The sequence below is a fragment of the Vigna unguiculata genome, chromosome 5, assembly GCF_037176805.1.
Source record: "Vigna unguiculata cultivar grain cowpea cultivar isolate G323 ecotype 2 chromosome 5, ASM3717680v1, whole genome shotgun sequence".
Taxonomy (NCBI): Eukaryota; Viridiplantae; Streptophyta; class Magnoliopsida; order Fabales; family Fabaceae; genus Vigna; species Vigna unguiculata.
The window spans coordinates 41,474,572-41,546,660 of NC_140796.1; the positions used below are offsets into that span (position 1 = coordinate 41,474,572).

General features: G+C 31.4%; 4 protein-coding genes across 9 annotated transcripts in view; 2 read left to right on the forward strand and 2 right to left on the reverse strand.

Annotated features, from left to right (window-relative positions):
* LOC146886445 (uncharacterized) overlaps positions 1-353 on the forward strand; it is a 746-nt gene extending 393 nt beyond the window's left edge. Inside the window, exon 3 of the mRNA XM_085673448.1 lies at positions 1-353. This exon is cut by the window's left edge and continues 131 nt beyond it. Within this exon, the coding sequence (XP_085529574.1) occupies positions 1-286 (286 nt within the window). The 3' untranslated portion in view covers positions 287-353.
* Positions 354-25,936: 25,583 nt separating this feature from the next.
* LOC114185668 (putative LRR receptor-like serine/threonine-protein kinase At1g53430) lies at positions 25,937-35,509 on the forward strand. The gene is made up of 24 exons (XM_028073534.2): positions 25,937-26,218; positions 28,286-28,472; positions 28,929-29,000; positions 29,382-29,453; positions 29,660-29,731; positions 29,812-29,883; positions 30,035-30,106; positions 30,197-30,268; positions 30,367-30,438; positions 30,570-30,641; positions 30,726-30,797; positions 31,649-31,720; positions 31,875-31,940; positions 32,044-32,103; positions 32,185-32,223; positions 32,302-32,348; positions 32,555-32,925; positions 33,088-33,283; positions 33,376-33,513; positions 33,823-33,935; positions 34,059-34,269; positions 34,348-34,585; positions 34,679-34,829; positions 34,941-35,509. Exons 1-24 carry the CDS (start codon positions 26,098-26,100, stop codon positions 35,418-35,420), a joined length of 3,138 nt encoding a protein of 1,045 aa, XP_027929335.1. The 5' UTR covers positions 25,937-26,097; the 3' UTR covers positions 35,421-35,509.
* Positions 35,510-37,556: 2,047 nt separating this feature from the next.
* Positions 37,557-44,309, reverse strand: LOC114185016 (uncharacterized). The gene is made up of 8 exons (XM_028072492.2): positions 43,910-44,309; positions 43,149-43,783; positions 41,882-42,121; positions 40,458-40,547; positions 39,688-39,837; positions 39,444-39,568; positions 38,427-38,556; positions 37,557-37,863 (listed from the first exon to the last, which is right to left on the reverse strand). Exons 2-8 carry the CDS (start codon positions 43,719-43,721, stop codon positions 37,738-37,740), a joined length of 1,434 nt encoding a protein of 477 aa, XP_027928293.1. The 5' UTR covers positions 43,722-43,783; positions 43,910-44,309; the 3' UTR covers positions 37,557-37,737.
* Positions 44,310-54,219: 9,910 nt separating this feature from the next.
* Positions 54,220-56,858, reverse strand: LOC114183611 (protein TIC 20-IV, chloroplastic-like). Of its 6 annotated transcripts, none has more exons than XM_085673161.1 (5): positions 56,769-56,815; positions 56,458-56,535; positions 56,269-56,363; positions 55,294-55,379; positions 54,220-54,992 (listed from the first exon to the last, which is right to left on the reverse strand). In XM_085673161.1, the coding sequence occupies exons 3-5, from the start codon at positions 56,343-56,345 to the stop codon at positions 54,337-54,339; spliced, it is 819 nt and encodes a 272-aa protein (XP_085529287.1). In that variant the 5' UTR covers positions 56,346-56,363; positions 56,458-56,535; positions 56,769-56,815; the 3' UTR covers positions 54,220-54,336. The 6 variants fall into 6 exon arrangements, with proteins under 6 accessions (XP_085529287.1, XP_085529286.1, XP_085529284.1 ...); XM_085673160.1 differs by having other exon boundaries at positions 56,458-56,540; positions 56,769-56,814; XM_085673158.1 differs by lacking the exon at positions 56,458-56,535 and having other exon boundaries at positions 55,294-55,337; positions 56,769-56,858.
* Between the last annotated feature and the right edge of the window lie 15,231 nt (positions 56,859-72,089).

Consider the following 72,089-nt stretch of genomic DNA (forward strand, 5'->3'; position numbering starts at 1 on the left):
TTTGGATCTTGGCATTGACCCACATGTTTCATCCTCAATAGTTGAAGGTCCCTCTTCCCAAAATCTAAATCCAACAATTGAAGAAATCATTACACTGACTACACAAATATCTAATTTGCAAGAGCAGGTGAAAACACAGTTGCAAGCACAGACTGATATGCAAGCATTAATGCAAGCACAAATGAAGGCACAAGCAGAAATGCAAGCAACTATGCAACAACATATGCAAGAGCAAATACAATCTTTTAAGAGAGAATTATTGTTTGCTTTGAAGAAACAAGAATGAAGACATGTCTTAAAGAATCCAAAACTTTGTTTGTGTTTTAATTGTGTTGATGCATTACTTTTTGTTGATACCCTCAAATGCTTGTGTCCTAAAACTATTATACATTGATGAAAACTTTTATGTTGTTTTGTACTGTTGGATGGATATACTTTGATCATTATAGGATTGATTATCTATCCTTTTTAAATAGGTATTACAAATATTGGAAGTATTTAGACACTTTTTGTGAATAATTTATTTTCTTTGTCTTCTTTTTTTATTATGGGCATAGGTTTATGGACATGACTCATAATAGAGAGTGAATAACAATTAAGTAATTGTAATTAACAAAATAATATGTGTAGGAGATTAATAGAATTTCAATAAATTAACTAATTAATTGTGATACAAATTAGTGATAAAAGAATTGCGACAAATTAGCTACGAATTAACAAGAAAAAAATTGCAACAAATTAGTTACAGATTAGCTACGGATTAACGAGGGAAAAATTGCAACAGATTAGCGGAGAAAAAATCGCGACAGATTAGCTACCGATTAGCAAGAACAAAATTGCGACAGAATAGCTACAGATTAGCGACAATAGAATTGCGACAGATTATCTATGGATTAGCGAGAACAAAATTACGACAGATTAGCGACAACAGAATTGCGACATATTAGCTACGGATTAGTGACAACAAAATTGCGACAAATTAGTTACGGATTAGCGACAATAGAATTACTACAGATTAGCTACGAATTAGCGACAACAAAATTGCGACAGATTAGTTACGTATTTGCTAAAAATTTTAAAACTTTTTTACTTCAATTAAAGATGGAATAGAGAGGAATTAGCTATGAATTAGCTATGAATTAGCTAAAAATTGTAAAACTTTTTTACTTTAATTAGAGAGGGAATAAAGAGAGATTAGCTATGAATTAGTTACAGATTAGCTACGGATTTTATCTCTCTCTAATTAACTACTTGTATTTAGTTACGAAAAATTTCCTAACAATTTAATAGTTAATTTATCGTAAAATGATTTAGTTACGGATTAGTTACGGATCAGCTACGAAATTTTCTGTACCTAATGTATAAAATTTTTATAGTGCTCTTGCTTTTGCTTCAATATTAAATAAAGAAAGAAACTCTATCCTTCTCACCTCTATTATCAAATTCTTAAATCAAAACGTAAACACTCTTTTGATAAAAAAAATAAAAATAGAACAATATATCATCGTACAAAAATGTAGACTTCTTTAATCGTTTAGCCCAACATTGCCTTCACTTTCATCTTCGCACTGGGGGAAGGGTAGAAACCCAGCAGAGAAACACAACTTTTCTAACATTTGAAGAGATTTTCAATTTCAAAAAAATCTCAAAAGAAGAGATGCACGTGAAATAAAAGAATGGAATGAGAAAAAGAATAGTAAATGATAAAGAAAATTGATTTTTTTACGGCTGTCAGTATAATAGGTAAGGGTAATATCGTAAACGACAGAAGACCAAATATTTGTACACATGTCACTAATACAGGTATGGACAATAATATATTTTTCCTAGTATGTTATTTTCTCATAGTTATAGTATATTAGTGTTATAGTTACAGTAGATTAGCTTTCATAATAATAATAATTTATGCATGGATTTGATGCCAAGTCTTCATTCTATATAGTTTCGAAACAAAACAATAATTATAAGACGACAATAACATATAAAGAGAAACGTGTAATATTGAAGGACACAGCATTAGAGTGAGACAATTTCACCGGTAAATGTGGGAGGGAACCACGTGTTCACCTTGAATTAAGGATGCCATGCATTAATTGTGTTTATTATTTTTAAACCAATGAGGTCTCTCTCTGATATAATTAACAAAACACGTGCTTTCTGGAATTTGTTTTGAGTCCGGTCTCTGTCGAATTTTTTTTATGCTGTTAAAATTATACTGTTTTAATATTTTAAAAATAATTTTAATATATTTTAAAATTTTAAAATTAATAATTACATTTGTATTTTTAAAATACAGCAGAGAAACAAGAGAGAAAAACTAATATAAAATCCAAACTCTTTTGTTTTTCTTTACTGATTAAAAAAGGAAGATACAATAGCAGCATGAGTAACTCATTTTACGGAGACTATCTTTTTATTAGACTCATGTTATTATGAAAATTTGAACAGCATGGCATTTAGATCTTAGTCAAACCCATCATCACAGTCTCCTAAGTGTCCTCTTTCTATGTTTAATAACCACCACATGCATCTTCACCTTGTCTCATCAACTTATAAGCATTTTATTACTATTTACTTCTATTATATTTCTTTTTCATTTAAATATATTTTAAGTTAGATAAAATTAACGAGTTTCAATTTATATTTTATAAAAGAGTTATTTCTTTTTTATCTTTATACATTTTAAATTATTATTTTACTCTTTTATATATATATATATATATATATATATATATATATATATATATATATATATTAATTCCTTTGAATTTTTTTTATCTTTATTTCTCCAAAAAGATTTTAGTCATTAGTACCCATTTTAAGATTGATTAATAATATTTATTTTATACATCCTTGAAAACATTAAATCACAAATTCTGATATTATATTACAATAAATAATATTTCTCGTTTGAAATTATATTTTAACTTTCAACTATTAACTAATTTATTAATGTCATATAATACTGGAATAAAAGTGGTAATTTTCTATTTTAGAGGGCAAAAAGAAACACAAAGATTAATATCAAAACCCATTAATTTTATATGTATTTAAGACACTAAATCGTCATAGCGAGTAATGTAAGACGCACTTTTTCTGTCCTAAAAGTTTAAGGGCCTAGCCTAATCTGTTGGGCCTAAGGACCAGCCCATAGGGTGCCCATAGGACCCCCTCTCAGCCTCTTCGTTTTCCATTCTGTTCATATTTGCAAACAACAGCCTTTTGTTCACTTCTCTTTTCTCTAACAAAGTTGTGCTAGGATTTTGCCTCGTTTGTTGTCAAGCTAGCATTTTCCAGGTAAGGGAAGTTAGGGTTTCGTTGTTTTAAGTCATTTTTGCATGTTTGGCTTGTTTTACATTATGGATGCTTGATTCATGTTGTATGTCGTATGAAAATACATTGCTTGTGCTGTTTTGGATGGTTTTCTGGCTTAGCACGCGTGAGAGCAGGGGAGGTTCTGTTGAACTCGCCTAGGCGAGCTGTTAGTCGCTCAAAATGAAAAGCTCTCGCCTAAGCGAGGAGCTTTCGCCTGAGCGAGAACAGTTGCAACCCACTATTCTCTCTGATTTGAGGGCTCGTCTAAGCGAACGCCATTCGCCTGAGCGAGAGTAGTCTCGCCTGAGCGAGATGGACTAGCTTAAGCGAGACCTCGACATGTCCTTTGTATGTAGTCTCGCCCAGGTAAGAGTTGGTAGCTTGAGCGAGGGATCCCTCTCGCTTGAGTGAGAACTCTTTAGCTTGAGTGAGATTGGCAGGGTTGGTTGGATACATGTATGCTTCACATGATCTAATGATTGGTTGCTTTACCCAGTTCAAGTACAATGCCTTGTAAGTTCGACATGATGTATTGGTATTTGAATTGATGCGCTTGGTATGGATTTCGTATGGAACATGATTGGATGGTTAGTTATGTATATTGGCATGGGATTGGTATGCATGATAATTCTATGTTGGGTGGGTGATGGATGATTATGGTACGGTCAGGACGTAATTCCACGAAGGTTTCATGGTGGTGCCTCATGGTTTAAGACGTAATTCCATGAATCTCTTGTTGAGATCTCATGGTGGTGCCTCATGGTTTAGGACATAATTCCATGAATCTCTTGTTGAGATCTCATTCATGGTGGTACCTCATGGTTTAGGACGTAATTTCATGAATCTCTTGTTGAGATATCATGGTGGTGCCTCATGGTTTAAGACATATAACCATGAATCTCTTTTGAGATCTCATGATGGTGCCTCATGGTTTAGGACGTAATTCCATGAATCTCTTGTTGAGATATCATGGTGGTGCCTCATGGTTTAGGACATAATTCCATGAATCTCTTGTTGAGATCTGATGGTGATGCCTCATGGTTTAGTACATAATTCCATAAATCTCTTGTTGAGATCTAATGGTGGTGCCTCATGGTTAGGACGTAATTCCATGAATCTCTTGTTGAGATCTCATGGTGGTGCCTCATAGTTAGGACGTAATTCCATGAATCTCTTGTTGAGATCTCTTGGTGGTGCCTCATGGTTAGGACGTAATTCTATGACCCTTTGGTAAGGTTTCGTGGTGGTGCCTCATTATATGTCTCCGAATATTTGAGTCTTAGAGTCTTGCTTGATTGCTATCACATGCTTGGTTGATTTTTGTGTTCTTGACCTTTAAATTGCATGCTCAATTGTATGAAATCCTTTTACTCTAGCTTACCCTTTTTGTTTGCTTGTGTGTCTCTTGTGTGGTTTTTCTCCTTTTGCGATGATCATCAATTTATTGATGTGAGCAGATGTGGGGAAATTCTGGTGATCGTAGTGGTGACGGGGATGCTGCAGCTTTTTGGGACGTGGTTTAGTGTTGGGTCATTGTTGAGCCCATGTTGAACAGTTATTATTACATTGTAATATCTTGCTCATGAGCAAGCTTTTGGTCGTCTGTTGATACTTTTGTATTTGGTTCCTGGCATCATGTAATGTGTCATTTTTTTTTCTTCTGGTATATTGGGGTAACTGTATTATTCTTTATACTTTAAGTCTTGTGCCCTTGGATATTATAACATCTACGATGTTTTATTTGAATAGATTTATCTATTAAAATGGGACGTTATATTTATGGTATCAGAGCAGTTCGTCCTTAGGATGACCTGAGGTTGTGGGTTTATCATGTCTCACGTGCTTAAGTAGGCAAGTCTAGACAAATTTGTCGGTGAAACCAAAAGTTTTAAAAATAGAAAATGTCTTGATAAAGTGATGGGGTGCACACTCATGACTAGATTAAAGGTTGTTTTCCTTTCTTAATTCTAATGGTTTGGGGAAAGAAGGGTGACAGACCAAAGGATTTGGTTGTCTGTAGATGATGAAGTGTTGCTTTGTATGTTTTGGTTTGTCTTGTTACGCCTCTATGCCTTGTGTTTGGTGTCTATAGAGATAAAGGAATGCAGATCCAATGTCAACTTAGACTGCTTACCATTACAAGTGTTGGATGAGGTCTCTGAGACAACTTCTTGCCTCAAAGATAGGAAATTGATGTGTGATGTATACTGTTGGGCAAGGAAAGCTAAGTTTGGGTTAGTAGTATGAGAAAAGATGTTGGAGTTTAGCAACGTTTGGACTAAGGGAGCTCTAAGGACAAGCTTGGGATCAAATACCACAAGTTTTCCAAAATGAGTTGAATCTAGAGGTTAGAACATATGGGAGATATCAGTGCATGCAAGTGTAACAATGTTTGAGGAAATCAACTTGGTTCTACATTATGTCGAGGTTCAGAGTTATACAGATACATGCAATGTTAAGAGAAGTGTCATTAGATATAGTCATATGGTCATATCTAGTGCTTTTTTAGATTGGTGGAAGAGAAACAATTGGCAGATCCTATGTTGTAGAAAATAATGAGATTGCTTGGCATCGAGCAAGCTAAGAAAGATAAAGACCATTGAGTGTAAAAAGACGACAAATCTCTAGTTGGTGGCTTAGATGAAGCAGAGCTTACGGATCAGTCAAGTAAGATGATGTTTCCTAAGTAGAGGGAAAAATAATATGTAGATAAGAATGAAGTGGGATAAAGGTTTCATACTAGGTTAGATAGTTAGAAGGATATGATTGGTCTCTAGAGTTGATAGTAAGATGTTTCAAGGAAAAGTAGTTCACATGAGCAGAACAATTGACCTTGGGTTGTGATAAAGAAATCTAAGTGTTGGAAGAAGAAGCATACCATTAAGTTTGATCTGTAGGAATGGCAAAACCTAGTGGGGCAAAGTACACTAAAGAATGAAAGGAGAAGAAAAGTCTGAAGTAATTGAAATGGTGTATGCGATAGTTGGTGTTAGAGTGATTAGTGCAAATGATCAAATTCAAGGATACAAGGTATAAAAGTGGTGCTTGGGATATGGGTTTGGTTTTGTTTGGGATTGTATACTTCATGGTGTTGCCCATATGGTAAAGGAGTCATGGTTGCCTGCAAGAGGGAGTTGGAGTTGAGATGGTGGTTTGCTACAGTTGCGGTCAAGTGAAGTTTACTCGGGTGTGTCTCATGTTTCATGGTGATCAAAGGATTTAAATTCAAAGTCAATTTGAATTGTTTCCTGTGCAAGGTTGAGACATAATCTCAAGGGTGAATTGGTTGTTTTCTTAATCTCATTCTTAAGAGATGTGATCCCCCAACGAAGTAGTATCCTTTGATTTAAAGAGATAAGTCAGTTGTGGTGTAACAAGTGTGGATCAAGCTGAAAGGTGAGGGTAGGGTGTCATGTGAATCAGAGTTATATGACAAAGGCAAGCGAATAATAGACACAAAGAATCTTAGTGGTAGAAGAGTTTTGTATATTTGTTCTGAAGTAAATATTAGAATTTTTGCTTTGGAGTGGTGAAGTTCACTTTTGCATTTGTGTCTGAAGTCGAACTTGTACTAATAGTTTCTAATTGGATGGTTTATGCTAGGAGTGTGAAGCAAGAGAAGCAAGTGAAAGAGTTGTTGGAGACATAATGGTATAAACTCAGTATAATCACCGGAATGACTGCAAGTTTGGTGAATCTTTAAAAGAAGTTGTGGTGTGTCAAAAATTCAAGAAGAGTATTGACTAAGGTTGGAGTGACTAATAAGACATATTGATGTGATCCCAATAAGGCTTATAGCATTGGGCCAACGCCTAGGCCTATTCTTTTTAATTTATTATAATTTCTTTTATTTTTAATTAAGGCTTAAATATACATTCGGTCCCTATTTTTGTTGATTTTATTCAATTTGGTCCCTATTTTCGTTTTATGTTCAATTAGGTCATCATTTTCGTCAAATTGTGGTCAATTTGGTCATTTTCACTAATGGTGTTTAAATAGTTAACGTTTTTGAATAGTACATGCCACGTGCCAGCTCTTGGTTTTTTTAATTTTTTTTAAAATTTTTTTTTAATTTTTTTTTAAGTTTTTTTTAATTTTTTTAATTTTTTTAATTTTTTTAATTTTTTTTTTAATTTCAAAAAAAGTTTCCACGTGAAGTCACAATCGTGTCACGTGTCAGTTTCTGCTAGTATTATTTTTTTTGTTCAATTTAGTCATATATTCGTTATTTTTGTTCAATTTAGTCCCTATATTCGTTATTTTTGTTTAATTTAGTCCCAAATTTTGTTAAAATAAAACCATTTAATTTTTAAAATTGACATTATTATTACTTATTTTTTAAATTTAATTATAAATTATAATATTTAATTATTAATTGAATATAATTTTTAGATTCAATTGTTAAATAGAATATAATTATTTAAATATAATTAAAATATAATTATTAAAAGTTTAAAAATATATATTAACATTTGTAAAATTTACATTTAAATTTAAAATATTTAATATTTTTATTGCATTTTAGATATTAAAATTGATTTATAAAAATGTTTTAAATATTCAAAATATTTTAGAAAAATAAACTAATATTTGTAAAATTAACATTTACATATAAAATATTTTATATTTTAATATCTAAAATGCAATAAAAATATTAAATATTTTAAATTTAAATGTAAATTTTACAAATGTTAATATATATTTTTAAAATTTTAATAATTATATTTTAATTATATTTAAATAATTATATTCTATTTAACAATTGAATCTAAAAATTATATTCAATTAATAATTAAATATTATAATTTATAATTAAATTTAAAAAATAAGTAATAATAATCAATTTTAAAAATTAAATGGTTTTATTTTAATAAAATTTGGGACTAAATTAAACAAAAATAACGAATATAGGGACTGAATTGAACAAAAATAACGAATATAGGAACTAAATTGAACAAAAAAAATAATACTAGAAGAAACTAACACGTGGCACAATTGTTACTTGATACGTGGACACTTTTTTTGAAATTAGAAAAAATTAAAAAAAATTTAAAAAAAAAATTTAAAAAAATTAAAAAAAATTAAAAAAAAATCAAAAACACCAGGAGCTGACACGTGGCATGTACTGTTCAAAAACGTTAACTATTTAAACACCGTTAGTGAAAATGACCAAATTGACCACAATTTGACGAAAATAAGGACCTAATTGAACATAAAACGAAAATAGGGACCAAATTGAATAAAATCAACAAAAATAGGGACCAAATGTATATTTAAGCCTTTAATTAAATAAAACTTGTTCTAATGGGGCTTGTTTTTGCTTATTGCAGCTCACTTTTCAAAGATGCCAATTATTGAAGTATTTGGCATTGGGCCTACGGTCCAATTCTCTTCCACACATTTCACGTGTGCTTCATGTACAACAACCTACCACACCTGCATTTTAAATTCTGTCCGTGACCGGATCTGCCATGTGAAGCAGCCCATGTTGCTTGTGCGGCCCACTCGATTAGCATTCAGCCATGAATATTTCCTTTTGTTCACGCGTCTAAAGCCAATGTGAACAAGTGCTAGTGGGTTTTAATATAGCTGCAGCCCAAGAATCCTTTTCCACGGGAAACCATTCGAGCTCAAACAGGCAGCACGCAATTACCTTTCTTTCAGTTCCTGATCCGGCCTTGCGCAACCCATTTCCTCTAAAGATCACGCATCCAGCACACAATACCATTCTGCACCCCTCCACGCATCTACAATGTGCTGCTGCCTCATGATTCGTCGTCCTGCAGCAACCTACATGTCTCCAACGCAGCCTTTGCAACCAACATTTCAGCTAGGGTTCCACTTCGCAGATCAATCCACACCCAGCTTTTATTGGAGCGTCGCTAGGTCTCAAACTTACGCTAGGGTTCTTCACGCGGCCTCACCTTCCAGAACTGCAGCCCAATCTTTCTTCAAGCCTTGATCACACCGCTGTTAGAGTCAGGGTCACGTGAATTCTTCCTTCACGCATTAGGGCTAGGGGTCGCTCGTTTCATGCGTCCACCTTAGGGTTAGTGCGGGTTCTTGTTTTCCCTTTCCCTTGCCGTTAGGATAAGTGTTAGACGACATCCTTTTTGCTTCTCTTCCGTTTTCTTTTTGGTTGCCATTCCTTCTATAAAATGGCAAGCCATCTGATGTAAAATCAAGCTTTGATGAATGATAGTTTGGTTGAGAGTACTCCCACCTTTCGTCTCTGCTCCGATCCTAACCCTAGATTAGGTTTTTACCTCTTAGGGTTTCCGAAACCAGTGAGATTCGAGCCTAAACATTATACACGAACCATTCCGCTGCGTTTCCCTCGCTCTAAGCGAGAATCAATCGGTGGAACGCCGATTGGGAGAGCTTTTCCGGCGAACACCGCGACGGAGGAGCCTCATCAAGTATAGTTTTAAAAGGATGGATACATTGTTGAGAAAATGGAATGTTAAGGCTATTATAAGAGGAGTTTAGAGAGTTTTGCAGGTTTTATAGAGGTTTTGAGGAAGGTTTCTCAACAATGATTGTTTCCTTGTCATAGCAGACATGAAAGGATCATCATTTTAAGTAAACAAAGAAGTGAATTTGTGTATGGATCAGAGTAGCACAACGAGATGGTGATAAATGATGCTTATAAAAGGTAAGAGATTGGAAAGGGAATAGCTTGGTAGTGAACGTTGTTACCTTGGATTAAGCAAACAAAGGAAGCAAGATGTTATGAGTGTGGTTATGCATACAAGTGGTCAAGAGTGTTGAGGGTGGAGCAATAGGCTAGAATTCAAATGTGATCAAGTCAGTGGAGTGATGCTTAAAGGAGAGAACAAGGTGATGTGAAGTGATAACTAACATGTTTTAGTTTGAGACTTGAAGTTATCTGACATTTTGGTAAAAACCTATAAGAGGTAGTGGAGAGAATATGGGGTGAGTCAGTATATCAAATACATGTTGGTTAGTCAGTTATGAAGGAGCATTCCAATTCTAAGGTTGGAGGTTGGGAGTTGCGTTGAGAGTAGTGACTAAACCAATCTACACTATTGAACACATATCACTTAGCACATGTGGAAACATTTCATTCCCCCTTCATTTAGGATAACTTGAGATCAACAATCTAGGATAGAAAAATTCATTGACATAGGTGATGCATTCATCCAAAATCTTGCTAAGTTTTCTAGACTAGAAAAAGATTTTAAGAACAATTTGGACTTCTTCTTGAGTGAACAAGAGAGAGAGAGAACAACAAAGGAGAGTAAGAGAAAAGCTTGAAAAGCTTCGAGAGTTTGACAAGCAAAGAGTAATAGAAAAGCTTGCAAAGCTTCGTGTTGAGGCAAAGAAAAGAGAACAAGAGGAATATGAGAAAAATGAGAAGAAGAAAAGAGATGAGGAAGAAAAGGCGAAAGAGGAGAGTCTTAGAAAAGTCAAAGAAGAGAATGAGAGAAAATAATTTGAAGAAAGAGAAGAAATTAGACAAGAGAATGAGCTTGAAAGAAAATCACAAATGGTAGAGTTAAAGAGCATCTCAAATGAAAAAAGAGAACTCATTGTTAGGGATTTGGTGTACCATCCTTCACCAATTCCTTCAATGAAGACCCAATTTCCAAAGAGAGCTTTTCCATCTTTAAACTTTTCTCGCTTTTTCATTAAATCTTTTGTTTTGTTTTCCTCTCAAACATTTTGTTTTCCATCTCATTCACTTATTTCATCCTCCTCAACATATTGTGCCAACACACACTTTGACTTTCACATTCTTTTCAAAAATCATCTAAGTCAAAGTGTAAGACACTCTTTTTATGAAGTGGGCCTACTATCAACTTCTTCCAATTTTATAAGCCCATTTTCACACATTACACATTCATGTATACTGCATGGTCTCTCTGAATTTAATGCAATTTTATTTGATGACTGTTGTAGATATATTTTTTATCCTAGTGGAACCTCAAATTTGGTTGTTGTGAGCCTTAAACAACCCTCTTGATTTGAGGACATATCCTCTTCAAGAGGGAGGAAATGATGTGATCCCAACAAGGCTTATAGCTTGGGCCAACACCTAGGTCCAAATCATGCTCAAGGCCCAATCCATGGCCCATATGCATCTCAATCCTAAAGCCCACCAAAAAGCCTAATAATAAGGGGCATGCTAAAAAAGATCCAATTGAGCTTCATTCAAGATGGCCCAAACCCACATGGGCTTCCCACACTCTTCACATGGGCCAAAGAAGATGTGAAGATTTGCATATGTGTATCAAAAAGCAATATAATAGCAATAAGATTAGCCCATTGTTTAGGCCTTGTTTTCTAGAATAATAAGTCAAACCATGTGTAGTTGAATTGATAAAATTGGACTTGGCTAAGCCTAATAGGAGATTTAGCCATAAGCTACCAAAGGTCCAAGGTGGACTAAGTGAAAGTCAACATTCCTTCCTACACCTCATGGATCCAATGCATCCAAGGGCTAGGAATGCTTCCTCCTTTTCCAAGGCATCATCCAATGGCCATGAGCCTTGCTCCTTCTCCAAGCCATCTTTCACGACCAAGATTGAATGCATTTCTCATCCAAGGGCTAAAAGTGCTTATGTGTATTTGCTTTCATATAAAAGCCTAAATTTTAGGCTATTGTAATCACTCTTGAATTTTGCAATAGAAGCATAGTGTTGAGAGAACACCACCCTATTGCATTTGAGAGTCTCCTTTGCTAGAGGATTGAATCATCTCCTCTATCCACCTTCCCCTAGCTTTCTCTTAAGCTAAACCTTCAAACACCTTAATCCGAACCAATGCTTAGCAAGAGCCTTACACACTTACTTCCACTCCCTTCCATGGATCGTCTACTTCATGGAGCTTTCATCCATTTCGCACCAAGAGCTCCACCTGGATAGTTAGTTATGTACATTAGCATGGGATTGGTATGCATGATAATTCTATGTTGGGTGGGTGATGCACGATTATGGTACAGTCAGGACGTAATTCCACGAAGGTTTTGTGGTGGTGCCTCATGGTTTATGACGTAATTCCATGAATCTCTTGTTGAGATCTCATGGTGGTGCCTCATGGTTAGGACTTAATTCCATAAATCTCTTGTTGAGATCTCTTGGTGGTGCCTGATGGTTAGAACGTAATTCCATGACCCTTTTGGTTGGTTTCGTGGTGGTGCCTCATTATATTTATCCGGATATTTGAGTCTTAGAGTCTTGCTTGGTTGCTACCACATGCTTGGTTGATTTTTGTATTCTTGACCTTTAAATTGCATGCTCAATTGTATGATAAAACCCTTTTACTCTAGCTTACCCTTTCTGTTTGCTTGTGTGTCTCGTGTGTGGTTTTTCTCCCTTTGCGATAATCATCAATTTATTGATGTAAGCAAATGTGGGGAAATTCTTGTGATCATAGTGGCGACGAGGATGCTGCAACTTAGTGGGACGTGGTTTAGTGTTGGGCCGTTGTCGAGCCCACGTAGAAGAGTTATTATTACATTGTAATCTCTTGCTCATGAGCAAGCTTTTGGTCGTCTGTTGATACTTTTGTATTTGGTTGCTGGCATCATGTACTCATTTTTTTTTTCTTTTGGTATATTGCGGTGATTATATTATCCTTTATACTTTAAGTCTCGTGTCCTTGGATATTATTTTGAAAACATGGCCTAAACAATTGGCCCAATTGAAAACTATCTAGAACATGTCCATCATATTTTGACCTCTTTCTTGGCCCATGAAAATATCATTTGAAGCCCATTGGGCTGTTGAAGGTCCATCTCTTCTTGTATCCTTCTTAGCTTGCTTCTAGTGACTGGACTTTTGATTGGACCTATGGTTGTGCCCCAATCATCATCAACTCATTTAAATGATTTCCTTGCATTTAAGCAACTTAAACATAGAGGGTGCATTAAATGCACTTCATACTTGCATTAAATGCCTATCTGTTCTTGAAGCAACCTCCAAATAATTGGTCGAACTTGTTAATCCTTGGTCAAAGAGTCTTTACTCAAAATTATAAAGCGTTGAATCGCACAGGCTAAATATTTTCAGAGTTGACAAAGCAAGTGTCAAAGAGTTATTGAAACACAACAACTTTAGCTAATTTCTAAAGGTATTGTTGATCTAACATATGTTTTAGACTACAACATAATGTAAGCATAAAGATATTTTCAAGAAGTACAACGCTAGCTTAAGACTATGTGTATCATCTAAACATATATAGCAATACTCATCAAATGTAAAAAAAGACTAAACAATGTTATATAGTTTCATTAGCAAAACTCATGTTTTACATGACTTGTAAACAAAAAATATTTTGTCTTATAAATGAAGTCTAATGATATTTTATATTTTATTGTTTGGCAACTTAATTAAAATATGAATTGTTAGATTTTTTTCTAACACGCATCAATTTATTAATTCCAAAACACTTTTCAATGACATTTTTAGATCCACCTAATTAATTAATCTTTAAGTTTAATTTGATCATTTTCTTGTAAAAAACAACAAAGTTACATATGCTTTTCCAAATATTTTAAAAGTATGTATAAAACACAATTCAACTCCTTTCTTATATTACTTCATAGAAATGAAACTTAAATAGATATATATGATTAATCCATACAACCATAAGGCATGAGGGAGGAATTAAAGATAATGAAAAGAAAACTGAAAAATTAGCTACTCCAAGGCATTTGACATTTGAAGTACAAAGTGAGCAAATACAGATAGTGAAGTAGAAGTCTTTTGAATGTACCACCATATTCCTGTCAGAAAATGATTACTCAAATAATACTAATAATAATAAAAATATAAAATGATATAATAATAATTATTAAAGTAATAATAACACTAAGACATATATATAAATCAAAGAATATTAATCAGAGACTTGATAATTATTATAACAATAATAAATAATAGATAAAAGGTAAGGAGTAGAAATAACCTGGGTTGAGGCACGCATAGCGCTATCCTTAGAGAGAAAACGTCCCTACTGCACAGGACTAAACAAATACACAATACACAATCATATGTGTTTCTTATCATATGCGTTTCTCTCCCAAGATACAACAACCCGTCAGATCGATCGAGTGTAGCGAAGGATCTCTGAACCTTATGAACACCATTGTCTTAAAGATAATATAGAGAAGAAAATAAGAACATTTTTAAGAAAAACTCTAGAGTTTGTTGTCTCTATTATTTTTTTTTTGTTGTTGTTGTTTTTCCCCATGCACCTAGGTGGTATTTATAGGTAGAAGAGGGAGACAAAGAAGTAAATAGTAATAAGAATATAGTCGTTAGCCATTAAAAGCATTAACCTATAAATTAAAGGTTTATAAAAACATGAGTAATAGTAGAATTTTTATTTTAATTATTTTATTTTTTAAATTATATTAAAATATTTCTAACAATCCCCCACATAATTGAAAAATAAAATAAAACAAAATATATTATCTTTGAAAACAAACTATTGTAGTTCGGTGTAAGGAACCTTCCGAGTCTGACCCTTACACCTACTACTTATAAACTTCCACCCGAGAAAATGCAGAGACTTGATTGTCTTGAACTACATCTCTTGTGGCTGGGTTTTAGTAAATAACACATACAATATCGGTGTTCATTATAGGTTCTAATCAGTGGGTGCACGTTACGGCCTTGTGCATGTATCTTGTTTCGTGAGTGTCACTTAGAGACTTGCCCATGTCTCACAATGGCGGCCCCACCATCATACTCACTAGGTAAAACCTCAAAGGGTGGTTTGTGACTCACACCCCTACAATAATTGTCATTGGGTTTATTAAGAGGTATTTTATAAAATAATGCTCATACCTCAACCATTAGGTTTATTAAGAGGTATTTTATAAAATACGCATAATAATGCACATACCTCAACCTTATTATTGTCACAATTTATATAGTACACCTCGCTATAGGAATGAGACATAAAATTTAATCAAATTATTTGGTGTACTTTAGTCAACAACAACTTTGTTGTTACCCATTGAACTCCATTCCATGGGATTGCCATTCATGTGGAGATGGGTGTCCATTGTTGCAACTAATTTATGGGCCATAGTCTCATTCCCCTCAACGACTCAAATATTTGTTGTTGATGCATCAACCCTTTGATAAGCAGATCTGCAATATTTCTTTTTTTTTTACCTGACAAAGTCAAGAGAGATAACCATGAGTAATTAAGTTTCTAATACATTTATCCCTCGTTCTTATATGTCAATTTTATTGACATTTTTACTAAAAACTTTAAATATAACAATTTGATTGTCAGGATACATTGAAAATATGAATAATTTATGTTTGCATAATATATCATAACAACAACTTTTTAACATATTTTCATGATAGTTCACCTTCATCCAAGGTTAAAACTTAACCATAACCAACAGTTGATTTTGTCATCAAAATCAATATCCAATTTACATTAAAATATATCATTCAATCATCTCAAGAACTTGGACATATTGTCATAACTAGAAGAAACACAAATAATATTACACTAGATGGCAAAACAGGAAGGTATATATTCATTTACTTTATAATATATAACCAAGATTTTTTTTTTATTAACAGGTATGTTAACCATTGCAAGACACCCCCACACTTTGAAATATTTTAAATGTGGTTCTTTTTTCATTCATAACTCATAACAAGTTTTATCACAATATTTTATGTTCAAAATATGGTAAGATGAATATAAAGTTTCACCCTATATGATTTTATAGGCAAAGACAAGCTAGACTTGTAGAATAACATTTACCATATCAGAACATTTTTTGTTTCTTTCTTTCGCTGCACCATTAGATTAACACTATATGAAAATGTTACTTAATGAATAATACCATGAATTTTACATAAAAACACTCATTTATAAAGACATGTATCATCACTTCTCTATTTAATTAATTTTGTACCTCAAAAATTTATAATTTGAATGGTCTCTAACCAAAACTTAACAACAATTATAATAATAACATGTCATAAATCACAACTTAACATTTTGTAATAATCAAAGAAAACTTATAAACATTTTATTACAAGATAAAGGTACTTAACTCAAACAAATCATCACAAATATATCATTTACCAACCAAAACAACATGTCTAGAAATAATAATTTTATTGTACTTGGAAACCATCTCATAACCTTGTTGAGCACAAGAAAGTTTCTAAATTCAGAAACATGAAAAACTCCTTTTTATTCATAAATCTGATAATTTATTAATCATTTTTTTTTCATATAAATATCAAGCTATATATTTTTTTTTTTGCAAATGCAAAGTTTAGTTCAAGTGTTTTCCATAACACAATAATAGTTTTAGTATGACAAATTATTTTATAATTATTTTCATACAAAACACTTAAAATATATACATGATATAGAACATCTTTATCAATGGTAAGAGTAGACAATATTAAAACATAAATTAATATAACAACAAAAACATTAGTTATAGATATCACAAAAAATTATTCAATGAGTAGGAAATTCATTTATCAATAATTTCATTTATTGTTATCAATAGAAATAACAACAATTGTACACACAAATTTTTAGGCTTAGTTGACACTGATTTAATTATAACCATAACAAACACATTAATTCATAAAATGTGTTTTCAGTCTTCAACTCTATATTGTTTATAATTTTAGAAATAAATACAGATGAGTAATCAAAAATAGAAATAGCAAGATAATATTTTTCTCTCTAAGAATGTTAGAAAAAGATTACTCAAATAATACTAATAATAATAAAAATATAAAATGATATAATAATAATTATTAAAGCAATAATAACACTGAGACATATATATAAATCAAAGAATATTAATCAGAGACTTGATAATTATTATAACAATAATAAATAATAGATAAAAGGTAAGGAGTAGAAATAGCCTCGGTTGAGGCACGCATAGCGCTATCCTTAGAGAGAAAACGCCCATACTGCACAGGACTAAACAAATACACAATACACAATCATATGTGTTTCTTATCATATGCATTTCTCTCCCAAGATACAACAACCCGTCAGATCTAAACAAATACACAATACACAATCATATGTGTTTCTTATCATATGCGTTTCTCTCCCAAGATACAACAACCTGTCAGATCGATCGAGTGCAGCGAAGGATCTCCCAACCTTATGAACACCATTGTCTTAAAGATAATATAGAGAAGAAAATAAGAACACTTTTAAGAAAAACTCTAGAGTTTGTTGTCTCTGTTATTGTTTTTTTTGTTGTTGTTTTCCCATGCACCTAGGTGGTATTTATAGGTAGAAGAAGGAGACAAAGAAGTAAATAGTAATAAGAATATAGCCGTTAGCCATTAAAAGCATTAACCCATAAATTAAAGATTTATAAAAATATGAGTAACAGTAAAATTTTTATTTTAATTATTTTATTTTTTAAATTATATTAAAATATTTCTAACGATTCCTAACATTATATAGCAATACACAAGCAAAATAATTCTCTCATTACAAAATCTTTATTTTGTTTTATCTTCATAAAGTAAATCCATTCAACAAAATTGATGCCTCGCTATTAAAATCTTATGTCAAATTTGGAGATTTCAAAATGTAGAGAAAGAGTAAGTTGTACACCATAAAAATGGGTTAATTGATATTTACATCTTTTCGTAAGAGATTAATAGACTTTGATTATATTTAATTTTTTATCTTATATTTGAAATTAAATTTATATTTGAATTTGAGCCAATTCTAATATAAATTCATTGGATTTAAAACTTGAAAATCGAAACTCTAATGGTCAAAAGCCTCAAACTCTAAATTGTTGAACTGGAAGTTAAATATAAGTTGTGTGGGAGAAGCCTACTTTGTTGGAAAATAAACATGAATAATACCGTCGTATTCACGATGAATGAAGAAATCAAAGTTAGATTGATTTTTTCCCATCTTGATATTAATAATATGTTTGAGTGGGATGAAAGGAAAAATAACAAGAAAAATATTGATTATTAAATTTATTATTGTGAATAAGAGAAAGTAAATTAAAAGATAAATAATATGCTGGTTTTAAAACAAAAACTATTTATTTTTAATTCAATTTTAAATTCTTCTTTCCTCTCTTATTTTGTTTTTCTTTTCACAATAATGTTTGAAAAATTTAATTATAGCCTCTAAGATGGTGGACTTGGATTCTTCTAATTGCATAAAATGAAATTGGTCTTTGTGAGAAAACGTGTGTTTTTTTTCATCTATCTAGATCCTCTCTTAACTCATCTAGGGAGACAGGAGGAGTCTCTTGTGGGGTTGTTGGTTGTGGTCTTGATGATGATTGTTCAACTCCCTTTCTTTTCTCTGAGGATGGAATGGTGTGAGTATGCTTTTTTTGGAGGAGTCATTCAATACATGATAACTAAAGTGAGATAATGAAAATGCATAATTAAGATTGAACTGTGTTTTAAAACCTTTTGGAGATTTTTGTAAATATTATCTAATGATACACACTCATACAATGGTTTTATACTTGAGAAACAATTTATTAAAAAGCTTTAGAAACTTAGTTTAGAAACCTTACTCTTAAGTTGGTGTAGATGCAATAACATGAAATTTTTAACGAGATAAAGAGGGATGCAATAACATCGAAGAAAATCCTCATATTTTTACTCTGATTTGTTTAAAAGTGCAAACTACATTCAATTGTCAATCAACAAATTGAGTTTCACTATGTAGACTAATTTTGCAAGTAACAACATGAGAATTCTTTTAGTTTGTAAACATTCTTAACTAACTCGCTATGTATTATTTCAAATCGTAGTCACTCTTAGATAACATATCAAGTACTCTTTAAACACTTAGTCACTTCTGCCTAAAAGTTTGAATGTTGTTTTGGGATGTAGCTATTCCTGGCTAACCTACTAAGTATTATTTAACAAAAAATCACTCTTGGCTAAGATATGATAAAAAAGATAAAGAGTTTTTCACTAGAGAGAGTAGCGTCTTTCAATGTGTACAATTTTTAAGATTTCTCTACTAGTTTGCTAATGAACACAACATTATTCTTACAAAGCTTTTAGGATACATAAAATCTTAATATCGTTTTGGCACTTTGCAAATCAAGCTCGTTGTTCTCTTCTTTAAGAATAACTTTATGTAGGCATTAAAGAAAAGAATCGTTACAAATCATTTTCTGACTGTTGAACAACTTTAGCTTGTGTAAATGTCTTTCCTGTGTTTGAGTAGCTTGAACATAAAGAGCGTGTAAAATGCACTTCATGCTTGTATTAGATGCTCTTCCCCTCTTCAAGTGATATCTCAAAAGCTTGTAAAACTTTAGTCCTTGGTCAAAGAGTTTGTTGAACTGTACAAGACAAATAGTCTTTTCCTTAGTTAACACAACAAGTGCTAGAGGTTTGTTGAAGCACAACATTTGTAGCTCATTTTCTAAGAGATTGCTTATGCCATATATGTTTTATGCATCTTCTTGACAAATGAAGGAGCCAAACATTTTTGTAACATACTATAAGCATAAAGATATTTTTGTGAAGTGCAACATTAGCTCAAGACTATGAGTGTATCATCTCAAGACAACACTATTTATTAGACGTATAAAAAGACTACATAATATTATACCATTTGATAAATGAAACGCATGCGTCTTACATTATTTATTGTGAATAACAACATTTTTTCTTGGAGATGAAATTTGGTCATGTTTTATACTTTGTTGTTTGATAACAATTAATTAAAATATGAGTTGTTGGATTTTTTTTTTCTCTAACATACATCAAGTTATTAATTCCAATACTGTTTTCCATGAAATTTTTAGATCTAAATTGGATATTAATTAGTCTTTAAGTTTAAGTTTAGTTTGATATTTTTTTTGAAAAAAAAAACAAAAAATTGCATCTACTTTTCAAAAGAATTTATATATATATATATATATATATATATATATATATATATATATATATATATATATATATATATATAACAATTCAACTCCTCTCTTATATTAAGTTTGAGAAATTGACACTTAAATAAATATATATGATCAAATCATGCAACCATAAAGCACGAAGAAAGAATAAAAAAGAATGAAAAGAAAAACATATTTAAATCAAAACAACTTACAATAAGTTATTGTATACATTCGACCTCAAAGAGTAAGAATTGATACTCTAAGACATTCAGGGGCAGATCATTAAAGAGAGAGGGCATGGCCCCTCAATTTGATTTTTGATTTTTTTTAAAATAATATATATATATATATATATATATATATATATATATATTTCAAATTTTTTAAATTTTTAAATTTTTTAAAAATTATATGTAATGTAAGTTGAGAATTGATGAAAATTAAATTAGATATCATTTTATTTCTTTTATAAAGTACAATATTTAATGTTAATAAATAATAAAACATAAAATCATATACAATAAAGAATAAAAATATTTATTGAAATATTTTTATTTTCTTTTTTGTTGTCTTGAGTTTTTCACAAATTATACATATCTCTTACTCTCACTTGTTATCTTCTTGTCTTCCAAGAAAAAAAAATTGGACACAAATTCATTATTTTTATTTTATTTGTTCTTTTCTATTCTTAAAAAAAAAAGAAATAAGGCAACATATTTTGTCTCATTTCAACTTAAATATTAGTTTAATAGTTACCATTATTTTTGTTATCTCATAATATAGTATGTTTTTTTTTTCATAACGAGTTTTTAATTATGACTTAATTATCATATATTTTTCTTTTAGTAATTACGTATCAATTTTTTGTTAGATTATAATAACTTATTTTTTATTCTTAAACTTAAAAAAAAGTATATTAATGAAAAGAATATTAGTTTAAAATTTTAACTCCAACATTTTATTGTTGATGCTTTTAATCATCCACATTTAAAGAATTTATTAATCTTGCTTGAATTATGTCCATCTTTGACAAAAATAAGTAAAGTCAAAGACATTTTACTTCATTGATTGTCCAATTTATTTTATTTTAATTATTTCTATTTCTACAATTAAACAAAAAAATCATTTTCTACAATGAAAATTATCAAAACAAGATTACATAATAAAATAAAAGATGAATTTCTTATGAGTTAAAAAATTTAAATGAATGACAATCAATTAGATATATATGATTTCTTTTATAATTATCGTTATACTAAATTATGTATTATTAATGATCATTAAATATATAAAGTTTGAATGTAATTTTGGCTTCCCTAAATTATCGGTGAAGATCTAGATTCTAACATCATGTACCAATACACTAGCAAAAAGGTGTGAACCCATTCAACAAATTTTAAAACTTGAAAATTGAAAATTAATGGTCAAAAGCCTCAAAGTCTAAATTGTTGAACTCTAAGTTAATTCTAAGTTATATGGGAGAAGCCCACTTTCTTAGAAAATAAGCATGAATAATACCGTATTCATCATGAATAAAGAAAAAATTGATTATTATATTTATTTTATTGTGAATAAGTAAAGAGAAAGTAAAATAAAAGATAAATATGCTGCTTTTTAAAAACAAACTATTTATTTTTAATTCAATTTTAAATTATTTTTTCCTAAAATTTTAATTTTTTTAAATATGTGTAGTATATATTATATTGATAGAAACTAAATTAGATATATTTTTATTTATTTCATAAAGTATAATATTTAATGTTAATACATAATAAAATATAAAATAAAATATAATAAAGTTTAAAAAATTATTGAGATATTTTTTATGTTATCTCCTATAATCTTTTAAGTTTTTTATATGTTGTATTCATCTTTTATTATTATAAGTTTTTTTCTTTGAAAAATAATATGAAAGTTAGACACAAATTTATTCTTTCTATTCTAATTTTTCATCATTTTGTAAGATAAAAGAGACAACTCTCTTTGTCTCTTAATAGTGAAAATATTAATTTAATAGTTAATATTTTTTCGTCTCATAAATTTCTTGTATATTTTTTTATGAATAAGAAGGAAAAATTATATACTATATGTTTATTGATAACCATTTTTTAACTATGACTTGATAATTATTATTATTTTTTTTAATAATTACGTCTTTCGATCTTCGATTAGATTGATTTTGATAAATTATTTTTTAGTCTTAATTTTTTTTTAAATATGTATATTGATGAAGAACAAAATGACAAATTTATTTTTTTAAGAGTGATAAAATAGAAGATAACTGTCGAAAATAAGACATTAAAACATAATACTAAGGATCAAATTTTTAAATTAAATGAATTTTTTCTTAAGACTCAATTATATGTGGGGAGTTTCTTATAATTAGTCCAGAAAAAAAAACGTTCTCAATTATGAGAGTAGATAAAATTAGAAAAACCTAATTAAAATAGATTTCATATCAAATATTACTTCAATTTTATAGTGATATTATAGTGATAATCGTATTATATATATATATATATATATATATATATATATATATATATATATATATATAAAATTTAAGCTCCTTACGAAATTTTTGTCCTTGGATGGTGATAATGTTTGAAACATTGGATTATAGTCAATTTTCATGTATGTGAAATTTGTTATTAAATTGTGAAAATGTTGACTTAGGGTTTTTAATTATTTTCGAAATTGCAGGCTACCAATAGTAATATTAATAATATATTTTTAAGAGGAAAATATAATGAATATGTTATTCATTAATACCTGTCAAAAAGCTTATTTGAAAGTGATGAGCATAGCAATGGCTAGTGAAAGATGAAGAAACGGTGGCAGTTGCTGACTCTATTTGGCCAAAGAATGCGGCACGCTGACTCATCAATACGCTTTCATTAATTCGAAAAACCTAAGTTTTATTATTATCACTACTAAAAAGACATTCAATATTTTTGTATTTTTAAAATCTTAAAAATTAAACCATTATTAAAATTACTATTATAAATGGATAAAATAGATTTAAAAATATTTTTTTTATAATTTTTATTTTTTATAAAAAATATTATAAAAATAAAAGTTAATGAAACAGGAAAGATAAAGTCTATAAATAGAATTTGCAACTACACTTAAATATACTTTTAGAAAAAGAAATTACATATATTAAAAAAATCTTATTATATATTATTACAGAATATTTATGTCCTTAATTGAATTCAAATTCATTTTAAAGATTTTAAAAATATTTCCACATAATTAGATATTGTAATATTATTAAATTTTTAAATACCTATTGTAACTGAGTTTGAACTAGTTAATAGAATAAACGACCTTGTTAACGACAACTTTTTGTGTATTTATTACATAATTAATTTTTTCTACTTTTTTCATTAACTTCACTAGTAACTATATAAAGAATCATAAATGAAAACTATAAATATTTAATTTCTGATTAATTTTTGTGTAGTCATAATTAAATAGGTTTTGTTAACTAGTTAATAGTTAACAACCTTGTTATTGACAACTTTTTGTGTATTTATTACATATTTAATTTTTGTGTAGTCATAATTAAAGAGATGTTGCTAACTAGTGGTACACAAACACCGGTTACTAATTAAGGATGTTAACGGAGCGGGTAAAGTATGGGTAGTAGCTTCCTCGTACCTTATCCGCTAGATAAATATGTGTCTCGTATCCATATCTATATCCGTCGATTATCCATTATACGAGTACCGCATAATTTTTTAATATCTACGAATATCCATGGGTATTCGTGAATATTTACAAAAAAATAAAAATAAATATTTAACAACATATTTTAATCGTAAATTCAAATAAAATACAATACATAACATTCATACATTTTAAACAAAGTCCAAATAATCCATTTAAATATTGTTAAATGACATTTTACAAAGAAATGATTTTTTTTAAAAACTAATTGATAAAAAATAACTCATTCAAAATCAATATATTATTATTTTAATCATGTTTATTTGTTTAAATTTAAATTAGAGTATAGTGGGTACGAGTATCCACGAGTACATATACTAGGATATTGTACTCGCGCAGTTAACCTGTGGGTATTAAAAATACCCGTACCTGATACTCGCGGATATCCATTTACAATATCCATTCCTACCTGTTGCGGATTTTATCCGCGCGCGAATACTCGCAAGTACGAATTTTCCTTACATCCCTATTAACAACAATAAATATTAAATTTTATAAAATTCTGTAATTAATATAATAAATAAATTTTGATCTCAATAATTGTTAATGTAGTTTTATTCTATTTAGAAAAAAAAAAGTCTATAAATGTTATACATATATAATTTGATGATACACACACAAAAAAGTTAACACATAATTAAATAATAAAATAATTTTAACATTATTGTACTTTTTCTCTTTCTTTTTAATCCTTTCTTTTGCATTTTAATGGTGTTAACAATTAAAATATAACTAAATGTAAACAAAGTTTAAATTAACACAGAAAATAAAAAATGAAAATAAAAATAAAAGAAGTAAGCAACCTAGTATATCAATGATCAAATAATAAACTATTACACATCTAAAATTATTTTATTATTTTTTAATTTTTTAATTTTTTTATGTGTATCAAATAAATTATGAGTTATGGATCATTTTATCTTCTAAATAAAATAAAACTTATGAGTTATGAATCATTTTATCTTCTAAATAAAATAAAACTACATTAATAAGGTCAAAATTTATTTATAAAAATTAATTACAATTATGTAATATTTATAAATTTATATTATTTTAATTAATAGAGTTAAGTATTCCAAATTTTAATATAAATATAATAAAATTAAAGATCATTAATTATATATTAAACCATGCATAATACTATAAGCATCTAATTAGTAATCATGTTGTCATAAATTTTAAAATTTAAATATGTGTCACTTTATAATTCGAGATAATTTGATAAAATCCGAAATAGACAACAAAAATAATAGGTTCACGCAATTAATTAATCATATTTCTTAAATAATAATGAATTGTTGTTTTTCTCGAAGATTTTATTTTTATCTACATCTTTAAATGATTTTTCTTTTTAATCTATCTATATTTATTTTCTAATTTTATCCTCTAAATGTTTTTTAAATTAAAATAATTATTTTATTAATATTACGTAATTACTTTTTTAAATTTAGTTGTTTTTTTATTTAACCGTATCTTTAAAGTTAATTATTTTCAAAAATATAAAACTGCCTAAGAAATAAATAAAATTATTTACAATAAAAATAATAAAAATAATTTTAATTTTATAGTAATAATAACAATTTAATTATTTTTTATTATAAAAAAATAACATACGTAGACGTGTTTCCACTATTAATTGATAAATAAGTTAAAAAATAATAGATTATCTCAATTTAATTATCGTAATGTAAAAAATTACACCCAACAAATTAAAATTAATTCTTAAAATGATTTCAAAATAGTTGTGATCATAAGTCAATCATTTATTGTGCACAACTGTCCTTATAACGAATTCAAATAAATTCCTGGTGAATAAATTAAAAAAAAAAAAAAGTCAAAACTGTAGGCCAAATATCCATTTATTTTAGAAGAAAATAGTATTTTCTTCCCTTTGTTTTTCAATAGTGATACTTTTATTACTCTTCACTTACCTTTCTGACTGTATTATTAATGTGAAGAAAAAAAAAAATATATCCTTCAAAAGTTTCTCATACGTCATATACCCTTTCCCTCCAACAAAAATAATCGTTCCAATTCTTCTTCTTCTTCTTCTTCTCTCTCTTTTCTTCCTTTTCTTCTTGTCGTTTTTCCTTTATTTTCTGCAACTCTCTTTCAAAACAGAAACAAAAGATTAAGGTAGTGGTCCTGATCCTACCAAGATGCGGTTTGTGATGTCTTCAAGCTCCAAACATGTCGCCATCTTCTTCACTTTTTGCTTTCTGGCTTTGAATCACTTCCATCACTTTGGATCTAATGCTCAACTCATACCACAAGATGAAGGTGCTTACTTAATTTCCATTTTGCTATGCTTTTTTATTTGTTGGTAATCTCTGTGTTGGGGATTGTAACTTCCAAAACTAAACAGAAACTGTCTTTTACTTCAACACCATCTTCACAAAGTTTCAATCTTTCTCACTTGTAGTGCAAACCCAACATTCAGAATTTAGTTCATCAACTTGCATTGCTTCTTCTCTCACCAGATCCATAGGGAAATCACTTTTTTTTTTTCTTTCCCTTTCTATTTCTCTTTCATTAACATTTAATTTTTTTTTTTGTAAGTTCAGCATCTAACTTGCTCTAAATAAATTAAAATATGTGTTTGGTTTCTGTAATCTCTGAAGTCATTGAATAATCACTCCTTGGCCTTTTAATTTTCTGGGATTGTTTGGTTCTGATGGATTGGAAGGAAAGAAAATGGGAAGGGGTAGAAATTATAGAAATTTAAATTGAAAGAGAAAACAAAAGGAAATAATATTTTGTTTTTCCATTTATTTATTCAACTAAATAAAAGAAATATATCCTCACTCAGCTTTCTCTTCTATTTATGTTACTTCGATCATTAAAGCAAAGAGCTTTATCATCATTGAAACAAGGGATTTGTACGATTTATTTTATTTGTTGTTTTTGACATTATCAAATTTTGGAGTGTTTTGAAGATCCAATGAAATCACAACAATTGCTCTTCACTGTTCATGTGATGTGAGGTAGCATCCTCTGTCCAACGGTGGCCACATTTTTCTATCACCAAAGGGTCATTTTTTTATTATATTATTGGTGATCCCCTTTTTGAAATTCCAATTTTATTTAACTGGGCTCATAAGATTTCTGAATAAATATTTATTTTACCACGTGTATTTTTTTGGTTTTATTCTTTAATCACTCTCACAACGTTGATTAGTATGAAGTTACTACAGCTGTGGAGTAGGCTAAAAGGTTGAAAATTGTTAAATAAATGAGGGTAGTTGGTAATAAAAGGGGCATGTGATTATGTCTAAACGAGTGGAAGTGACAGACCGTGTGTCAGATTGTGTTCATCCTTTTTTATAGATGTTTTCCTTTTTGGAGTAAGCAGTAGTTTTTTCAATAAATGGTTTTGAACTTTATTTTTAGTACCTTTTCCGGTAACTGCATCACCAATAGAGAAAAATCAATGAAATATGAAGAAAGTTATATTTTCATACTGTAAATATAATCCAATCATAAACTGTTATGTGATGAAAAGGTCATATCAGTTACCCTTTAAAGCATTTCACACACTGATGAGCACTATTGTCATAAAATTTTCTATTTTCTTTTGAAAATAACTGATAGAGAAATGTCACTGCTACCACCAGCTGCATTAGTAGCAACCTTTTCTGCAATTCTGTTCATATTTCACATGCAAAAAGAGATAAACAAAACACTACTATTGTGGTCATAAAAGTCAACAAGTAGACAAAAAAGTTAAAATAAATTGTGATGAAATCATTTTGATAGATATGAGTCAAATTACGTGTCAACATGCTCTAATAACACTATTCCTTATGATAAACACAACATGAATGTATAAAATAATGTCATGTCATGTCATGTTTTGTGTTCCTTAAACCATACGATTTGATCAACTTAAGGTTTAATTATCATTATTCAATAATCATGTTTCTCGTTTTATTGACTATTGCTAGTATAATAATAATACTAATATGAGAAGGTTGACCATATGAACTTTGGAAACAGATTATCTTTGCATGCATGCAAAGTTCAACTTCTTATATTTATTGGCCACCTTATTTGACTCAGTCAATTATTCATTATTCATGAAAACATAGCATCGTGCTCAAATTGATAAGGCCATTGACTATGAGAGTTGAAAGTGACCAATACATGTTAGCTAATTAAAGTTTTTCCTTTTACCACCTGATTGCTGCTAAATATTTCTGAAAAATGTGAAGCACTTTCACATTAAGAGATTGATTAAATTAATTAGTAACATAACATGTTTTTGCATGTGACGTGAATGGTTTTTCACATTGTATTTCAGAATTTTACCAACCTAAAATGAGTTGTTTTTGCTTTGTATACTTGCAGTTAAAATACTACAAACAATATCAGACAAGGTAGAGAACTTGAATTGGAAAGTTACACAACGTTCCTGCAACAAAGGGGATAGAGGATTTGATAACAGAAAGATTTCAAGGGATGGGGATCAAATCATAAGGAATGTAACTTGTCATTGTTCTTTCAACAATGGTACTGTTTGCCATGTTATATCCATGTATGGCTCTTTTTCTCAGACCTCTTATTACTATTTTATAATACAGTTTAACTTTGTGCAACTTATGACAGTTATTTACACCATAGACAGCAGTGTGAGTTTGAGAAAACTAAAGAAAAATTATTGATAACCACTGTTAAATAAAGATTTGATTTTTCTGGATGCACAAAAATAATTATGCTGTATTTTAAGAAGTAATGCACTGAATTAGTCCTTGGAATTACAAATCCTTTATTTAATAGTGGTTATCAATAAATTTTCTTTAGTTATTTTTGTAAGTAAGCACCCAATTCTTTTACTCTAATTTCAAGAACTAATTTGGTAAAGTTTAGAGACTAATTTAGTGTGTTATTTAGAGACTTAGATCACCTTTGGTTACTTTACATCTATTCTTGTTTATTAAAGTAAAAATAATATTCATTTGAGAATTCTATTTGAACACATTGGTTATGACAGTGCACTCAAGGGTATCAATATATCTGGACCTTTACCCGATGAATTTGGAAATCTAACTCGACTGAAAATACTGTAAGTGATTTTAAATTCTTTATCCCTCTAACTTTTTCTAGTTCTATGTTCACAAATATTGTCTCTGTTAGAACATATTGAATATGAATGAACCCTGTGCATGATTGTTGAGTCAAGCATTTGTTGATAGCCAAATTCATAATAAATGCAAACAATTTGAAGTTTGTTAAATTTGTTATAACCAGCAATTAATGAAGTACTGAGAAATTCAACCAAACCAGAAGAATATGGTACAAATATGAATGGTTAATTGCAGAAGAGTGTTATTTATTTTAACATTAATAGTATTCATTCCAGTTCCTTCATTTGAAAATGAAGCTTTATTAATTTCATCAAATGCAAAGAAATCTACGTAGAAAAAACTAACTGAAACTCTTACAGTGATCTCACTCGAAATTATTTCAATGGCTCAATTCCAAAAAGCCTTGGACGCCTTTCATCAGTTGAAGTTCTGTAAGTCATCATTACCTCTGTATCTGTGTTTCTTTGTCTTGCATATGGATAAACAGTGCTCAAAACTTTTATATATATATATATATATATATATATATATATATTCTAATTAAATTATTTTCTTTTTTTATTTAAAACTGGTTTCTATGATTTGCCATGTTCACCTAAATTCAATTCCTCAATGTACAATTGTTACCATGATTCAGGTCACTTCTGGGAAATCGCTTTACTGGATCAATTCCTTCAGAAATTAGTGATATGACTAGTCTGCAAGAACTGTAAGCCTTTGAGAAAAACATGATGTCATATTGATTAACATAGGAAGTGGAATAAATATATTTGTATTACATATTTACAGGAACTTGGAAGATAATCAACTTGAAGGGCATCTTCCCCCAAGCCTTGGAAAAATGAGCAACTTACAGAAATTGTGAGATTATTTGTTTTATGTCATAATTTTCATTTGATGTACATAATCAAATTCAATCATTAGTTTGTCTTCATTGATGCATAAATATACTGTTTTTCCCACACAGCCTAATTCCTTTTTCTTTTTTCATTTCCACTATATGAACATGCAGACTTCTCTCTGCAAATAATTTCACAGGGACAATACCAGAAGCATATGGAAAACTAAAGAATCTTACTCAGTTGTGAGTGATACGATATGATGTGATAAAATTTGTTCCTCTGTTTTTATTTTGTCTTTGTTAAATTATGAAACCACTCCACATTTTCTGTAGTAGGATAGATGGGAGCACTTTGTCTGGGAAGATACCCAGTTTTATTGGGAACTGGACCAAACTTGATAGACTGTGAGTCTAAATTTTGGCTTATTCTGACCTTTTTTTCCCTTGAAGAATCAAATAATGCTATATTTGTATTTTATTACTGAGAAAACTTTGTTTTAAAGGGATTTGCAGGGCACATCCTTGGAAGGTCCAATTCCTTCTGTCATATCTGAATTGATCTATTTGACAGAATTGTTAGTACTTTCTTTCCCCTTTTTAGAATATTCCAAATTGTTACACTTTGTTTGCATTTTAAAATGGCTATGGAATGCAATCTCCAATAGATAAACATTTTCTTTTCATTGATGAAACATTTATATATCAGGAGAATATCAGATTTGAAGGGACCAACCATGACATTTCCTAATCTGACGAATTTGAATCTCTTGCAAAGACTGTGAGTTGAAAACATCATTGCTCTTACGTGAAGAAATATATAATTCATTCAGGCTTTTAATGTTTGGTTTTTTCTGTTACTCAGAGAATTGAGAAATTGCTTAATCACTGGTCAAATTCCTAGTTACATTGGACAAAAGCAAAGTTTAAAAACTCTGTAAGTTGCATCTAGAGTATGTTAATGGCTATATATGCTTTAATCCTCTTTATATATATACCTGTTTACCATTCTCATTATTATCAGTTAAACTTTAGTTTACAAAAACACACGGACCTATATAGAGACAAAGACAAGGGTCTACTTGATATTTTTTTTTTCATTGAGATGGTAGCATAAGAAGAAAGTTCAGGTTGCAATCATAATGAATAAACGAGAGAATTTAAATCACCATTATACACATTTAAGGATCTAGAGGTCACTCTGTGACACTGATCATTTTATTATGTTCATTTCTACTGTCTGAGTTTTTGGACAATCACACACATATTTGTGAGTAGCACCTTTGTTTTCTATCCATAATTGCTCTACAGGATCTATTGTTCTTTGATTAAGATTGTGATCATTGAATTACATCCTTATGAAGACGAGTAAATAATTTGAATCCAATCATTTTGTGATTAGCACTTCTTTGTTACATTGGTAATCATTGCTAAATATATTTCAAAGACTTATTTTTAGACACTCTTCAGCTGCTTGTGTAGTAGTTTGAAAAGCTATATTTTTCAAACTATTGAACCAAATTCATTACAAATGGGAGCACTTCCTTTAAGATGACTGTGATTTGTTAATTAGTTAAACCATTATAATGATAGTATAAATTTTACTATGCATCATCTGTGCAAATTATCTGTAATATTGTATTCCAATTTCAAAAGGCCTGAAAAAGAGAAAAATAAAAAATTATTGTAATCTTGAAAGCACATCTCATCATATTCTGCTGCTACAATTTGGCTGTGGCATGTGCCATTACTTCATGTTAGTAATTTTCTCCTTTTTCTTTTGTTCAGAGATCTGAGCTCCAACATGCTGACCGGTCCAATCCCAGATTCATTTCAGGACCTGGAAAAAATAAATTACTTGTAAGAGCATATTTTCATCTTCCGGCAAGAAGATTAACTGAAATGATATGTGGATGTTCCTACAAACAATTTGATCTCGAGAATGTTTGTTGCTTTTTCTCGATTGAATTTTATCTCTCTGATATAGTGAAGCATATGTTCATGATGGATGCAGGTTCCTGACTAACAATTCTCTAAGTGGACGAATTCCTAATTGGATACAAACCTTCAAACAGAGGATGTAAGCATGTTTTCTCGAATATTTACCACCCTCTTAGTTTCATACTTTAGAATTAGAATTCTCTGAATTATGAAATTTGATCTCATTTTATGTTCTCTTTCAGTGATTTATCTTTGAACAATTTTAGTGAGAGTTTTTCAAATGTTTGCCAGGTCTTGGATGTGTAAGCTTCTTCTTGTCTAGAAATTATTTAAATCATTTCACTTATGTCAATTCTAAGCGTTGTATTATTATTATTGAGCAGGAACTTAGCTTCCAGCCTCTCTCCCTCAGCAAACACTTCGTATGTTCTTTCTTGTGATCTAGTTTTAATTCAATATCACCTTTGAATCATCAGCTGAACTAACTATACATCTTGCAGATCGTCTTGTTTAAAGAAAGGCCAACCTTGTTCTGGAAAACCCCGGTGTAAGTGTCTAGACTTGGAAAGTAATCATCATGTTTTCATAAACTACAATGGTTGTGTCGATGAAATTATGATAGTTCCATTTTGAAATCCAAACTAAAATGCATTAGAGATCAAGTTTTTGTTTTGTTTGTTTTGTATTTCTGCTTTTTCATTAAGCTTAGTCATTTTTCTTAATAAACTATTCACTTTCACTGTATCTCTGCAGTTCATTCTCTGTTCATAAACTGTGGAGGACCTGAAATAGAGTTTGACGGCAATGAATATGAAGCCGACCCCAATCTAAGAGGCATATCAAACTATGTTGTTAGTAATGATGGCAAATGGGCATATAGCAGCACTGGAGTATATCTAGGAAGGGACAAGGCTGATTATGTTGCAAACAATCAGTTTAATCTGAAAATTAATGGCTCTGATTACTACCAAACAGCCCGCTTGGCCCCACTATATCTTCATTATTATGGTCTTTGTATGCTGAATGGCAATTATAAAGTGAAACTTCACTTTGCTGAGATAACATTCTCTGATGACAATGCATTTACCAGCCTTGGAAGGCGTGTATTTGATGTTTCAATCCAAGTGAGTAATGAAGCAAACAATTTGTTTCATATATTATGTTAGGAGTGACACATCAAATGGCTCATCCCAGTGACTCTTTACATATTAGACTCGGTTTCTGTTTGGTTTTCCAATTAAGCAAGAGTTCTGAAGGTAGATATTTTCATCACTGTACATTGACAGGGTTTTAAATATTTGAAAGATTTTAACATTGTGGAAGAAGCTGGTGGAGTTGGTAAGGGAATCACTAAGGAGTTTAATGTGAATGTTACCCACAACACCTTGGAAATCCACTTTTCCTGGGCAGGGAAAGGAACTAATGCTATTCCTGAAAGAGGTATATATGGACCTCTTATATCTGCTATCACTGTGACCCCAAGTAAGTAGTTTTGACAACAGTGGTTTTCTATGTATGAAATCAATAAAAACCTTGTCTTTTCATGTCAAGTAAATATTTCCACTTTGATGTAGACTTCAAAGTTCCTTCACAAGGGCTGTCTACTGGAGCAATTGCTGGAATTGGGGTTGGGATATGTGTGTTCATCATATTGATACTCCTTGCACTTTGGAAGATGGGTTTTCTATGTGGGAAAGAGGAAACAGACCAAGGTAAGATTATATTCCAAAGGAAGTTGGTGCCCTTATGACTTGGTTTTTGCTCATACTAGGTTCAGATTGGTTTGAAGTCAATCATGACGAATATGCATTTGCTACAGTCTAATAATATTGTAGTAGACATGCTTATGTAGATATTAATATCAGATTATATTACAACAAAAAATTTACTGCAAAGATCTGAATTGTTGTGATTTTAAGTTCAGAAAAAATGCACACTTGAGTTCTCATGAAAACAGTTCTCTAATTTCTCTCTTTTTACTTGATACTTTTCATTGAGTAGCTACATCTACCTTGTTGCAGAACTTCTAGGTTTGAAGACAGGTTATTTCAGTTTAAGACAGATTAAAGCTGCTACTGATAACTTTGATCCTGCAAATAAGATAGGTGAAGGAGGCTTTGGACCAGTATACAAGGTAACCTTGGATGGATTACAAGCATCTCAAGCTATATGAAGTTTTGAAAACATTGTGGTTGACTCTTTTATTTCCAATATTTTACAAATAAAAACATATACTGAAGACATTGTTTATTCACAGGGTGTGCTGTCAGACGGTGCTGTGATTGCTGTTAAACAGCTTTCCTCCAAATCAAAGCAAGGGAACCGCGAATTCATCAATGAAATAGGCATGATATCTGCTTTGCAGCATCCAAATCTTGTGAAACTCTATGGCTGTTGCATTGAAGGAAACCAGTTGCTTCTAGTATATGAATACATGGAGAATAATAGTCTTGCTCGTGCACTTTTTGGTAAATGCTTGATGAACATGTTTGATTGTGTATGCCGCTACCAAGTTAAATCCAACTGAAAAAGCTTTTCTCTTTTAGGTAAAGAGCATGAGAGGATGCAATTGGACTGGCCCAGAAGAATGAAGATTTGTGTGGGGATTGCAAAGGGATTAGCCTATCTCCATGAGGAGTCAAGGTTGAAAATAGTACACAGGGATATTAAAGCAACCAATGTCTTACTTGATAAGCATCTGCATGCCAAGATCTCTGACTTTGGTTTAGCCAAACTTGATGAAGAAGAGAACACCCATATCAGTACAAGAATAGCTGGGACAATGTTAGTACTATGCAAAACCATTCTAGACTTTGTTCCTCATTTCATTGTTTTTTTGAAATCACTGACACAAGGGTACTAAATGTCTCTCACCAGTGGCTACATGGCTCCAGAGTATGCTATGCGGGGTTACTTGACAGACAAAGCAGATGTCTATAGCTTTGGTATTGTAGCTTTAGAGATTGTTAGTGGAAAGAGCAACACAAATTACAGGCCAAAGGAGGAGTTTGTGTATCTTTTGGATTGGGTAAGTTACACTTTAAATGTAGACATTATTGATGTTTCTCTTTTATGATATTGTGGTTTACCTAAGATTTGGTTGAAATTTTGTAATACTATTTTTTGCATTTGATTGAAGGCCTATGTTCTCCAAGAGCAAGGAAACCTTCTGGATTTGGTGGATCCAAGTCTTGGTTCAAAGTACTCCTCAGAAGAGGCAATGAGAATGCTGCAGTTAGCACTGTTGTGTACCAATCCTTCTCCCACTCTTAGACCACCTATGTCATCGGTAGTGAGCATGCTTCAGGGAAAAACTCCAATTCAAGCACCACCAATAATCAAAGGCAGTGACAATGCACAGGATGCAAGATTTAAAGCGTTGGAGTTCTTATCACAAGACAGCCAAACTCATGTCTCTTCTGATTTCTCACAAGATAGTATAGAGCAAAGAAGCAAGTCAATGGGGGGACCATGGGTTGATTCCACCATATCTATACCAAGTAGAACCGATCATTCTTCTGATAAACTTATTACAAGTTCAAATGACGAGTGCTTCGAAGTTGGGGCAGGGAACTCACCAAATTCAAATTCTTTTGTAAAGGATATGAACAAAAACTAGTTAGGCTGATAACATACATACAAAACTATGGTGAAGTCAAACATCAGGTTTCAAAGTATATAGAAGATTTTTCTTTGTTGCTTACTAAAGGTTTTTCTAACCTTGGTCTAATCGATATGGCATTCAATTTCAATTACATTTTCGAAGCTCCTACTGAATGATTTCTTGGGCTTGAAATGCCTCCATTTGTTAGCAAGAAAGGTTGAATATCATATAAAACAATCAAGGCAATTCCTTCCTACACCTCATCAAATTTCATTTGCCACCCCATCAATTTCGGATTTTATTTTCCGGAACGCATTAAATCAATTTCGGAAAACCTTTTCAAGAAGACACTCATTAGAATCCTATTCCGGATAAAAATTTTCGGAAGCTTTGATTGGGGTGTAGCCAACAATCAAACGAAGTTTTCGGTGGATATTATTGTTGAGTAGACATGGATGATGCAGAAGGCTTAGAGATATATGATCACAACCTTAAAGTGATACATTTGCATCAAAATTATTAGGCTTGCACATGTCATAATTGAGCATTATTGTATGTTATAAAATCATTCATACGTTGGTTAAGGATATATTTAAATAAATCTTTCCTTAATTGTAAGAATAAAAAAGTAACTAATTTATTTCATCAAGGAAAATTAACTTGACATGAAAAACTCCAACAAAAGTTAAATGTAGAGGCTGAGTTTAACTTACAAGGAAATTTTAACATTTTCAAACTTTTCTTATTCTGTTTAAGTATTTAACAAGTTTTTTTTTTTTCTAAATGATCGAATCCAATCAACTTAAATAAAAAAGTAAACTATATTGTTATATTTAAGCTATTTAATTATTAATAGATTAAAAATTTGAATTATAAGATTTGTAATTAATTTTATTTAAAAATTTTCTTATATTTAAATATAAGAATTGACTTTGAAAGTGTAATTTTAAACCAATTCTAATAATATTCGCTAAAATTCATCAAAATGAAAATCTAAATTGTAAAAAGCCACTGACCGGTGTATGTAAGTATTTATTTATGAAGATTGATTTAGAAAAGAGAAAAAAATAGATTTAAAAGTATTAGAAGGTAAAGTTTGTATTTAAGTGATTTGAAAGTGAAAATAAGTAAATTTAGAAATAAGATTTGAAAATGATTTAATTAACGTAATAGATAAAAGTTAAATTTAACTGAAAAAGTAAGATTACTAAATTGTCTTTGACATTGAATTAAAATATATTTAAATTAAAATATATTTAAATGAGTTAAATTTGTTTTATAAAAAATATTTAATAAATAAATTGGAGTAAACATATTTTAATAAAACATAATATATTCACATATTGAATTTTTTTTGGTAAATAGTTAAAAATTTAAAATATTAATTATATTGTAAATATAATTTTAAAAGTTATATTTTATTATTATCATAATTATATAATATTATTACCGATGATTTACATTATTAATTTATATAAATTCACGTGAATTGATTTGAATTAAGAAAAAAAAAATAATGGAAAGCGTTAATCTTAAATAGTGTTAAAGTTAATCATCCTTAGCGTATGGAAGAAACCCAGCTTGTCAGAACAACATCTCTTAACACCAAATTGACAATTGAAACAGCCTAATACTAAGTATGCATAATAATTTTCATCACGAAGAAATCAAAGTGTTATGTTTTTTTTTTCCAGTTCACATTATGGATGGTGCCTTCTTGTTTCCTAGGACTGGAGCTCTTCTGGTTTTTACATGCTCCACTTCCAATGGAAGATTAATTAAGAACAATTTTGTTGGCTACCTGATTGAACCAAAACATATTTGTTCTAGATCGAGATTATTTAATTCAGCTTAAATTCAATTTTGAATAACTATGAATCAAACCAGAAAAAGAAAAAAAAAACGATTTGGATTCTAATTTTAACTTGGAACAAATCTAATCGACCTATGAATAATATCCTTAAGGAGAAGATTAAGTTCTTTTACAAAGGGAAAATACTTCCCTAGTAAGTATTAGGATGTGAATATTAATACTAATACTAATCTAAGGAAAAATAACAATGAGGAATCCTACAATATTTGAATGAAACTTCTAGAAGTTAAAGCCTGCAAAATAGTTAGAAATTGAATAGTAAGTACAAAGCTCCAAAATGACAAACTAATACACTACCAACCAAGGCAGGATTTTCTATTCACATAAGACTGTAAGCTTTGTTGTTAGGATTTCTGTTTTTTTTTTTCTTCTGGATTTCCTGCAAGTACTGTCCAGGAATCAAACCTATGTACACTTCATGCAAAATATAAACAGATCGTACCAAACACTAGAACGCTATCAAAACTCAATGCCACTATTTATTTGAACGGAGAAGGAAGGGCGCCCAACGGTGGAGAGAGGGACATCAACTCTTAGAACAAGACCTGAGTTCCCCACATTTCCATTCCACTTTGATCTGCCAATCTGTACAACACAATATAAAAGAGAGGCCAACCATTTAGATAGATTATGGAAATAATAGTCAACAATAAGTGCCAATAAAAATCTACAATTGTTATAAACCATCAAATAATGAATAACCACATTGATAGATATTCGTGAAATGGTGTAGCAATTTTCAAGCCACTAGTATGTTAAACATAAAAAAATTTACTTCCTATGTGCTTACTCACGTACATATAGTAATGAGCAAGTACCTATGATGCTCAGATACAACAGGTTACTCAAATTTAAGATCCCTTAAAAGTTCATAAATTATTTAATACAGATATATAATATTGATAAATAGACATTTATCCTTTCGTATGATGATCACAATTTACAAAAAAGACATTTGTGATCATAACAAAAGAATTTAGTTTTTGTCGATATCATAATCAATCTTGACTCTACACATTTAGTAGCTTACAATTCAGAAGCATCAGAAGCTCCTTATTCTATCATAAACATGTTTTCACAACATTAGGAAACATCTAAAATGAGTCTTGCATAATTCAGGAAGTGATGCTCATTCAGAAACAACTTACAGATACTGAGGCAAATGCAGAAGGATAGGTCATGAAAGCACATCCACAAATTAGATTAAGTTTCTCTTTAACTGAATGGATGAGCTCTGCCCGCAACCCTGGATTGCTTCCGCCAAGAGTAGGACACAAACTGACCAAATAGCAATATAAAAAAATATAAGGGTGCATCAAAGAAATTGCAAATATAAGTTTCGGAGACAATAATGAAGCGCACCAAAAGATTAGATGCTTTTGGAGATAATAATCACTCAGTAAGATTTTGATTAAAAATAATTATGAAAAAAAACAAACTAATCGAAAACACACTTAGTGATTATTAAAGAATAAAAATATAAAAAAATGGGCTAAAGCCCACCAAGTAAATCAGCTAGATGGATTGATGACCCCATTGCACTAGATTAAAAACCAAATTTTCAAGCAATAAGGATTTTATTCACCATAAGATCTTTTTTTTTTTTTAAATGTATCCTCAGAATATTTGAAACAAAATGGTTTCTGATACAGAGAGGCAAAGTGGATACAAAAAAAAAGAAAAAAAACACATTGGTAATCAGGAGACTACAGGTTATATTACATATCCAAATTTCTCAATTCTAAAGTAAATCTTACTATGGAATCGAGCATGGCAGGTTACACAGTCCATTGCTTCGTCAAACAGGCTTAAAACAAAGAAAGACAACTTCGAAAGCCTTATTTTCCTCACATGAATGCAACCATCAAACTACACCACATTTTATGTATTTAGATAATGAACTATACTTTCAAAACTGTGGCATACTAGCAAAGAAACTTCATCCACACTTGGAGGAGAAAATTTTATCTAAATTGGAGAAATTAATTCTAAAATGTCAAAGGAAGTTGAAAAGCAAGCAATCATCACGTCCACAGATAACTTCAACCAAGTAAAGCAGCACAATAACTTTCTCCAGTAGGTAACGTTAAGAAAGTGCCTTAACACCTATGATAACCAGTGTACCATCGTCCCTTTCCCCCAGAGCCCCAAATGTGACGTCTTACCTGAATTGAACGGATGGTCTCACCATGAGACCAGATCGCTTCCAGGCCAAGGCTTGAGCAAGACCCAAAGAAAATGATTTGTCAGGCCATTGTACCATTGGTGTGATTCTTGTTCCCCACTTGTTCTAAAACAATTGAAGAGTAGCCAATATTAAATCCAGTGCACAAGGAAAATAGTTCAGGCTAAAATATTGTGAACTTCAAACATCATCAAATCAGAGCCTTCAATAACTTGAATTCTAACCTTGCATGAAAAGCTGAATCTCATTTCCCCAGGATATTGACCCTGAGCTTGAAGAAGACCTCCGCAAACAGGAAGGAAAGCACTGGTACTTAGACCCTCACCAGATACGTAGGTTAGTTGCCCATTAGGAAATTGAAGATCGACAAATGACTGGGTGCAGAAAGAGGGAGAAAATAATTAAGACAGGAAAGTTATGCCAAGAGATTTGCTCGTGTAAGAGTATATCCATTGAACTAGTTTTGACATTCGAAAAATGACCCAGCATAAACAATTTTAAACCCTAACACCATATTTTAAAAACATTAAAGTACCTAGTTATCTGCCGTTTGATGTTTGGCTTAATTCTCCAAGAGTGTTACATGTCGAGTGTCATAGAACACTAAAATTTATACATCTTTCTCGGTGCAAAGGCTCTTTAATTACCCCTAAATGATTAAACTATGCTGACAACCCTTTCTATGTCTCGTGCTCTTGCATAAAAGATTGGTACAACCAAGAAAATTCTATCAAGTCAAATTTTAGTGATGAACTTATATAACAACGAAACAAGGGTATGATGGGTGAAGAATTACATCTGAGGGTAAGATTAATATAATCCTAAATTGTAATAATCAGGAAAGGAAAGCAAATTGACTTCCAAAGAAAAGCAACCTAAGCAATTAATTGGTGGTTCACTAATATTATAAATTTCATCATGGCACCGTATAAATAAATAAAAAATAGAACATGCATTTTTAAAGGCATCACAACAGCATAATCTATCAACTTACACAAGCTACGGGATTCAGGCAAAGCATGGACATTAACAGCCACCTTCTGTGCTTTGACCACACTGCTGGACAAAGGGAATGCATTCCATTCTGACAACAAAAATAATGACCACGTAAGCTAACAAAAAGCTATATTTGGGCGAGGAGCACTACATGGAGCATCCACAAGCAGATAACAGAGATGATGGATACTAAACAAGAGTACAAGAGAGTAATTTCAACAAGAAAAACAAGAAAAACGAGGCATACAAACTATATTATAAATTGCTACTGTCAGAAAAGAGTACATAAATTATTACAATGTTCAAGATGAATAGCCATACTAACATGGGCATCATTTCAGCATACTTTACAACAGCTTGGTTGGATAGGAAATCCTGTTAACAATTTAATGAGCAAATAGTGCTCGATGATCAAATGTATATGGTACAAATGAGCAAATAGTGCTCAATGATCAAATGCATATGGTACAATGAAGCCCACATGCTCAGAAAAGGTTAAGGTATCATTGTCCAACACATATCTGATACCAATACCACATTCAATCCATCCCAATATGCATCCAAAAATATTGATTATGTTCATAAAAATTTACACGATATGGTCATGCAATTCAGGGTACAACTTCATACTCAATAGACACTTACCACAATTTTTGTTTTTAAATTGTTAAATTTTTTCTGCCTTAACCTTTCAATCTTCTACCATGTAAATTGCTTCAACTAATGCAATTAAGCAAGCCCCCCAACCACGACTAGTAGAGTTTGAAAACAACACACCCAATACCAAATGCATCTAAGGTAGTGAATAGTAGGCAATTATATAGGGCCAAAACTTCTTTTTTTATGAGGCTATTGATGTTTTTATCATATTCTTGTGATTCTAAATGGGACAGGAAAATAGTATACTTTTGTGACATGTTTATCTTAGAAAAATATATATGATAATATGGGTAGAGAAAACATATGTAATTGTGCTTACTTGTTATGGTCATATATGTTTATTATAAATTGTGATCGTCATCTAATAACTATTGATAGGTTTATATATTAATGATCTTTTATTAGTGTGAATAATCAAATCTCTCTACAAATATCATGCAATCATATAAATGCCTATTGCCTACAGTAACATATACTGTAGCTTGACTGTGTCAAATCTTGATTTTCTAAAAACGATTTGTATGTATCCATCATACCCATATCGTATTATGTATCTGGCTTCTAAGTAGCAAGATGTAGTAAAAAGAATTTTTATCAGGAAAGGCTATGAAAGATTTCTTTTTCTAGCTAGAGTCCAAGACAACGCTCACACAGTTGCTTCAATGATAAAACACAATTTCTATGGATATGCTTTACTCCCCTTCCCTATACATTACCAATTTTGTAGCAAAGTCTAATTAGCCAAAAGAATGTTATCTTTACCTTTCTATCATAGCCATACCACAACAAGTGCTGCTTTGACAAATGAACAGGCAAGAGGAGTGTTGAATCACGGATAAAGAGGAGAGGTCCAAGCTGAACTAAGAAAAGAGATGAATTTTCATTTCCAGAAGTAGAACCACCATGTGATGCTTCTAGTCTCCACAAATCTCCCCTTGCAACTAAAGAACCTTCCACTTCTTGAGTTCTGCTATCATAAGTTGACGTAAAATTTATTATTCCCTGTACAAGACAAAAATATAACACGTAAATGAAATAGATAGAGTAAAACTTCAACAATGAAAAAAGAGAATTTAGTCATATAAAGTACAGATTCGAGCTTGCACATTTTTCACAAACCATTCAAAATAAATGTTGAAAATAAGAAATATTTCCAAACAATCAATCAAAATTTGAAAACTAGTACGCAATATATTAAATTGTACCATGAAGAAATTCAATATAAGTTTCTGCCCCAGAGATTATAACTTAACAAGGTCAATAATACAGTTGCTATGCTCAATTGCTAATGCGGTCTATGTCATAAACAAATAATTTACTCTGACCTAGTTAGTGCAGGTACTCATTATTAAAATTACAAGTTTTATTATGCACGTATCACAGGACAAGTTGAGGGCATTGAAGAGAAATAAAAGTCCATGTACAGATTTTACAAATGATAAAGAAACCATTTGCTCAACTCTTGCATTTCCGTTGTCTAACATGACTTGTGCAACTATACTAAGACCCAAGATGCCACTGCACATCTCCATCATGAATCCCAAAAAGAAAACCGCAGAAGCAATGAACAGAAAATAACTTTAATGCAAATTCATGAACGTTAACAATTCTCTGCACCTCCGATAGGGGCTCAAGAATTCCCCACGAGCTTGCGTTCTCATAAACAAAAACACAACAAAGACCAATGACACCCTCCTCAAAATGACATTTAGCACCCAAATCTCACCATCAAAGGCACAACCTAATCGGAATAACCACTAGATCTAAAACAGAATAAAATTCTAGAAATAAAAACTGTTTCTTCTGCGCATGAACACCACAATTGCGCAGTAAACCATAGCAAGCAACTACTTCAATAGCTCCTCTACAATCATAAATGCTCCCCTTCCATTTAAAAAAAAAAAAACTGTTTAATCACTCCATCAATAAACAAGAAATTAAACAGCAACGGTTGATCACTTCCAATTCCAAAAATAATATGCAAATAAACAAAAAAACAAACATATAATCCAAAACCAAGGGTTTTTACCTGACGCCTGCCCAGGAGACCAATAGAGCCAATGTTAAACCCACCACCACCCTCTTCCTCGGCACTTCCACCGCTACCGCCACTAACACTCTCAGCAAACCCATGATTCTTCAACCTCTCACTAAGCGACCCCAGCCCCAAATCCTCCGGCACAGCAATCCCAACTCCTCCTCTCTGCCACCCCTTATCCCCACCATCCACCCTCACCGAACTCTCCTCATGCTTGAACGGTACTGGCACCGGCAACGACCGGAAAAACTGCTGAACCAGGCCATTCAAGCTAGCCCCAAAGTCCGCCCCAGCCTGCCCGATCCTGTTCCCGATGTCGAAAATCGCCGACACGCCATTGATCCCGTACTCCTGAGTCGCCAAAGCGAAATCCCTCTTCCCAAAGCTCTGCGTTGGAAACTCCAGATCAAAGAGCTTCGATTGCGGAGGGTTCGGCCACACGAATTGCGGAGGATTCATATGCGTATGAATCAATCCGCTGAAACCCTGGGCAAGCCGGTCAGCCAGGTCCTGCCCGTGACGCTGCACCTCTTCCCATGCCTCAAACGACCTTTCCACAGACATCTTCTTCCTCGACAAAACTTACTAACTTTCCATGAGCTTTAGCGTTTCTCTTACAAACAAATCTAATTTAAACAACAACGACTCAATCGAATCAAAGCATCGATGACGGAATCTGAATCGAAATCTACTATATTTCAAAACAAAAGCAATAGAAGACAAAGAACAGATTCTTCTTCAACAAAACTCACACGTTTCCAACGGCGTAGGGTTTCAGTTTCGGTTTCGGCTTCACTTAAAATCGCAAATCTAATCGAGAGAAAACGAATCGAAGAGCGAAAAGACTAACCTAAAAAATAACAGGAATCAAATACACAACAACAAGAAGAGAATGTCCTTTTAAGAGTTCAAAAACCGACGAATCAAAGCGATAAACAATGAATTTGGAAGGGAGGGTGAATGCGAAGGTTGTGGTGGCGGTTGCAAGTGAAGTAGTTGAAGGAAATGGTGAGAATGATAAATGGAAATGGGAGGGGGTGCGTGATGCGCACTGGGCTTGGTTTAGCGACACGTTGCTTAGATTGGCGTAGTGTAGTGGATGAGGAGGACCAAGATTTTTTTCTTTTCTTTTTCTTGAGCTGAATGAAGCGCTAGCGATAAAAATGATAATAATGGAGAATGGAACGGGTCTCCAGAAAAAATGAACCCAAATGGCACACACAGCACAGCCAATGAGAACGCGTGAATGCTCGACACATTACGTGTGCCCACACCACAAAAGCAAATTTAATCTCCCATTTTTAAAGATTTTTTTTTTTTTAAGCAAGGAAATTTTCCTTGTTTTTGTGTGTGTAGAAAATGTCAATTCACTTTAAAAACAATTCTATTCTTTTCTTGTTTTTTCATTTAATAATTAAATTCCTAATTTGCAATTGGTTCTTGTCGATTCTGTTGGTCTTCGACACTGTAAGCGCAGTCTTGTTTGAGGCAAATATTGGCATATTTGCATGTGAGATAGCACGGTTATTGTCTGATTTCTTATATATATATATATATATATATATATATATATATATATATATATATATATATATATATATATATATATATATATATATATGCTGAGATGAGTATAGGTTATAGACATAGAAGAGAACATAAGAAAATAAGACATTGATAACTTAATGGAGGTTTTTAAGGTTGGCGTAATTTTCACTTATAGTTTCCAACTTCAGAATTTTAAAACAAAAAGATGTTGACTTACAATAGAGTTGAATTAGGTTTTACTTCTCTTTTAAAAAACTTTAAAAACACAAAATTAGAATTATCTGTGGATCTGTTGTACTTTTTTAAATATAATTACATATTCTTATTTTGATATTAACCTCTTAGGTTTTATGTTTTTATTTTTAGGTTTAAATACCTTTTTATTCCTTATTTTTGTAGTGTTTATTGTGGATGGTTATCATTTTTACCAAATATTTAAAATAGTTCTTATTTTCGTAATTCGTGTGTAATTTAGTCCTTTTGTGTGACGTCGTTTAAATCAGTAACGGAGCAATTCTCTGTAAGGATACCATTAAGATATCTTCACAAATATCACCTAGCCTACTTAGCTTTCCATACCAACCAACTATTTCTTTTGTTGGGATACCTCAAATCTCATAGCATCTTCAATACACCTGTTTTATAGCAATATGTTTCATGCAGTCATACAAAGGAGTCGGTGACAAAGATTGCAAATGCCTTGTGCAACTAATCCAACAATCATATAACATTGTCAGCATGATGCTTTTCAATATTCAATCACATAATTGACATGAAATTAGTAGTATGTTTCATTGCAGTCATAATGAAGCTTTACAATCACATATTAAACAACCAATCCAATTGACCATGAATTATCACCAGAAGATGCAAGAATGCTTATAGTATAAGGATATTACAACCAACTTAACATTAATAGATATTATTAACCACAAATAACACCATTCAACTACAAAAACAACTCAAGCTCTAAAAACATTAAATATAATAGAACATTCCTTTGCACTAATTGTTAGAAGATGGATGAGTTTAAGATAATTATTCTTGTAGCCCATGATAAAAAGGACAATTTCTTCTGGAAAAGAATACAGAAAGGTCATATCCACAAGGTGAAAAACACCTGAAGACAAAAGTTTGGGCTTAACTTAAAATTACAACTAATAATGAACAAAAAAAATCAAAACAACTTATCGCTAATAATGATTTATCTAGTTATGTAGTGAATGAAAGTTATTGACTTATCACATCTCAGATAATTTAATCACATCTCAGATAATTTAAAAAAAATATATATCTTAAGTTATTAGCTCATGATCCTTGATTTCTAAATCAGCTACGTCAGTAAAGGTTATAAAAGATATTGAACCAAGCATCAATGAAGATTCCAAAAGAATAGGGTCAACAACAACATTATTGGAACAAAGCGCAATAAAGAAGGTAGGATAAAACAATGTCATTGATAGAAAGGAGTGTTTTTTAGGGTTGGGAATGGAAAAGGGTGGAAGAAAGTTTCAAGGGTTATTTGGCAGCAACATATGAGGAGGAAAAGTTACTGATACAAAGTGGATTGTGAAAAAGAAACATAGCAAGATAAAAAAACAAAATAAGATCAAAAGTAACAAATCACATTATAACAACAAACATACCAAGATACAAAAGAGACGAACCAAAAAACCTAAACTTCAAGCTTATGGTAACTAGAAATAAGTAGAAGAAGTACCTAATCTTCAAGCTTCAAGAAACAACACAAACTTTTTATACATATAATGAACAACACTAATTCACCAAAAAAGAAAAAGAAAAAGAAGTAAGCCTTACACATCAATCATTCAACACTGTGTCACCAGTTTAAGCAACAAAGGTAGATTAAGCAGGAAAGGAGAAATTCCACGAAAGCCATTCCATTTTAAAATCAAGCTACTAACTTTTACCGACTGCTAATCATGAACTCCATGTTCAACGCATAAGAAGTACAAAAAAATCCTTTCATCAAAAAAAAGAAAGAGAAAGACTGAATGATTTTCTTACACTTTTGTAAAAATTCTGTTATAGAAGAAAAAGAAGAAGAAGAAGAAGAGTCAGTCTTGGAGAAGAAGAATGGTTCCTCTCAACCATTACGTCAGTCAAAATCAAAATTGAAACCTACCATTAAAGGGTGAAAAAGCGGGAAAGCATAAAAAAAGTGGAAAAGACAAACAAACCTTCAATTCAATGGAGTGTAGTAGATGCTTGCTGAAAAGCTTATCTCACTTCGAAAAGAAAGCTTTTAATCAGTTGCAATATTTGGCGTTAGTGCAGTGGTACATGAAAAAACAAATTCAAAATGCAACTGTAAAAGGTAAAAAAACCAACATAATAAACAACTGTCGACAATTTAAATATAGGTATTAGGGTAATATCCCTACCAATTTGGGTTCTTATATTTATAGTAGATTTACATTTGACTTCATAGAATTTACCATGGAATACAACATATAATTATACTTATGTTTACGAACATAACTAGCAAACTTGACTAGTAAATCTTGAAAGAAAGTATTTGAGGTAAGAAAATAACCATGGCAAATAACATGTATATACATGAAGAAAAAAAATTAAAATTCTTATCAAATGACTTACTTGACATTGATATTCAAAAAAATTTAGAATGAAGAGATTGATTGTTGAAAGCTTACCATGAAGACATAGTACTTGTCTATAGTGTTTTTTCTCCACCTTTCCTTGAAAACAATTATATGGAAGAAATTGATACCTACATATCAAAACAAGATGCAGTTACCAGCTTCAAGGTTGTACAAATCCCTCAATTTGAACCATCCTTGTAAGAAAAAGGAAAGTCAATGTCCATGTTATACGACACAATATTGAGGTTTCCTTCCTTATCAACCAAAACCCAATGTGATCCCAATTTTGTGGAAAAAACAAGAGCTAATCGACAATCCAAAATCCATAGTTCTAAATAAATTAAATATAATTTAGCAATTTAAAAATTAAAAATTAAAAAATTTTGAAAACATATATACAATATACATAAAAAAAATCCAAAACAATAATAGAAATGAAAAGGAAATCAAACTTAAAAAAATCAAATAAACATATGTGTTGAAAGAAAAAGTAGAACGAAAAAAACGTATAATTGTTCAGAAAATTCTTGTTAAACACAGAAAGTAAAAAACACATGCAGATACAAACTTCAAAAATGAACTGTAGAAAATGTTAGCTTAAGAAAAAAAATAAGGTAGAAAAATTTCATGCTCTAAAAATCATTAACAAATAAATGTAAAGGAAACATATTCTAGGCAAAAAGACTAGTGTCCAATCAGAGCATTCAAAGTGTTCTCTTCTTCCTTTTTATCATATTCCTCTCTTTATCCTCTCTTCTTTAGTCCCTCAACTCCTTGTCTCCTTAATTCCCCCTTAATGCCCCATTATTGCTCTCCTTTATTATTCGTTATTCGACCCGTCTCTTTAATCCCCTTTTTTATCCTTATATGGCATCCTAGGTAGATATACTTTTTCTCCTCATAAAGCACTCGATCTGATATTGGGCCTATCACCACAAACCCCAGCCTTTAGCTCTTTGGAGCATAAAGGCTAGAAGGAAAAGAAGTTCAAAATGACTTACTTAAAAAATGATCGAGTGACTTGGCCTATCACCACACAACCCCCAAGCTTTTAGCTCTTTGGAGCGTAAAGGCCAAAAGGAAAAAGGAGTTCAAAATGATTTACTTCAAAAAGGGTCGACCGATTGGCCTATCACCACATAACCTCAAGCTCTTTGGAGTGTAAAGGTTCTCCACTAACGTTTATCTTTTTGGGAGACCAGTAGTTCCTTTTGCTAACTTTAGCTAAAACCGAGTCATGGGTGCAACGATTGTTTCTTTAGCGGATTTTGGACTAAGAAGACTGATTGCTCCATAGTAGATTGTTAGATCTAGGAGATTGGTTGCTCTCACAACAAATTTTAAGACCTAGGAGACTGGTTTCCCCTACTGATTTTTAAACTTAGGAGACTGGTGACTCCCGTAGATTTTCATTAATTGGGAAACTAATTTCTCTACCAAATTATTTGGGAGTTTAACTACTCAACCAACAAGTAGATCATCATTTTGGTGACTAATTGCTTAACCAAATTAGTTGGGAGTCTTGATGCTCAACCAATAAGTAGATTGTCATTTGGGAAACTAATTGCTCAACCAAATTAGTTGTGAGTTTGGATGCTAGACCAACATGTAGATCACCATTTGGGAGACTAACTGTTCAACCAAATTAGTTGAAAGTCTTGATGCTCAACCAATAAGTTGATTGTCATCTAGGAGACTAATTGCTCGACCAATTATATGTTGGGAGATTGGTTGCTTAACCAGCATATCAGTTTATGGGAGACTATTTGTTCAACCAACATATCATCATTTGGGAGATTGATTGCTCGACAAATGAGTTGGGAGACTGGTTGCTTAACTAACATATAGATCACCATTTGGGAAATTAATGCTGATCAAATTAGTTTGGATTTGTTTAATGTTTCTTTTGTGACATTTCTCATTTTTATTCATGCCTCATTAAATCCTCATCTATAGTGAGGAAAAAAAAGTACAACAATACAATGTGAAAGACAAGAAACAAAATAGGGAAACATACAACGTTTAAAAAGACTAACAATAGTAAAACCTTAGATTTCTAATGTTCCAAGTCCTAACAATAGTAAAGCCTTAGATTTCTAATGTTCCAAGTCCTGGGGACAGTGCCACCATCTAACGTTTCTAGCTCATACACCCATTTTCCTAATACTTGTTGAACTCGGTATGGTCCCACCTATTTGGGTTATAGCTTGTCTTCCATTTGTGGATGTGTGGCCTTCTTTAACATCATATTTCCTTGCAAAAATTCCATGGATTAATCATGCTTGCGTATTTCGCATGTATTATTCTCTTTGTTGCCAACGTTTGGATGCACACAATCTCTGTGATCTCTTCAGCCGTGTCTAACTTTACCTGTATGCTTTCTTCATTTGTTGACTTGGAAAAAGTGTGTACTCATGGTGAAAAAAATTGTATCTCAACAAGAAGCATCACATCAACTTCATAAACCAAAGAAAAAGGGGTCTCATGCATAGTAGATTGTTTAGTCGTATGGTAGGATCATAAGACTTGTGGGAGTATCCTTGATCATCTATATTTGTGGTCAGTCACATTCCTCTTTTTGTCGTCTTAGGTCTGAATCATTTGTATCAACTACTGCATTGTGGGAGGAGTGAATCCCATCCTTTTGAGATCCCTATCCTTTTTTTACTTATTTATTTTGTTTTCAAATTTGTGACGTAGGACTAGTTCTACCTTTTTCATGGTGGACATCAAAATGTTCTAGCCAAAAGACTAGAGTTTGATCAGCTAGAGCATTCAAAGTGTTATCCCCTTCCTTTCCCCTCTTTATTGTCTCTTCTTTAGTCCCTCAACTCCTTTGTCCCCTTAACACCTTTTAATGCCCTATTATTGCTCTCCTATATGATTTGTTATTTAACCCATCTCTTTAATCCCTTATTTTATCGTTATATGGCATCCTAGACAGATATACCTTTTATCCTTATAAGGTGCCTAATTTGGTTGCCCAACTAGTCTCCCAACCTTAACTTTTTGGAGCATAAAGATTAGAAGGAAAAAGAATTTAAAATAACTTACTAAAGAAAAGACTGACTGATTAGACCTATCACCACACAACTTCAAACCTTTAACTCTTTTTGGAACATAAAGATTAGAAGGATAAAGAGTTCAAAATAACTTACTTTAAAAAGATCGACCGTTTAACCTATCACCACAAAACCCAAAAATATATATTAAATAAAAGATTTTAGAAAAGTTCTTCCACATAATATGTTATTATCTACAATATTTTAATCAAATATATTATTTATAGCTTAGTAATTTGATGTGTTTGTTAAAGATTATAATATTCAATAAAATAATAATTTATTCAATTTAATAATTTAACACTTCAAATAATAAAAATATTAATTACAATAATAAAAATATTATAATATTTAAATTTTAGTAATAAACTTACTTGAAAAGCTTACTGAGAGAGGAAATGTAACACCTCATTTAATTAATAACCCTAATTAAAGAAAGTGTCACACAAAATAATATAGTAAGCACAGTCCTGGAGTATAAACGGTATTCCTTACAGGTGTTTAAAGGAAAACAGGAAAAAACTAAGACACACCACGATGCTAGTAACAAAATAGAGTAAGGAATCTAAGGTATTCCAAATAAAGTTCTAAGATAAGGCAATACATGGGCCATAACCCTAAAAGAAGACATAAACGAGCGGAATCCAAATCTAGATGACTATGGAGTGGAATCACCATTTCCTTGTTGACCACGAGGAGTTCTCACATCTTCTCACATCAATAAATTGATGATCATTGCAAAGAGAGAAAACCACACACAAGAACACAAACAAGCAAAAGGAGTAAACTAGAGTAAAATGATTTTATCATACAATTGCATACATTTTCATAGTCCAAGATACATATGTCAATCAATCATGTTCTGACCTGCAAACAATACACTAAGACTCAAGACACGACTCATCTAGATACATATAATTAGTCGGATTCGGCGGATACTTGCACTTGTGGTGGCCTTTACTACTCTACCGAGCTAATTGTTCCAATGTTTCATCCCCACTCACAAGGTTAGCCCTTAAAGTGTTTCAGACCTCCTACTACTTTCACCACTTGAGTCAGTACACTCTATGTGAGACTAACTGACTCTTTAGAGTATCAGGATGCAATCCTTACCTTTAATCCTTACTAAATTATATAAATGAGGCATCACCATGAACTCCCACTAATAAGGATCATGGAATTACGTCCTGACCAACTGAGGCACCACCATGAGATCTCACCTAGAGATTCATGGAATTACGCCCTAACCAATGAGGCACCACCATGAAACTATTGTGGAATTACGTGTCACTTTTGTAACCAACCATTCCATACATGTCACATGCCAAGATCATGCTAAACTTATCAATCATAGACCATAACCCATGTTGCTCATGCATATTCATCCAATTCATGCTTTTAAAGAGTAATCAATCCAAACATATGGCAAACATCCAAAAACAAAGAAAGAAACAAAACAAAGCACATTCTCGCCTAGTTCTCGCTCAGGCGGAAGAGTCTCGCTTAGGCGAGCTCCCTTCGCCTAAGCAAGAGCTCGAAAAGTGGAATTGGTGTTGTCACGCTCTCTCGCTTAGGCAAGACCTCCTGGCTTGAGCGAGATTGGCTCTCGCTCAAAACAGGAGCTCGTCGCCTGAGCAACAGCTCGCACAACACTTGGGAGGGTTTTCTGATACTCTCGCTTAGGCGAGAGCCACTCGCTTAGGAGAGATTATCATATCACCTCTAGTGTTCACGCAGGCCAACACATAAATACACCCAGAATGATGTACAATACATGTTTATGTTATTTTAAATAGCATACAATCACCAAGAGCACTAAACAGAACTGAGATCAAGGCATATAAATTAAAACACGAAAACCCTAGCTTTCCTTACTTGGAAAAGCTACTGTGAGGGTTGAGAGTACGAACAGAGAAGCACCTCTGCTCCTAGGACAATTTAGTGAGCTAGAAAAATGATGGACAGATAGGGAATAAGGTTATAATGATGATCCTTAGTTGAAATCACGAAAACAAGCTAGGAATGGAAGAATGTGAGTGAGATACAACTTACATGGAGAAGAAACGAGATTGAACTAGCTTGAAGTGAACTAAGGGTTAAACCCTAACAAAGTCTCTATGGAGAGAAAAGTAGAGTGAGAGTACTGTTTTTGCAAGAATGACAGAAGTGAGAGGGGTTTGGTTGTCTTAGGGGCCTTGGGCACCCTATGGGCCAGCCCTTAAGCCCATTAGAGGACAACCCTTATTAGGTAAGAGGGCTTACAGAAAAATTGAAAATTGTTTAAAAAGTGTGTGGTTAATTTTATGACAATTTTTCTTTTTCATTTTTTACACATGTTCTCATCTTTTATTAATTATATTTTTGAATGTTTATATATATATATATATATATATATATATATATATATATATATATATATATATATATGGATGTCAACGAGGCGGGTAGGGTACGGGTAGTAACTCTCCGTATCCTACCCGCTGGATAAATATCTACCCCATACCCATACCCATATCCGTCGGGTATTCGTTATGCGGGTATCCGCCTATTTTTTTCATATCCGCAGGTATCCACGGGTACCGCCGGGTGTTTGCAAAATTATTTAGAAATAAATATTTAATCATAAATTCAAATAAAATAAAATAAAATACATCATTGTCATAAATTTTAAATAAAGTTCAAATAAACTCAAGTTGATACAAGTCTAAATAATTGTAGAAGTAAATATAAAATGACGTTCAACACAATGAAAATTTTTTAATTAATGATTTGATCAACAAATCCACTCTCTCCATTGATTCTAAAAGATAAACAAATAATAAACCTCAATTGCCACGTGTCAAGTATTCTTATTTTGATTTCATCATTTGGCAACAAGCATACCATAAACGTCATTGTCTATATAAGGTTTGATGTATATGCCCAATTTCAAAGAAAGAAAAAAGAAAAATGTCAAGGGGTGTAAGTTTAGCGGGTACGGATATCCACGAGTACGGATACTATGATACTCATACCCGCCCCGTTAACATGCGGGTATCAAAAATACCCGTATCCACGGGTAGCAGGTATCCATTTTTAATATCCATTTTCTTTTATCCGCGGATATTTGCGAGTACGGATTTTTTTGACATCCCTATATATATATATATATATATATATATATATATATATATATATATATATATATATATATATATATATATATATATATATAAATTCTTGTAATGTCGATGAATCTTCCTATTCACAATACAAAATAACTCATGATTTAAGCCCAATATTTAATTTGTATCTGGATTCAAGATTCATTTTGATATTTTCTTTTCCCCTACATCCCCCATGTTCCCTCCAAGAAATGCAAATGAAGACAAATAAAAAGAGAGAGAGAGGAAGATAGAAATCTAATAAGAGGACGGGTGCCAGTTGAGAAATTCAAAAGAGAAGGAAAAACAAAATTGAGAGCCTTATAAACAGATTTGCTAAACTCCTGAGATATTTCCAATAAAGATGACACGCCTTTTCTTTTTCATTTTAGTAATGTTTCAAATTTATTATATGCAACTCTTCTCCTTGAGTCTACAGCACAGTCCTATCGATAAGCATTTTATCCCTGTAGTGGTATTTGATATAATTTGCAATATTGATAATTTCATATTACGAGAAGGAAATACCACATTGAATAAGAAAATATTTTTTGTAATTTAAACGCCTAGGTTGGTTAAAAAAGAAAATGAAAGAGAGGGGCCTAGAACCGAGAAGAACCTAGAAACAATCAATAACGGCAAATATAAGATAAAGATAACAAAAATAAAAGAGACTACTGGAATCTTCAAAAAGAATCATGATATATTTTTCTGTATAAGGTTAAAAATATTGTCAAATACAAACAATAGAGACAATCCTCCATTCACCTAGAAAATCACTAGATATGCTCTTGATCATATCCTAAAAAGGCCGTTGAAATCCTCCTAAACTGAATAAAGAATGAAGGAATGCTGATTCACTAAGTACAGGGAAACTCACAAATGTACCCAGAAGCGCGCACCTTATGCACCTTATCATTACAAAAATATATGCCAGCGCCACACCAGCCCAGTAATACGTTCCCAATGTCCCCTTGAAGTGTATAAGTGGCATGAAATTGCTTGAAATCCACACTATCTGCAGAGCAAGTTCCAGCAGCATTCCCATCATTACATGGAATCTGAAGATAAGGGGCAAATCCTTGTTTTTTACCACCCACACAATAGCAACATAGCAATATAACATAGGGAACCAGTTTGGTAATCGGTTGACAGCTCCTGGGATATAAAAAATCAAACCATGAAACAATGGAAATTTTTCAAGGATAGGTTCTAGATAAATCCCAGCTGCAGATGTCTGCAATGCTATCAGATAGGGAACACAGGATAAAGCCCTCCACCACCATTCTGGCTTCTCAGCATTTGCTGGGATTCGGAAACCAGACGAATGATATATAAATGCTTGTCCACGGATAGTAGAATTGCGTCTTTGAGACCTAGGAAATCTGAGTGAGAGGCGAGCTTCTTTAGCGGCAAATAGTGGCGATGAATCTGCAGTGAGTTGGATAGTTGATTTTCCTGATATAAAGAATTTGGGGATTAGACAAATAGAAACAATTTTTAAGCACTCGAGCTAAACAGTATATGCAATTTCAAAAAGGGATAGCATTTAGATGCATTGGTGAAGAAATGTCTTAACATTGAAATGAACAAAATGTAACGAGGAGATTAATCAAATCAACATATAAGTTTCAGATATCTTCTCATTTCATTATTGATAGAGATCTTCTCTTATTAAAATCAACTTAATGGAGAAATTTAAATATTAAATCAGATAGAAAATCCATAAAAGCTGCTGGGGAGCATGATGCTAACTTACCAAGAGCATTGCCTGCAAAAGCTGTGATGGCATAATTCTTTTTCCTGTTGATTATAGAGCATCTTTTTGGAATCAAATCTTTATTCCTAGTTTAAAGCCAAATTTAAAGAAAATGAGTACCAAATGCAAATAGAGAAGCATGAGAGACAATGATTTAACAACACCAAGTCATAAGTTTTGATGGCCCCATATACAAGTATCACATTGACAAAAGCCTCTCTAACATGCCACAATAAGACAGAAAAGGTTAAAAATGTGCCCTGATTCTCAAAAGTCTAATTGTAACAAGGCCCTTTTGTGTATAAGCTAACTGGGATTTAACCTAATGAGCGCACTTCGCAGTTCAAGATATATTGCAAATTAGCACACCTAACAAATGTCCTTCCATTTAAGTCCCAACAGGCAGATACTTGAGCCATCATTTATTTATTTAAATTAAAAAGTACAATACAAAAAATGACCCTACTACGTTATGCTCTACCCAAATGGTTGAGGGGACCCTCAAAAATCACGGACAGTGAAAAACCACCACCATAACTCAAGGACTAATAACCATGATCTCAAAATTTAATGCTAGAAATCACAAACCTCAGTATTTATGACAACAAGATTCTACATCATAAAAAACTAGAGGATTGATGAATCCCCAAATTCAATTGTTTGTCTACTACGTGAAAAACTCCAGTGGCACATTGCTTATTAAGAAAGATAATACATAATTCGTCATGCTATTACCGTTTAGGTCATCTTAAATTACAAACTTGGGTTCTCACAAAAGAAGTTATACAAGATATTGAAAAACAAGACAAGAAAAGGCTCCTCTTCTTGAATTCATTGTGGGTGTAAATTAATATAAATCAAGGGCTTACCATATGAGATAGTAAACATTCAACAACAATAAATACACAACAGAAAATTATAAGATTAGAGGAAAATGAAAATTAGAAAATTTTAAGCTGTGGGAAACATAAATACCTTGTTAAACAGGGAGAGGCCGAAGAGGGAGGAACAAAGAGAACAGAAGGGTGGGCTGCTGCTAATTGAGTTGTCATCTTCTCTCTTCTTTGACACTATCTCACGAAAGAGAACAACATTATAAACATAAATTGATGTGAATTTGCATTATGATAAAAAAAATATAAAAAAAAATCAATAGTTTATCACCTAAATTTCATTCAATACCCTTCTCAAGCATTTCATCGAACTCCTTGCATGCGTTAGAAATTCAAGGTAATAGATAACCTAAACTAATCCATTTCAATTGGAAACTATCAGGTTTTTATGTTGTTCAAATAAGGTGGCAGAGTCACACAACGCCGTGACTCTATGGAGAAAAGAATAACAGAAAATGGAGACCGATGAATTGGAAAGGAACACTATCTTTAGAAAATAACTTTTAATAATAGTTAATTAATATTATTGCAAGAGGGGTTGTTGAGGAAAAAAAGAAATAAAAAAAAAAAAACGAAACTTACAACAGAAGAGAGAGAAAGCGCAACACACACAGACGTGTAATAGATGAGAGAAATGAAAGTAAAGAATGTGTTTTTATTGAATAGAGAAGGCGCACGTATATATAGAAGTTCTTTGCACCGCCTTACTATGTAACGACCCCACATTCATTCCGGTTAGGTTAGTTTTTGTCCATATTTTCTATCACTTCATTTTATGCTATTAAATTAAAAAAATTAATGTTTATGTTAATTAATTTTAATTTAATGACATTTTTCAAAGATTTCTACCCTCTACATGCAAAATGAAAATATGAGAAAAGGTTGAAAGTGCATGAGAAACATTGCCCCAAAAATGTAGATACAAACATGACCATTTAAGCATGGCAACACCTTCCTAAATATAGGAATCTTGGTATATATATTAACCATTTGGTTTAGGCCCAATTTCGATTGGATCCACATGCCAAAGATATATTTAAGCTCCATGTTGATTGGTTTAACATGCCAAATGTCAAGATAGACCAAAGGTTAATTAAATTGATAGGAAAATGATTGATCTATTTTAGTATTCTTGTGTAGGTTCATCCATAAAAGGGAGAAAGTTGATAATAAAGGACATGTATTTAAAGTGTAATTGGTGATAATAATAGGGAGTTTATGAATGATAAGAGGTAGACCTGAGGAAGGGAAAAGGACAGACTACTTTGAGTGCTTTTATCAGATCACTCATTGTATGTTTTGGTTGATCGAATTTTACCATTATGCCTAGAAAATTAGCTCCCACCATGGGGCAGATAAAATCTCTGCCTATGCCATAAGAAGAAGAGGTGAGAAGATAACAAAGAGAAAGGAATCTAGTGTTCCTATAGTAGAAAGATTTATGGAAATGATCAGAGTTTCGAGAGAAAGCTTGGATAACAACTGTAGCAGCTAAATGAAGGGTACAAGCGAAATACACCAACAGGGTAAAACCTAGAATGTAGGTTGCAGGAGATTTAGTGCTGAAGAAACAAAGTTATTCTCACACTAAGAATAATTTGTCACCAAATTGGGTTGGGCCTTAGAGAGTGCTTCGAGTAATAGGAAGAGGAGCCTATGAGTTAGAGACATTAGGAGGAAAGTTAGTACCTAGGACATGGAAGGTAAGAAATTTGTGTTTCTAATATAGTTAAGTTACAGCCTAATGTAACATGCATTCTTTTTTCCTTGCAAACTAGTGTAAGGTTTTTCAATGATGCATAAATAAATATTCATGTTTAGCATATCTTAGTTATAATTTCACCATTTTCATAATTCACGATCAAAGCATTGGTTGAGCATTAGTCTTCCAATTGATGATCTAAGCATTGGTCGTGCATTAGTCTCCCAATTCATGATAAAAACATTGGTTGAACATTAGTTTCCTAATTGTTGATCTACATTTTTGTTGAGCATCGGTCTCCTAATTGATGATCCAAGCATTGGTCGAGCATTAGTCCCCCAATTCACGATATAAACATTGGTTGAACATTAGTCTCTTAATTGACGATCTAAGTAAGCATTGGTCGAGCATTAATCTCCCAATTCACAATATACATTGGTTGAGCATTAGTCTCCCAATTGACGATATAAGCATTGGTCTAACATTAGTCTTCCAATTCACGATAAAAACATTGGTTGAGCATTAGTCTCCCAATTGATGATCTAAATGTTGGTGGAGCATCACTCTCCCAATTGATAATCCAAGCATTAGTCTCTCAATTCATGATAAAAATGTTGGTTGAGCATTAGTATCCCAATTGACGATATAAGCATTGGTCTAGCATTAGTCTTCCAATTCATGATAAAAACATTGGTTGAGCTTTAGTCTCCCAATTGACGATCTAAATGTTGGTTGAGCATCACTCTCCCAATTGATGATCCAAGCATTAGTCAAGCATTAGTCTCTCAATTCATGATAAAAAAGTTGGTTGAGCATTAGTATCCCAATTAACGATCCAAGCATTGGTCGAGCATTAGTCTCCAAATTCACGATATAAACGTTGGTTGAGCATTAGTCTCGCAATTGACAATCAAAGCATTGTTCGAGCATTAGTCTCCAAATTCACGATATAAACGTTGGTTGAGCATTAGTCTCTTAGTTGACGATCTAAACATTAGTTGAGCGTTAGTCTCCCAATTGACGATCTAAATGTTTATTGATGATTAGCCTCCAAATTGACGATTCAAGCATTGGGTGTAAGTCTCCTAATTCTCAGTTGAAGTCTTGGTTGTAAACTGGTATCCCAAAAAAATCTTATTATAAAAACCAAGTTTTAAGGAGAATTTTGGTAAAAGGTTAGGTACAATCATACCCCCAAAATTTGGATTAGAAAAATGCCTAGTTCTAATTGAAGATTTAGTAAAATGTTAGTCTAAGGAGCATGGATCACAGTTGGACTCTCAAAACTTTAAACCTCCACAAAGTATCATAGCCTATATGTCGGATAGAGGCTAAAGCTAACATTCTAATACAAAATAAGAAGACTTTGTACACTAGGGAATGTTGGTGAATAAGTGACAACTTTAACAAATTCTTGGAGAAAACAATTTAAAGTGGCAACGAGTATCATAGCATTTCGTTAGTTTTCAAAATTCGGTGAGAACCGCGTCAAGATATTAAGATGCATTCATAAACAGTTAACCACTATAACCATTCATGTTCTCAAGCATTGTTCAAAATAAAACATATGTAAATGTACTAAGACATAGCTAACATAGCATAAAATAAGACATTTGAAGCAACAAAAAAGGCATGAGAAGCTAAAAAAAAGGTTTCATTTTTACTATCTTGATGTATGAAGAACAAGTAGCAATGGGCTTGTTTGGGTTATTTAATACTGCCTGAGAAAAATGGGCCTATACGATATTAGGCCCATGCATTAGAAAATGTTTCATTTTAGGCTTGGGGATTGTATGGTGTCAGGCCCAATTCCGGTTGGGTCCATAGGCCAAAGGACAAATTAAGCCTAAAATTGATTGACCTAATAGGCCCATGGAAGATTAGGTACTTTAATTTAGTATTAATGGTTTTCAACCAAAGGTCGTGTTGGTTTAGGAATTGTAAGCTTTACGCTTTGTAGTGCTAAAGGCTTGGGGGGTTATATGGTGTTAGGTCTAATTTTGATTGGGTCCACAGGCCAAAGGCCAATTTAAGCCCCACGTTGATTAGTTTAATAGGCCCAATATCGAGGTAGGCTAAAGGCCAATTGAACTGATAGGTATTGCATCGAATGGGCTGATAGGAAAATGGTCGATCTATTTTAGTACCCTTGAGTGGGTTCATCCATAGAAGGGGGAAAGTTGATAATGAAGGACATGAGTTTAAAGTGTAACTAACGATAATAAATGGGGAGTTTATGAATGATAAATGCATGAGGAATTCAAACGGAGTAAAGGAGGGAAGTAATAGAAAGGAGACTTGAGAAAGGAAAAGGACATAATACTTTGAGTGCTTCTAGCATATCACTCATTGTATTAAGTGTGTCCTATCTTATATTAATACATGATTTAATTTAAGACTTCGTTCCACAAAAGACCGAAAAGTCAAGGATCATGATGAATTTATTATGATTCAAATCACATAACTACAACTATTATGATATGTAATAACTCTTTCGACTTCTCATCGTTTGATAACTTAATTAATATATCCGACATAATATAATCCCAAACTTAAGACCTATAACTTTTATGCATATATGTCATATATAGACATTCTATTTAAATCAATGTAAGATCACTCATTAATATCATATATGATTTAAATAAATTAAATCAATATTATTTAACATAATTGTCATATCATAAATTGTGTCCCCATATTTCATTATATTGAATCATAATTCAAAAACAACTCATTAGCATAAATGATTTCATCACAACAATTAAAGACAATAGGCCATAATGAGTTTCACTTGTCTAACCATATTCAAATATAACTCAAGAAAGCTAAGGATAAGATACAACTCATATAAAGCCCTCACTAGTGCAAAAAGACTATTTAACTTTGCCGAATATGCCTCAGATTTATGAAAAATGAAGCCTTTGAAAATACAGTGGTATTTTTGAAATTATTGCGAACGAATAAGCTTCGGTTCTCTAAATAAATGTTGCCTATACACGTATAGGCTTCAATTATTCACCAACCGAAGCCTATACTTTCCTAGTAATTTCAAAAATGTCATTGACCTTAAATTTTTTTACTTGAGTGTCAAAGGTATAGTCTTTAGTTCTCAAAACAACCAAAGCCTATTAGTGTATAGGCTTTGGTTGGTAGGGAACCGCTGCCTATAGGTTCCAAATAATTTCAAAAATGTCATCGTTATTTTAAAATAATTTACCTAAGTGGTATAGGTATAGGCTTCACTTCTCTGTAAAACCAAAGCCTATACCCTAATAGGCTTCGGTTTTTTCAAACAATCGAAGCCTATTAGGGTATATGCTTCGGTTTTATAGAGAACCGAAGTCTATTCCTCTGCTTAGGAATAATTTTTAAGAAATTTTACATATGTGCCAAGGCACAATGACATTGCGCCATTACAGAACTAGCATTCTCTTTTCCTCTGCCACTGCCAATTCTTGTCCTTGCCTCATTCCACTAGCATTTTTCTCTTCCTTCGCCTCTCACCACCATTGTTTCTCCATTATTGTCGTTGTAACCCCACTCGTACAATCTCCCACTACTGTAGTGCCATTTTGAAGCCATCCCTCGAGTTCTCCCATTTCCACTGCTACAAACTCATCCCAGTATTCACTCTCATTCTTCCATTCCCTCATTGCGCATACATCCCCATTTCGCCATTATTGCGTTCCTTCTCCATTCCTCCTCTATTTTCACCATTGTGAGGTTTGTTCTCTTACCCCATTAGTTTTTTTTCCATTAAGTTATGTTAATGTCTTCCTAAAGCACGAGTTTTGTGTTGCCATTTGTGTCTAAGGTATTGCATTCTAGCGGCATTGTGTAGGTCGTGTTTCCTTGCTTCCAAAACGCATTCCATTGTTGTGGTTCCTATCATCTACACTTCTAGGTTCTTATTTGCTTAAAAGTGTATATGTTTTTAATATGTTGTTAATATTTTTGTAAGTTTGATATGTTAAATTGTGTATTTATTTAAGATTGGTTAATTATGTGTTTAAATTTGTTTATTTAAGATTATTGTTGCTTTGAGTTAGTCTTAGTTTCTTGTTTGTTTAATTATATTTTAAAGAAATTAATATAAAAGGAGGCAGTAATAATAATTTATATGTATGAAATCTTGAATTGTCCGGTTGGAGAATTTAAAAAGATTAATCACTTTTTAATAATTGCATATATATTTATTTTAATATATGTATCTTAATTCATGAATATTTGTCAACTGTATTTTGTCTGAATCTTTGAGTGCATATTAGATTGTAGTTGATAATCACTTTCATTTTGTGTTATCTGAAGACCAATGCGAAATGCTAAAATTTCATGAAATTTAATAGATGTTTAAAATTGATATGTACTAATAAACAAAAAAAAAGTGAATCTTCTTGAATGGGATAAGGTCACACCTTAAATACAAAAGTGAGGTGATCATTCATTTAAAGAGTACTGAAATTTTCCACACAATTTTAGTATATGTACATATGGATCGAGACTGAATTAATTCATCATGCATTAGTGTTGAGTATGAGAGAGGAATAAAATTTATACAATTTGAGCAACGTAATGAGGTTATAAGTGGTGATGAAGTCAAGTTTAGATGTCCTTGTGTCAATTGTTTGAATGGGAGAAAGTTGAATGCAACCAAAATTAAGGAACAACTCGGACATGGCATAGAGTTAATATACTTCCTAATTATTAGATGTTTTATGTTTATAGTTTTTTTTTTTGGATTTATTAGATGTTTGATTTATTTAAAATTTAATTAAATTATAAATTATTATTAGGTGCATTGTTAGTTTATATTAAGGTTTACAATTTTAGATGTACATACTGAGTGAACCTTAGTTGTCGTTTGATATTAATCGTTTATATTAAATCTCGAATTGTCCGATCAAACGATCTGGAAAAATTATTTTTCATAACTTGTTAATATATGTCCATTGTAAGTTTATACATAAATTTGATAAAATTACAGTTCCAACCATTTTGTGTTGTTCTCCGAATGCATACTTGATTGTGGTCATTAGTGATCACTTTCATTTCGTGTACTACGGAGATCTCTGCGAAATACTACCAAAATTTTATCAAATTTACGATGATAGACTTCTTCGTATATATGTTATCAAATTATGAAAAAATATTTTTTTCGAATGGGTAGGGCCCTAACTTTTGAGAATTAAAAATTTGAGAATGATGGAGTTATTATGAACATAGTATGGATCAAAGTTGGACGAATGCACGTCGCATTAGTGAGTAGTATGGAAATGAAGTTTGTAATGGAGGGACTTCAAGACTTTCTTGAGATTGAAATATGTGTTCAGAAATAAGAAAGATGATAGTCTTTGTTTGAAGTACCCCAAATAACCAAGGAGGAGTGAATGTAGTCTCGTGCATCTATATTATCTAAGGAATAACATGTTTGTTTTTTAAATGTTTTATAATCACACAAATCGTACATTATTATTTATAATTATCATTTTATCTTATGTATGACAGGGCAAAAGTAGCGGTTCAAGAAAGACAAAAGCTTAATGATACATCTTACCCACACTTACAAGGTGGGTATTCATTACTGGAGAAACATTTGAGGAAGTCTAAAGCAAAGGCTTTAAGGCTTGAGTCCCTTGACCTAATATCTCCACCTCCTCGGTATGGGATGTGGAAGGCTTCTCAGACTAAATTTGATGTGCAAATTACATCATAATAAGCTTAAATCATCTATGAAAAAAATAGTAAGTACAAACCCTAAACCCAAAACCAAAAGTTCATAGTAAAGTGGTTCGTTTTATGATTAAACTTGAATATGTGTTGCAAGATTCATTTGTTGAGCAAACCACTCAAGGTTCATTTGTTCCCCATGGCTGGGATGATATACTAACATTATCCATTGGAAGAGGTAAGCATCCAGGTCATGTCCACAACATTGGAGGTTCGTTCGGACTTTGAGATTACTTCGGTCCACCACAATGAACAAGTGCCCAATCCTTAAGTCAGGATGCCATAAGGAAGATGGAAATTCAATTTGAAGAAATATTTAATAAAAGGATGGTATCCCTAAAGCAAAGGTTCAAGAAAAACTTCATGAACAACTAGAAAAAAGTCTTGAAGAAAAGCTTCAGTTTATGGGTAGACAATATATGGAATATATGGAATAAGATGGTGTACTCACATTAAATTGATGTTGTGATTGTTCGTGAATACTTAGAGATGGCCTAATAATATGAAACAAGGATATAGAAAAATTAAGTATACCTAAATTGGAAATGTTGGTTCCTATGTGTATGAAGTTTGGTGGTTTTAGACACAATAAGTGAATGATTAAGAGAGATGTTAAAATTGGTTAAGAAAGGGGCTATAGTAATGAGTTGAAGATTGCAAATAAGACTATGGTAAGAATTGGTTGTGTCATGAGTTGTATGTGGTATAAGTCTCTGATATGGTAATAAACTATACCTGCACTAGGATTTCAGATGCAAATCAATACGGTTATAATTGGTGTGTAGACAATGGGTGTGTGGATGCAAATATCATATTGGATTGAGTTGTACTTGAGTAAATGTGCGTAGGAGTAAATATAGAGGATTGAACCATATGTGACGTGGCAATGCATCAGGAATTAGGCTCTAAATTAGTTATAAGAGTTATTGACAAAGAGTAATTTGATTTACACCATAACCTATTGGAGTGACATGCGGTAAGGTCGCGCTATTGATATAGCGCCTGACGCCACAAGAGTAATCGCCATACGATAAGACTATCAGGGATATCCCTGGAACACGCGACGCCTAGCGGTGAGGAGTGACCCTTCAGGCGATAGACTTCAAAATAGTGGGTCTGAAGCTATTTGGCGCATGGCGGTAGAATTCTTCCGCCAAGCTGTCTGCGCAGGAATATTGCCTGGCGACGCTTAGGCAGCATCAGGCGATAGCATTGAAGGCAATAAGCTTTTCTTATTTGCGTTTTGAATGATGTGATGTGACACTTGGACCAGGCGATGCTTATTTGTGTCATGAGTGGGTAGGTTCATGGATGGTGGTGAACACGTAATAATATGAGCGGGGAGGTTCATATTATAATGCTCTCGTGTGAGGATACGAGCAGGGAGGTTCGTATATTTCGTGCTTACACTTAAGGGCTACTGCGAACGGGGAGGTTCGTAGTTGTTGGATCACGTGTGTTGGACTACGGACAGGGAGGTTCGTAGCGTTAGACTACGAGCGGGGAGGTTCATAGAGGCAGGATCACGGGCGGGCAGGTTCGTGGAAGCATGTTATATCCTAGGTTCATGGTAAGCACGTTATATCCTAGTTCTGTGGTAAAGTATTTGTGTGACTTGTAGGTTGGAAAACCTTGGGGCAATAATGTTCTTGGCCAAGAATTAACTAAAATAAAGTAGTTTGGGTAAATCTTTATTTTATCAAATTATATGTTATTTGTTTATGAGCTCACCCTTTTTGTTTGTGTTTGGCGATGATCGTGTCGCTTGTCACACAGGAGCAGATGATATTCCAAGTGATGTTGGTGATGCTTAGAGACAGAAAGAGGGTTATTCTAGGAGCTTATTATGAACCCTTTTTATAATTAGTGTATTTACTTTCAGTTGGTTTGTTAGAACTTGTAGCACAATTATGTTTTGACTTATTTAAATTTAAGCGCGTTGAATAATTTTCAAATTTTTCCCGCGTTTGGGAATAATAAATTATAATGTTTGGAGTTCAAGTATAAATTATTTCTTTTATTTAAGTAATTTCCAGTAGAGACGTTACAATTAAGTTCCTGACCAACGTCGAGTGAACAAGTATAAGTTATATGTTGATGAAGATCACCTGTGTAGTCGCAATAGGACGACAACTTGAAGGAGGGAAAACCATCCACGGTGTTCCTCTACAGTCTAATTACACACGTGTGAAGGTTGATGAAGCTCGAGACCCTAATACTCAAGTGCCTCTGCCAACTTCAAAGGTTCAATTCATAGGAGAGGATTTTTAGGCACATTTATAAGTTGGCATAAAAATCTAACTTTGTCATACTTTGCTTGACCATAAGTACTACATTGTCTTTGTTAGTATTTCTCTGTTACAATTTATAAATAAATGGACTAAAGCTTTGGATATCTTTATTTCAGTTCTCCTATCATGAAAAAGTAGGTCTTGCAAAAACCTATTATTAATGAAGATGAGAAGCAAAGGACGGTCCTATATAAAGCTTCTAGCCATATTAAATAGGTTGAACAAAAAACAGTAGAGCTAATATGAGACTTCAAAGTATTTGGACTAGAGCTTGTTGTCCCATTGTACATTTTGTTACATGATGCACTATAAGTGATTTTGGGAGAGAGGATGATAAATATTTCTATCATCCAGCTATGGTGCATATAAGTATTAATTTTTCTTCTATATTTAAATCTTAAAGTTGATACATTATACTTAATTGTCTTATTAGGTATATGGACATAATCATTGTTGAGCAAGGTTGGTCAAACACATATGGATTTATTGAGCCTCAAACAATTCAAAAATATGTGAACACAAAGAGCTATTTGCAAAAATACTTGATAAAAAATAACTTATTCAAAATCAATGAGTTAATATTTTAATCATTTTTTCAATTTTTTTGATTTAAATTAGAGTATAGTAGGTACGAGTATCCACGAGTACGAATACTATAATATTCGTACCCGCCCGTTAATATGCGGGTATAAAAAATACCCGTACACGTTACCCGCAGATATTCATTTCTTATCTGTTGCAAGTTTTATCCGTGAATGTCCGTGGTACAGATTTTATTGACATCCCTAATTGAATCAACCAATGAATAATTCAAACGTATGAAAATCTAAGATTTATCAAAAACTTATCATAATGATTAAAAAAATGGATTGTAAAGAAAAAGGCAGATCAACAATCAACACGACATGGAAAGATTGAATATTCCAACCATCATACTCTCCAATGTTTCTTTAGTTTTTTTCTATTCCATTGACTTTTATATTTTGTTAGTATAAATTTTTATTTTATTATAATTAAATATAAATTATTTAAAAATTATTATAAAAACCAATCATCGTTAGTCAGAATTCATAAAATCAATAATTGATTTAAATAAATAGCTAGAACGGGTTCAGTTTTAAAAAATAATAATAATTTGACCATCTAAAGTTGGGAATGAATTGAGTTCATCCTTTTACTCCAATTCACCATGATGTATTTCTTAGAAATATTATGTTAAGCTATTGAAAATGTGGATGTGTGATTATTTTTTAAAGTTATCATTATTATTATAATTATAAAAATAAATATAAATATTTGTAAAATTTTATTATAGATAGTTTTTATTTATTTTGTAAGTAACTTTTTTATTATAGTTAGTTATTTTAATTTAAAAATATTAAGTATAAAAAGTGTTAAATTAAAATAATTATTAAATTTTAGAAAATTATCATGGAAAAAGGTAAAATTGATAAGTAATTATTTTAATTTAAAATAATCATTATTTACGTTGTGTTCACTTGAGGGAGAGTGATTTATCGAAGATGGATTGACAAGTTTTTTATTTGTTCTTTTATGATCTTTTGAGAGGAAGATACAATGATGATCAACGGGATGCAGAAGATTACCCATCTCGCCATTTATGTGCTGATTTGCGTGGATTGATGAGCTTAATGACAATTTTAACCCCTCCTAATTTGTGAAGCCTATGATGCAAAGTTGGAACCCATCACTCAAGGTGTGTGGCAGGTGAACGTGGAGAAGGAGAAGGGATCCAATCTCACTGCAGTGGATTGGATATGTGGCAAGGGATTCGATCCCATTTCAAAGGATTGGATATGGGGCTTAGGATTCGATCTCCATCTCATTGGATTGGATATGCCGTTTAGGATCTGATCCCTATGTAATTTACTCATACAAATATCAATTCATATTACTTACAAAATAAGGGCAAAATGGTAATCTCATTAATAATTATATTAAAACATATTTTTTAATCTACCACATCAATCAAATCTCTCACAAACTTTCACACAACTTACCTCTAAATTTACTTACAATTACCTCTAAATCCCTTAAAAAAACAACACAAAATTCACTCTTAAATCAACTCAAACTCATCCACTCACTTTCTCTCAAATACTCTCTCCCAAGTGAACATAGCATTAAAGAATAAAATGCGAAAGAAAGTGTGTATATGAAAAGGCACCTGCGGATCTTTGCAGTGAGAGGGTCCAAAATTTGTTATATTTATGTAATTTAATATTTAACTTTTAATATTTTTTAAAATTTAATATTTTTAATATATTTTATATATTTGATATTTAAAAAAAATATACATTTATATTTGAATAAAGAAATTTTTTTATCAATATTTATTTTCTAATTTTACCTTTTAAACATTCTTTTAAATTAAAATAAATATTTTATTAATATTATCTTTTAAGTGATTACTTATTTAATTTAATTTGGTTCGAATGTTTTTTAAAGTTAATCATAATAAATGAAAATTAATTATAATAAATTTATAAAAAATATTTATATTTAATTTTATAATTATAATAATAACAATAATAATAAATTTATTACTTTTAATTATCATAAAAAAAATAAATACAATGTTTTACTGGTTTATAAAAAAAATTTGGATTACTCTTTTGGTCTTTATTTTCGTTTAAAAATATTAAGTTGGTTCTCCAATTTTTTTAATCTCAATTTGGTCTTGATTAGTGAAAAATTGATGCAATTTGGTCCTTTTTTGTTAAATTTATTGAATCGAATTAAAGTTTTTTCATCAAAATTGAAGTTGTGAATATTTGTTTTGTTGGTGTAATTGACATAATCTTAGTGTGAATTTTGATGAAAAATCTTTGATTTACTTCAAAAATTAACAAACATTACCAAATTGCATCAATTTTTAAAAAATCGAGACCAAATTTAGACTAAAAAAATTGAAGGACCAACTTAACATTCTTGGACAAAAACACGGGTTAAAAGAGTATTTCAACCAAAATTTTGGCACCCCAAAATATTGGTTGAAGATTGAAAAGAAAAAATCTATTTTATACAATGGTAGGGGTTAAATATGGTTTTTGTCCTTTGACTTTTAGTAAAAATTGAAATTAATCTCTCTTTGAAACTTTTGGCCAAATTTGGTTTCTCAACTTTAGAAATACATTTAGTCATTTTAACCAAAAATTTTTAAGTTTATTTGACTTTTCAAACGAGTTTCTTAACTAACATGTGCCACGTTTGAAATGTCAAATAAATTTAATAAAATTTTTTTAAGAGGAGAATAAATTGGGCAAAAATTTCGAAGAAGGACTAATTGTAATTTTCACTTAAAGTTAAAGGATAAAAACATATTTAACCCTAATGTTAGTGATACTTGTAAGTTAATAATATAATTTATTAAAAAAATTTAAAGTCTTACGCATAAAATATATAAAGGCCACAAATGCTTTTTATCTTACAATCTCATTTTTAAGATTAAATTGCACTCGAACTCATATTTTAGAAAAATATAGTTTTAGATTTTCTATCATCTAGAGATAGAACTTGAAAAACTATAGTAGAAAGAATAATATATATATATATATATATATATATATATATATATATATATATTATTATTATTATTTACGGTATGGTGTTTCTACTAAGTTGTATTAAACTTAAAGCTCTATTCTAAGACAACTTATTAACTAAGGGTGATAATTCAGAATGGGTCAGGCGGGTTGGTATGCAGATTTGCCAAAAAAAAAATGAGGAAAGGTTGGGATGTTGAATCTGCTGGCCCGCAGCCCGCATAGGCTTAAGACGGGGTGAGAAGGGCTAGCCCATTGACCCATTTAAAAAAATTAAATATTATCCTTTTTCAATCTCCACAACATTCATCACACTATTTTTGTAAGTTCTTTATTATTATTATTATTATTATTATTATTATTATTATTATTGTTAAATATGTTTTTGGTCCCTTAACTTTTAGTAAAAATTGGAATTAGTTCCTCTTTGAAACTTTAGACCAATTTAGTCCCTCATCTTTAATAAATGAGTGAATTTTAGTCCTTTTAACCAAATTTTGTTAAGTTTATTTAATATTTTAAACACGTTTTTAAGTAAACATTGAAGCGAAAATGAGTTAAACGATGTAAACAACTCAAATACTATCATGAAATGCGTTTAAAACGTTAAAAAAACTTAAAAAAAATTGGTTAAAAGGACTAAATACATGCATTTCCAAAGTTGAGGGACTAAATTAATTTAAAGTTTCGAGGATGGACTATTTCCAATTTCCACCGAAAGTTAAGGGATCAAAAACATATTTAACCCTTATTATTATTATTATTATTATTATGTATAATCATTGTATATAAGATAATGATTTTAGTTCTCAAATATGGAATATACAAATTTGTACCTGTCTTGTAAGGTGACATGTTGTTATTGTACTTTGGCTATAATCTTCAGTGCTATTGTCTTTAGTTAGTTAGACTAATTGAAATTATTTTGATAGAAAATGAATATCAATTATTATAGGCAGATAAAAAAAGTTTTCATTTTGCTCATTACAAATGCGGACCAGCCTGTGGGCCAAAAAAGTAAACCTGTTTTTAAATTACGGGGTAAGCCAATCCAGACCGCACTTTGCGGACCAAAATGAGTCAGACTGACCTGCTTTGCCATCTATTATTAACTGAATAATTATATTTTATTTGGCATGATGTTATGTTAATATTAGTTAAATATATATTTAAAATGTTCTTTAATTGTGTATCATATTATTTATCTCTAGAGTTTAATTTTATGAAATGCTAGCTAATAAATTGATTTGATCCAGTTATATCTCAAATTAATCGGATCTTAATTGAATTGATTTAAAGTTTTTTATTTATGGATAAAGAATTGATTTATAAGTTAAGAAAACTAATTCTATTAATACTTTTTTACTAAACAAGAAAAAAAAAATATTTAGTATAAACGAGTTAAATGTGTCTCATTAATCATCATGGTTACTTTACTTGAGAAGAAAAAAATGATTATCTTAGTTGTTGGCATGTTTTAATGTATTTTAACCCATTTAAGAAAGAATTTGACTGTAATACATGATGCAAGAGAGATTAATGATGAACTCTTGAATATGACAAATAGATTATAATAAGTTCTTGATATATAATAAATAAGAGTCTTTTTGACCATTCTTTATTCATTAAAAATATTCAATAGTGGTTGATTTAGTCAAGGATTTATTTCCAAACGCCAACTTGATCCACTTTAGGGTTAGTAGAAGGTGGAGATTTTGGAAATAGAGAAAGAAAGGGGATATTATACTCAAACAAGAAAGTAAAGGTAGTAGGTGGGTTTTTTATTTACAAAAGACAAATATACTTAAGTTGTGTATAAGTGTAACACCAATACCTAAGTTTGTATGAACTTATTTAAGAATGAAAGTGTTTTTTTATAAAAAAATTTACTTTTTTTTAACAAATTTGAATAGAACTATTTAAATAAGTAGAAGTATAAAAAACAATTATCTATTATTTTTCATGAAGAATAATCTTTTCCATCTCTCGTGGCCAATGTCTCTTTTTCTTACTTATATTAAATATCATATTACACCCATAAACAAACACATAAATAAATTAATATATATATATATATATATATATATATATATATATATATATATATATATGGTTAAATATGATTTTGGTCCCTCAAATTTCAGTGAATTTTGGAATTAGTCCCTCATCAAAACTTTATACCAATTTAGTCCTTCATCTTTCAAAATGTGTGAATTTATTCCTTTTAACCAACTTTTGTTAAGTTTATCTAATGTTTCAAGCGCATTCATGATAGTATTTAAGTTAACATTGAAGCAAAAATGTGTCAAACAGTGTAAATAATTTAAATACTATCATGAAATGCGCTTGAAACGTCAGATAAACTTAACAAAATTTGGTTAAAAGGACTAAATTCACGTATTTTGAAAGAAGAAGGACTAAATTGGTCAAAAATTTTGATGAGGGACTAATTCCAAATTTTGCTGAAATTTAAAGGACCAAAAACATATTTAACCCATATATATATATATATATATATATATATATATATATATATATATATATATATATATATAACTTTAAAAACAGCAGTGATTTTGTTTTTAATTTATAGTATATACCTGCAATAATACAA

Excerpts from the sequence above, each read along its gene's own strand:
- LOC114185668 (XM_028073534.2), top strand. The coding sequence starts at position 26,098 with ATGCGGTTTGTGATGTCTTCAAGCTCCAAACATGTCGCCATCTTCTTC. Across the intron at positions 30,439-30,569 it reads TTGATCTATTTGACAGAATT|GAGAATATCAGATTTGAAGG; the intron begins GTTAGTACTTTC and ends TTTATATATCAG. Across the intron at positions 33,514-33,822 it reads GAAAGAGGAAACAGACCAAG|AACTTCTAGGTTTGAAGACA; the intron begins GTAAGATTATAT and ends ACCTTGTTGCAG.
- LOC114185016 (XM_028072492.2), bottom strand. The coding sequence starts at position 43,721 with ATGTCTGTGGAAAGGTCGTTTGAGGCATGGGAAGAGGTGCAGCGTCAC. Across the intron at positions 42,122-43,148 it reads GTCTCCTGGGCAGGCGTCAG|GGAATAATAAATTTTACGTC; the intron begins GTAAAAACCCTT and ends TGTCTTGTACAG. Across the intron at positions 39,838-40,457 it reads GCCTGAATCCCGTAGCTTGT|TCATTTGTCGATCTTCAATT; the intron begins GTAAGTTGATAG and ends TTCTGCACCCAG.
- LOC114183611 (XM_028070690.2), bottom strand. The coding sequence starts at position 56,345 with ATGACAACTCAATTAGCAGCAGCCCACCCTTCTGTTCTCTTTGTTCCT. Across the intron at positions 55,380-56,268 it reads GCCTCTCCCTGTTTAACAAG|GAATAAAGATTTGATTCCAA; the intron begins GTATTTATGTTT and ends GCTTTAAACTAG. Across the intron at positions 54,993-55,293 it reads TTTTGCAGGCAATGCTCTTG|GAAAATCAACTATCCAACTC; the intron begins GTAAGTTAGCAT and ends TCTTTATATCAG.